The 72,089-nt window shown below is 41.8% G+C and overlaps 1 long non-coding RNA gene across 1 annotated transcript; it reads right to left on the reverse strand.

Annotated features, from left to right (window-relative positions):
- Positions 1-22,612: 22,612 nt before the first annotated feature.
- On the reverse strand, positions 22,613-39,626 carry LOC142362764 (uncharacterized). The gene is made up of 3 exons (XR_012765277.1): positions 39,549-39,626; positions 36,522-36,658; positions 22,613-22,800 (listed from the first exon to the last, which is right to left on the reverse strand). It is a non-coding gene; the product is annotated as an uncharacterized LOC142362764 (long non-coding RNA).
- Positions 39,627-72,089: the final 32,463 nt, after the last annotated feature.

The raw sequence follows: 72,089 nt of genomic DNA on the forward strand, positions 1-72,089 counted from the left end.
ACTACTCATCGTCAGTCTCACAATAGACTATTTACCGGACCCTACGCTTTAGGCAACCGTGCTGTTGCAGACTTCCTTGTATGTTGTACTGAAGAGGACCACACTAAATGCAGTAAGCCTTTCCTCCCACAGCACAAGCCCTAAAACCAACAGGCTAGCAGCAGGAATCAGCAAAAGTTATATTTTCCTCAAAAGCCAGCTAGAATGTTCTCCTCCAAACCACAACAATCCAATCCAAACTTCTTTATCTGAGAATTTTAGCTCGCCTGAAGAGCAGCAACAGATATGTTTATTATACAGTATTAAAGAAAAATGGAAGTTTTCCACATCTAACCTCTCCAATGTTCTCCTTACAATTAGCTTCAAGTAGTCTATTATATCTGGATTTCAGCAGAATATTCAATATGGAAACTGAACTCAAGAGGAAGAGACAGCAATTAACAAAAGAGTTTTAGGTAGGCAAGGTAGGAGTAAGAAAAAAGGATAAGATAGCCCTCAAGCTACACAAAGGTTACTGACTGAATTCTTAAAGTATCAGCTTTATAGCAGGTAGTTTTTAACTCCTTATTGATTTTTGTTTGGTATCAACCTGAATATGCTAATTAAATTAGCTAACAGAAGTCAGGAGGGCTCAATCACTGGGGAGTGTCTGATCTCACTAGAAGGAACTACATGATGCCGAGTCACAGAATGACTCAATTTTACCACTGTGTGTGGAGATGTAGAAATGTGGCTATAGTTACGTGAAAGATCATGTTCTTTAGAAGCAACAACAAGAATTTCTGTTAAATATGAGGAACTAATCAATTAGAAGTAAAAGAAGAGGAAACCAAGTATGCTTTACGTAGAATGGGAATTTGCAATTAAAAAAGTTAAATCCTATTATGCATAATTATTCTGACAGACAGAAACACAAGAACTCAATTTTCAATATCACGTATAATTTTGTACATCTTTGCTCAAGAAAGATGAATTACTATCTATATGAGTACTGCAAAAAATTGCATGGATGATCAAGAATTGGGAACAGAGGATGAGATTAAAACAAAATTGCTTATTTAGCCTAGAAAATAAGCTAGATTCTGTGCCAGTAAATAAATAAGGAAGAGAGGAGAAACAGTGATCCTCTAAGACAGAGTTAAAAAAAGAAAGAAGTAAGCTGGCTGAAAACCAAGGTTGAAAATTCAAGGTTTCTAACAATCAGAAAAATCAAGCTCTGGAATAACCTTCCAGCTCTCCAGAGGAGGAAGGAGATGAACCAGGTACATGGTTAAGCTCTATCCCTTCATGAAAGAAGGTGCAATGCCGATGCCTGCAAAACCCACTTGATTACCTGAGAGAGCTCACACAGCCCCTTGGTCACCACCAGTGGTGACTGCTTCATTCTTGCGTATTTGCTGTCTTCATACACTGAATATCTACAAACTAGATGCTGCATCACTAGAGTTGCAGGTTTTTTACATGTCCCCTTAAATTACTTGTTTGCTCAGGGAGTCTGGTGTAGACTCATACACAGAGATAAATCGCAACCCAGACAGCTGAAATGCCAAAATCAGAAAATGACCTACTAATTAAATAGGCTTTGATAAAACATGTAATATCTGAGAAAAACCATAGCCCTTCAAAAAAAGGCAAGAACACCTTGTTACCAGGTATCTGATAAACATGACCCAAAGAGGTACATCACTGAATACTATACAATGGCGATGCTGGAGACACCAGCTTCTGCATCCTACCCAAGAGTGGTTTCTAGTTTTCAGGAGTGTCAAATGTTAGAAGTTACATCACAAAATACCTGCTAAAAGCAGTTTTGCTTCTAACTCAGCTGATTTAATTGTATTTCAAAGCAAATTTTGAGGAACCATAGAATATGACTTCTTGCATTCAACTCAATACACCCAACCAGCCCCACAGCCCTGGATGCACCGGGCGGACATCCAGGTCCCCCAACCCAGCACTTGCCTGCAAATAGCAGTGGATCTCATAAGGATATTGAATAAATGGGACCGAAAACAAACTGTCTGAGGGAGGTACCCCAGGATTTAGTGTCGAGCACCTCTAAGGAGATGTTGTGTTTTAGCCTCCCTTGGCAACACAGAACCACGCAGTTGCTCCCTCACTCCTCCCCGGTGGGATGGGGAGGAGAATCAGAAGGAAAAGGCAAAACTCATTGGTTCGGATAAAAACAGTTCAACAGAACAGCAATGGGAGAAGAAAGTAACAACAATAATCCTGATAAAAAGAATATACGGTATGCAATGCTCTCACCACCCGACGCTCAGCTTGGTCCTGAGAAGCAAATACCCTCCCTTCAGCCAGCTCCTCACCTAAATACTGAGCATGATGTCACATGGTATAGAATATCCCACCTGATTGGCTGGTGTGGGTCAGCCAACCAGCTTCTTGGGAGAGTTAACCCTGTCCCAGCTGAACCCAGGACAGGAGGGATAAGAACAAGCCCAGTATGGAGACAAACCTTTATGTTTTGTCCAAATTCATTGTCCCTTTTGGACTTTACCAAAGCCAAGCTTCTAGAAAGAAAAACTTGGGACCATTCATCTGCCAATATAGTGATATAATGAACTGCACCTCCACTAATTTCAGCAGAAGTCTTCTGTGCCTGAAGAGAGGCAAGAATCCCACACGAATCATACAGTTAAATTACTGTACTCACTGATGAATAACTAGTGCTAAAAAGCATTTGGTTCTGGAGTCTCACTTCTACCCTATATTTTTCAGATTCATGTTGTTATTGTACATGAAGTATGAATTCACAAAAACATTTTCAAAAACCCCACAAGGTACTTTCTTATTTACAGGAAAAGACTAAAAAATATTTGTATCATAACCATATGTCAAAGAGGGAAAAAAAACAACCCTCTAGAGTTATGCACCAAGCATGACACCAGAATTTCTTGATGTCAAACCAGTAAATATTGCCTATATTATTCCTTGAGAGAAAGTTTATTGTCCCAGGAGCCATTTCAGGTCTCACAGATGAAGGTTCTCACCAGCTATTTATCTTAATTGTACTGAATATACCATTCTGAAACAGATCTATAATCACCTAAGAAAGGCTGCTTCCTCAAAGCGAAGAGGCCATGCTCCAGTACCCGCATGATGCTGCTGCACTGCAAACCGGCACACGCTCGCTCAGAAGCACCTGTGGTTTTCTGGCCAAAGACACCAAGTCTGGAAGCAGGAGCCAGGAGTTCAGCTACCGTACAAGGGGGCTGCCCTACGGAGCTGGGTGGAACCAGGACGAGAAGTTTACATCTCGCTAACCAAGGTCAGCAGGCAGAGCAGATAGAGCCACAGGCAGAAGACACTTAATGGTCGTACCCAGTGCGCAGTGGGTTGCTCTTTAGCAGGCTGCTTTTATTGTCTGCTAGACCAGCCCCTCGACAGAGGGTACTCACTCTACAGGAAGTAGAAACCAAACTTTCTATGCTGGGTTAATTTAAAAAAAAAAAACCAAAAAAGACACTGTGAAGGGTTTCAAATTCAGCTGGACTACACAGCCAAAGCTTTCCATAAAGACATCAAAGAACTTCCAATCTCTTGCATTAGGATAGAAAACCAGAACAATGCAACTCTCAAAAGACAGAAAATGCAGAAGTAACAGGAGAACACATTAAAGAAAAAATACCAAAAAAAGCTTACCTTTTTCAGATCTTCCTTCCACTCTCGTTTCCAGCTACTTCCAGCAGCCTCCAGAGTCCCAGAAAAGCCTCTTCTCGTGGCCTGGGGGTGTTGGCCAGAACCCTCCTCACTGCACAGAAGCCCAAGCTCCAGGCAAACATCCCAGGGCTGCCCCACACCCTCCTCCCAGGCCAGCAGACCCCACAACCCCACCTCTCCTGACCCACAGCACTCAGATTTGCCACCCAAACAGACACAGCTGCGGGATAAATAATGAGAGGGCAATAAAGCCAGGCAGCACTGTGTCACAGAGATGTACAGTCTAACAGGCCAAGGGCATGGCTCATAAAGGACAAAGAACTGGGGTCACGTTGGGTGGGTTGCATACACCCCTGGCGTTCAAAAATATATATGAAATGTTCAAAAATATACATCTGTGCAGAATAATTTCACAAAGAGAGCCATGCTGAAGCTTGCAGACTATAGATATACAAATATGGCTGTGGGATGGAATATTGCTGGATCTTTCCAAGCCCTTAGCACAAGAAAGCCGGAGCAGTTTCCCTACTTCTTTAAGGCAAGCAGCTGTAATGACTGGTCTCAAGACTGTCTAGTTTCAGGCTAGATAAAGTAAACAGATGCAAACTAGAAATTCAAATTGAATCAAGTTGGGCATGAACTCAGTTTTCTTAACTGGACATGCAAGGAATAAACACGGAGTTTATCTGTCTGTGCTTCATATAACACTTTTTTACTGGCTTCTCCTCCTCTACTGCTTCAATGGCAGCATCCCACATTTTAATCACTGTTAAGATTCTAGTTTATTTCAACTTACTTTATCAAAGCCCACCAGCAAAAACCCTCCCTGCACAACATCAGAAAACTTCTTGGGTTCACTGGGTTATTTCTGCCTTACAGCGATGGATATGAAGAGTGTTTTAGGACTCTCCTGCAAATGCGCTTTATAGCTGTGGTGGGTTTAACAGGAAACTTGGACAAGTCTTAGTTCTGAGTGCTCTGCAATGCTGTGATGGTAAATGAGACTGAACTCCCAGGTGGTCCCGGCTAATCTGCATCGCTCCCAGGGATCTCCTCAATTGACACCTTGATAAATGATGATGATCTGCTACAACCTCGCTTAATTAATTGAACTGTTCATCCTCTCTCCTCCCCCATATTAACACACCTGATGTGCAGAATCAGTAATCTGAATAATTACAGTACTGAAAGCAGGGACGCTGAGGGGTAATGTAGCAAAACGCAAGAGAACAATTTTTATTAAAAAAAAATCTGTCACCCTTAGGTGAGAACTAAGGATACAATTAACATGTAAAACCAATTTTTGTGGTTTCTAATAAACAAGCATATCAATACAAATTGTCTATAAAATAGAGCAGGTACATCTGCCATCTTTCTGAAGACATTCCCTCAACTCCTTGTCCAGGACTCAGACTTTGTTAGGGACGTGTTTATTTGTAAACAGGGACCTACTGTAACTTGTGCTATCAAAAGCCTGGAGGCCAGAGGCTATGGCACGACCACAGGTCTCTTGGTGAGCGATGCCTGTGCTCCTTCGACGGAAAAAACTTGTCAAGCAAGAGGAAAGATACATTTTTCAAAATAGTTTTTATAACTAGCAAGTGTAAATATTACTACAGAGATTAAGCTTTGAATCATTTCCTCTTTAATTTGATATAAATAAGAGTTATTTCAAAGGAAATTAGAAGACATAATGGCATTAGCTCCAGGACTTCTCCTCTTACATTCTCACAGACAAATTCATAGATAGCTTTGTATTTTAAATAGCCTAATAATTTAGATACTATGTCTCCTAGAGAGCTTATTGCAGATGAATAAGCAAATAACGATAATAAACCTCGTATCATTTCCAGTGTTACCAGTGCGGTGGGATGTGCAGAGCCCCGTCCTTCTCTGGAGGAGCCACGGCCGCTGGCACCAGCTGAGTCCCGCTGCGACGAGCTCTCCCCGGCCAGCACAGCCCGGGCGCTGTAAAGTCAATTTTTACCTTCTGCAAACCCTCAGCACCCGGCCAAAATCACTGAAACCCAGAGATTTCAACGCGTTTGAAGCGTATGGGGGACGCTTTCTTCGTGCCCATTTAATGTTTGTCGTGAGCCGGTTTGGGTTTTGAGGATTAAGAAATAAAGGGAGAGATTGTGCCTGCAACAGCTAATTCAGTCCCGTTCAGTGTAATCAAGAGCTGCTAGCTGTAAGAATCTGAACATGCACACGCTCTTCCCTGTGGCAGTAAACTTGCCTTAATCATCTGACCTAGGCCTGCCATCATCTGTAAGTCATTATTTCCTGCTTGCTAGTAATAACATTATTTGATTGGGCAAACAATACAGCTGACATTTTTAAATTAATATATTTCATAATATAGCATGTATATATATTTACATAGTGAAGTGAATGGAAAGATAACAATTTTATCCCAATAATATGCTTTATAATTTACAGTAGTAAAATCATCTCCGATGATGTTGGAGGAAAGTGGAATTTGATCTGGCATTTTGTATTTTACAGGGTTAATCTGTGTAAAATTAGGTACCTGAATGTGGTTTCAGGCATATATTACAGTCATTTTTCTATGGATTCTGAAAAGACTGTCTGTCTCCCTGTCTTCAAGCGAAACCAGAGCACCACAAGAGCGGGAGCTCGAAGAGATGGCGGGATGCAGTGGGTTCACACCGATGAAACCCTTCTTTTGGCAGATTTCTAAGACAGGGAGACAGCGTCTTGCTTTCTTGTGTCTTGAAGGTTGCATTCCACCATCTACTACAAAGGCAGAACACGAGTATATTTTTCTTATTAACCTGAGCTTTCTGGATGCCTGGAATAAATTAGAAGTCTCTTTCAAGGAAATATCCTACATTTGGTAAATTAAAGCCAAGTAGCAGTCACAATTAGCATTTTAAATATTTATCTAGAAGTGTGAGAACTGCGGAGTGAAGACCGCCATTCCCTACGGTAAAGAGCAGTTTGACTTGTCCTAATACAACCTTTTAATAACAAATAAAGCCAAACAAAACTTATCCTTCCCATTTACTATTCAGACCCTTCAAAGGAATTGATTTTTCTAATTCAGTTTTCACTAAAAGGGTTAGGCTGCAACCCTTATTTGGGGCTGTTCTCACTAACAAGGAGCCAAGGCCTCGTCGGCAGTCGGAGCTGAGCAGCTCGGCTGGTGCCCGCTGCCTACCATGGCCATGGCAGCGTGGGCGTCCAGCTGCGTCGCTGGCTGAGGCCGATGTGCAAACCGCTCAGCGCTCTTTTCCCTGCTCAGATTTTAAATATTTTACACTGAAGCATTATAAATTAAAAAGAGACAGAAATTCACCCTGTGATGCTACTGCGAATCATTGACAGTTCTGCACTATTTAGCTATGGGAAAGGAAAAATAACTTTTAGTACTGAAAATATTTCAGGAATGAGCCCAGCTGGTGCACGCGGCAGCACACGGGAGGGTCGGACACCCCCAGCACCCCGGGGTCCTCAGGAATTTCCTGGGGGCTACACGGGGGGGCATTTCTGCAGCAAAGGAAGCAAACCTGCACACATTCCAGTAAGGTGTACGTGTATCTGTCCCTCTATATTAGGATCATAGAACTCATCGATCTTAAAAATGTATTTCTATTTATTTCCCCTTCTGTTACACCCGTGTACTGATGAGAATTTAGAAAAAAATCTAAATTAGGTTAAAAGCTGAAAAAAGCTGTGTTCCTCCCGGATGAGCTGAGGTAGCCGAACACGTGCACGTTCCCAGCGCGCTGCAGTACAGCACAGAGCGCTGCTCCAGAGGGAGCACAGAAAAGCTTCAAAGGCAGCTTTACTTGGCCCGTGTGATCCTGCGCGCACTCTGCGTCGCACCAGGAGGAGCAAAGGCTCAAGTCCTTGAAAGCTTCTTGGGTACTTATTTTTTAAATCTGCAATCAATAGCAATCAAAACACTCTCAAAGCTCAGGGTCCAGGTGACCCGCCAAGTTCAGCGCAGAGTGTATGTGAGAAAGATGACATCTCCGAAACGCAAAGCTCCTCAATCTGTTGCGCCTTGGTTTTCCCCATCATAAGTATAAACATAGATTTTCCATATGGGATTTGATGCAAGTGAAACGCAGTCATGGGAGCTAGCGCACAGACAGATTTCCTTTGCGTAGGCAAAGACTGACCTAAATGACAGCACGGCCTCAATACAGAGCTCCATCGGTATTTTTTGCAGAGGTGCTTTTCTCCCCAGCAAGGCTGAATCTGGATTTGGCGTTAAGCTGAGAAATGTAACATTCGGGAAAAGTTCAAGCAGAGATCTCATTACTGCCTGGGGATACAGGGCTTTGTGATCCTCATGACGGTTTTCAGCTTCTAAAGTCCAAATGAACATTCCAGTATGTCAAAGCTTGAAATTGTAACCTGAAAGAGTTTTTGAAATCATCCTGCTTCTAATGAAACACCTTTCTCTACAGCCAGGCACACTGTAGTCACCGTTTAGCTTGTTAATTACGTTGTGTAAGGACCACGACGCTGTAGTCCTAGTGAATGATTTATGAACTCCAGCAATATAAAGCCTCCTCTCTAGTACTGGCACACCAAAAGCGAACGAGGTAATTACTGTGCCCAGAGCACTTTCACTTCATTGATACTCTGTACACTGTGAGCACCATCGCTGTGCCCTAAATCACAGAGTTGTTATTCAGTCCTCAGCAACCTTTCCATTGTGAGACGTCCAGCATCATCCTTCCCCGACAGCTACTCTGGGGCAAAATCCGACCTAACAGATGGTGTCTGCAAAGGGGCTGTGTGCTGACAAACGTGCTGCTACAGAAGAATTCATGGCCATTGCAGGCTCAGACTGTGGTTCTCAGGACTGTACGTTATCCTTCCCGTGATTGTAGGACATGAGTTACAGTATAAAATCTGCTAAGGAACTTTGTTCTATTCTATATATAATTAATTTAGCAATGCTCCTAACGTTTGTATCAATTTTTTTATTCTTTTCAGTTCTGGAACATGTTGATATGCCTGAAGTGAATATGAAATAATATCTTCCAGATAACCTGCATTTATTTAGATTTCTGTGACTCTGTTTCCCAAGATGTTTCATTTTACTGTCTGGCACCTTCCCCAAGAGAACAGAGAAGACATTAACATGCTGGGAAGCAAAAGACCCAAAAGCAGAATCTATTAGGAAAAATACCTGACTTGTGACTGCCCATGAAAGTCACTCTTGTGTGTGCTGGGGTGTGTGTACCCCACTCGCTTGGAGTCTACATCTCTTAAAAAAACTGATATGAAAAGACACAAGTAAAAGACCTAAAAGGAAATGGAAAGTTGCCATTTTAAGGTGAAGCATAAACATTGTCAAAAGCATCCGAGCTACTGCAGATTGGCTGCCCCTTTCCCGGGCTGCTGCTGTAGAAGAGGAAATCGCAGTGTGAGAGGCTTTGGCACGGCAAGGGGACTCTTTCCCAGCTTCAGGAGCTGAAAAACTGAGCCTGAAAGTCTCGCTTGAAGGAACATGATAGTTGGCGCAGCAACTTCCCTGGTTATTTATTATTTATATCACCTTACACAGGTTAACCCCTTTGTGTTAGGCATGTGCAGGTACAGAGCTGAAAAGACGGCCCCTGTGCTTACAGTTACATCACGCAAGGCAGCGGGAAATGACTGACAGCAGATTTCATCGCGGCCGACGAGGCTGAGCTCACCACAAACGGCCCCCTAGACTTCAGCCTGCAGGAGACAGAGAGCTTCTCAGACATAATTTCTCAGCGTCTTGGGGCTGTCCCCTAAAATTAAATATTGGTTCAATGTTATTTGGGTTTCTCAGGGGGAAAAAATGAATATGCATTTTGCTAAGCCTCTGTAGTTTTAAATACCAGGGTAATTTTAGCAATCTGCAGATAAGCTGAATAAACATTCGACAGCAAACACATTGTTTGTACAAGCAGTGCCTGCATTAAGATCTCCCGCTTACCATCACCCCGGCCGACCCTCTCTGTTTACTCGTCAATAGTGCTCATTTGGGACAGTTTCAGTCTGGCACAGCTCTGACCTGGACTCAGCAGGTAGCTTTCCCGTCATGTTGAGCACGCTATAGCGAAGTTAATTAGACATAAGTAGCTTTTTTTTTTCCCTAGAGAACACAATTTGTTGCTTGGCGAGCTGTGTACAGCATTCTAGATGTAATAAACATCCAGAGAGGGGTTGAAAACTGATAGAATGAAGGAATTAGGTGTAAAACAGAGGGAAAATCAGAGCAAGCTTTATGAGATTAAAAGATAGGCTGCTTCTAAGAAGATAGTGTACTTTTTTTTGCAAATGGGGCTATGTTAACACCTAAAGCAGAAGAGCACCGCAAGGTATATGTTTTATTCAGATTAACCAGAATAAAAAACTGTCCCATGTTTATCTATTAGATGCTGGAAATATATCAAAACACAGCATTAGCCTTCTGTTTTGTCTCCACCCTAAAGAATTAACAGAAAGATTTTAATTTTATATCTGATATCTGTAAGTATGTTTAGGTGACTCACCGGAGCTGACCACTGTGCAGTAGCTGACCAAAGGCAAACAGAACCAGAAATGCAGAAAACAGAAGTAAAAGAGCACTTTGGAACTCACTGAACTTTGGGGGGAGAAGTCTGACAGCTCTTTAAATGTTGTAGAACCACGTCACTTTGTATCAGCTGATAATCCAGTTCATACGCTTCGCATTAATAGAGGGCTTAATGGCTATACACTACTTTGGGAATTCATAACAGCACTTCCCTGGTGCTTTACTGGCCATTAATTTATTTTCCAATGTGAACCCAGTCACATGAAGCTGTATTACAATGTTACTTGGGAGTAGCAAATTGGCTCTATTAATCTTATTTACTATAGCTATTTTGAATTTGGAATCGTAAGAACTGCGTTGTATTAGAATAGGTCACCTTGACCTAATCAATACTAATCAGCTACCAGGCTTTGTGAGAACAGTTTGGCTTTCTGTACTCTGACTAAATCCTTACTCCTTCCACTTGCCTATATCTTTGTTCTCCTTTGGTTTTCAATAGGATAAGAATCTGAAAAAACAGGTAATCTGCGCCTATATACGTATGTTAAATTCAAACACAACCAGTGAAAAACAAAAGAAAACAATGGGGTGCACTGGCAAAGGCAGCTCAGTCATTAGTTTGTAGCTTAACAGATGACATTAAAGTATTAATGAGAAGCAGAACTCTGCTACCTTGATGTTGCATTTATCAATCAAAGCTGTCCACATAATTACATTTTTCCTCCCCATCAAACTCCAATCTGTTTGTTTCACCTTGTATTATTTCTAGCTGGCATTAAATTGGCACTGAACGAAGCCTTAAGGTGATGGGTTACCAAGATTACTCAGTGCATGCCATAGAAAGCGAGAGTACTTAAGGAGTACGTCCTGTCCTGCGAGATCTTGTAGCCAGTATTTATTGTTCAAGGACTTTGTCCTTTTACCCACTCAGAAAATAAAATTGCCCAGTGCCCTTCCAAAATTTTGCTCTATAACATTCTTTCATTTAAGTAGTTTTAATGTCTGTACACCTCTGCAGATACTGCCCACTTAATGACATGGCATTTAGAATGACAGGTCCCTGGCATCCTGACGAAGGATTATTAATAATGCTCTCCAGGAAAGCAAGACCAATAGAAAATAATTAAAAACCAAAATATCTGGCAGATTCCCTGCCTCTCCTCTTCTCCTCTCCCCCAGCAAGAGAAGCAGTAACGCTTTTTTCCGAAGCGTGGTTGCGTGAGGATGCATTCAGGGGTGGAGGTCTCAGAGCAGGACTGGCTCAGCAGAGACGGCGCGCAGCCCTCCTCAGCACCTCCTCCGCGGCGGCACGGACACGTCCAGCGACTGCAGGGCGTGAAATCCAGGCAGGAGCCCGTCTCCAAGGGGCTCCCGGGCAATGAAAGCGCCGACCGTAGGGATCGCAGAGGCATCTGCAGAGCTTGATGTACCCTCCAACCCCGCAGTGCGTGTCACCAGCTGGTCGCTGTGCTGTGCCAAGGGTATCCTGAGAGTCCATGAATCCCACGCCATCCCGTGTAGATGTGCAGAGACCGGAATTCCCAGCCCTTCCCGAACAGCACCCCACCTCACAGCTAGTGCAGTGTGCAGTCTAGCCTATACAGCAGTAAGAAGACACCACTTTCTTTTGATTTTATTATTATTCTTGCTCGCATCAGCAAGAATTACATTTACTAACAGTACAAATCAAGGAACCAATGCAGGAAAATGTTCCCAACATGTTTCAGACCACCAAACCAGTTGCCACTCACCCAACAAACCCGCGTGGCAAGCTGGCAGTTTTCAGGCTGTAGGAGCTTCCTAACTATTTCAGGTTTGTAGGCAGGATAAAGTGATGTGAGGAATATTCATGGTGAAATCAGGGTCTATTTGTTTAAAGCTTGGGTGGTGTTTTTTAAAGGCCCACAAATTGCATAGGATTACCATAGGAGTAATTAATACAGCTTAGAATAGGGAAGGACTTTAAAATTAGTTTTAATTATCTGCAAATATAGAGCAAACTGCTTCTATGTTTCTTACGCACTGTAAAACATCCATCAAACCTTTGACCTCCACTAAGGCTATGAAAAATCACACAGGCTGGCCAAATGGCTGTACCCTGCCAGACTGTAATCACCCCCTTCTTCCAGCCACGGGAAGAGAGAAGCGGCCCCAGCACTGCGGGGACGGGGTACTTACTCCAGACTCACCACGTCGGGTTTGGCATCCCCAGACACAGGTATCCAGCCAGGTACCTCCAGTCGAGTCAGTGGAATTGCACACAGGCACGATGCAAGTAATGCAACTGCCTTTGATACGTCTACTGTCACTGAAGATATATTGCTTGAGTTAGTGATTCTAACTTTGCATTTAGGGGTTTCCGTCTCCCCCACCATAATGTAAGATCATCACGGAAAAAAGAAACCATGCTTCATTTCTGTTGCTTGCTGGCAGGCTTGTCGGGAAGCGTTTTACTTGGAAGTACTCAGAGAACATATTGGAAAACCAGAAAACATGAGGAAAAGTTTGGTCTTGCCAGCAGATCTTTCTATTCCATCCCACTGGAGAGCAGAGGCTACAAATGGCTGCAGACAGCCCTGCCTTCGGCACCGATGCGAGAGAAGGATGAATGGCTTTAGAGTTTTGTGTAAGACGGAGTGCCAAAGTAGCTCTTTGCTGTGATATTCATAAAGAGACAGGCTCTCTGCTCTGAATCTTTAACACCCATATTAAAAATAGAAAACAATTATTCATTTTTTTATGGATTTCTTAAAATTAAAAAAAATAAAAATCTTTCAGCTGCATAAAGAAGAAACTGCAGAAACTAACTCCACACTTCATCTCCCTGCCCCCTTGGACTACAGCAATTTAATAAAAATATTGTAAAAGAAGAATTGCTATTACACCTCATCGCTCGGCTGCTGCAAGTTTTATTCCAAATCACAACACACGTTGGCCGTGTTCTTCCCGCATTAACGCAGTGCTGCCTTCAGGCCTCCCGCGCCCTGCTCAAGTGTTTCCTTAGCTGGTGTGCTGGCTTGGTGGGAAGGAAGCAAGATGTCTAGCAAGGACGTCTGAGCAGGGATTTACTTTTTCCCCCCGTTTCTCTGCTGAGGCTTGAGGCACCGCTATTTGCTTATTCTGAGATGAGCATTAAAACCACTCCCCACAACCTTTTCTTACCGTATTATGCAGCTCAAGTCTACGAGATTTTGACATCAACTCACACTGTTTTACAGCCAAGTGAAATCCCACGCAACAGAAACACGCTACAATCGGAAATAAATGCAAAAGCTAATTTAGAAATCCTCTTGCTACACAAGAACAGAGCGCTGTGCCACGAAGGTCACAGTGAGCAAACTCATAGCAGGGGGACGTTGCTGGCGCTGTGAGACTGCAGCCCCGAAAGTTGTCACTCATCTCCTTGCTGCTACCGTGGCAGCTTTCCCTGGCACAATCCTACAGCAAAAACGCAGAAGAGGCACAACCATGGCAACTGGCCGCAAAACCTAAACCAGCGGCTGTTTGGTTTGCATTGAGAAACCTGTTGGAAGTGTAAAAACTGAAGAATACAGCAAACTAACTCCCCTCTCAATGCACTGCTGTCCCTTCAATACCATGTTATAGTCACCTGTTCTTAAAAGTTAGGGTGTATCTCAACCGTATTCAACATCCAGGAAAAAAGAATGCACTTCTGAAATATCCAAACCAGTTGAACCAGTAACCTCCCATCAGACAGACAGTATCTTTTAGCCAGTAGACATATTTTTTAGCTAATAGATTGTATGCTTTGATCACCACCAGCATTACCTTTTCTCAGAGTGCACTCATCCTGTTATTAAGGGAAGAATCACAGCTCATTATTCTGTACGCACGTGGTATTTAAGTGTAAGGAATGCTGTATTACTTACTCGCAGATTAGCCTTTTTAACGTTTTGGTTTGTCTCCAAGGGTGGGGGAAAAAGAAAAAAAGCCGTGCTATAATTTGTAGAGAAACTCAGTTTGATGCTGGCAGAAATCTGCTTCTGTAATGCAAATGTTTTCACCAAATCCTGCAAGAAATTTTGTCTGAGTGATGGCAGAAAGACTTCTGTTATGATGTAGATGTGCCCTTTCATTTGAGATTTTGAATGTCAAGCTTGTTCTGCTGCTGACTTAAGGCAGGTTTTTAACCGTGCTGGATCTATGTCTGTGTGCGTGAAGATACCAGTTACGGTGTTCCCTAAATGTTCTGGGGAAAGCTGACAGGTCCCTTGCTGACTGTGTGGCAGCAGGGAGCTCGGTGACAACCAAACTCGAAAATCAGCTGTGAAGTGTCCCTTCCGCTCCCCCTCACCCTCCCCTTCCACACCAGCAAGGTCAGGGGTGCTTTCCCCCTCCGCTCTGGTTTCCCAGGACGTGCAGCTTCACGGGTGGGGAGGGAGGAGAGCGGAGTCCCCAGGGAGAGCAGCGGGAGGTGGGCACCGTCCCCAGCTCCAGGGTCGGGTCTGGAGCCACGTTCCCCTGCGCAGACCCCAAAGGGGCTGGAGCAGGGTCTAGATCCCAGAGAGACTGGGAACTGGCAAGTTTAAATCCATTCTCGGAAAATTCTGCACCAGTTTTCAAGCAAAACTGCAGCTGGTGTTTCTGCTGTCACATGGAAAACAGTCTGAACTTTTTTGCCTTTTTAGTGGAATAATCGGTTTCTTCAAACTTGCGAAGGAACTGGCATCGTGGGGAGATGGGAAGGACCAGCTGCGGGAGCGGGGTGGACAGCAAGGCAGCACTAATTGCACAGAGCCTGACAGGTAGGGGAGAACATTTTGCACTTTTCAAAAGGAAAAGAATTAACAGATGATTGAAAGCAGGGAAAACTGGTAATTTCTTTGAGCTGTTTAAATAGTTTGCCAACCTCTGAATGGAGCTCTGTGTTCTGGAAAGGAATGGAAACAATCAAAGCAGCAGCCTGTAAATATCTAGATTAGCATATTTCTGAATATTTACAAAGTTTTGGGTGTGGGAAATGTTTGTGCTTTGTGGCTTGGAGTTCTTGTGTTAAAATACCATAAACTGACAAAATCTGCAGGCTGCTTTGCTGGCTTCGCTGCTTTGCCATCTCCATGTGTCCAGCTGGCTCTCAGGGAGAAAGGCAAGGGTGATCTCTATGGGAATGTCTGTGGCAATTCGTGGCTTTAATACTACATAGTTTAAGTAGTGCAGAGTTTAGTAGTTACACATAGTACATACTATCTGCCTGAAAAATGGCAGGGTGAATGGAACATGCAACTCAGTAGTGTTAAATGATGAGCATGTCGTTCTCAACAGAAGCTGACAGCCCTCAGGGCACTTCCAGACAAGCACAAACAGACCCAGGCCTCAAGTTTCAATGTGCACCCTCACTGGAAAACTGAATTATGATGAGTACTCAAATTCTAGGGGTTCAAAATTAGTTTTAAACCCAGATGTTTTTCCTGTGGTGTAGAACTCAAAGCCAGAAAAATGCAGTTATTTTCGTTTGGTTTTAAATTACAAGAATTACTTGGTTCCAAATTTTGAACAATTGCTTCCTTTTTTTTTCCCAAAGGAAGGTGGAAAATGCTCTTTACTCTTTTCTTTTCGAAAGTTTAATGTGTGTTTCCCAGGAAGAACAGCACTGAAATATTGTGTCACTGAAGACCCACACAAACTGTATCCTGTATGATTCTCTTCAGAACAGGCCAATTTTATGGAAAAAGATACTGACATAGAGAGAAAGAACAGCTCCTCCAGGTCAGGAAAAGAACTCCTCTGACAGCTATTAAAGTGCAGTGTATAGTTAGTTAGGAGTGATTAATTTTTCTTTTTTAAGGGGGTTGCTTCAACAAGTCATTAACAAGGCTTGACAGTTCTCTTCTGGTATATAAAGAGGAAAATCAAAAGGGATAAAGCGGCGAAAGAGGCAGGCAAGCAACAGCTCTGCCAGCCCATTACACATGGAAGATGAAGGAATTGTTAGATCTTTAGCAAGAAAGGAGAGCAAATAGCGTGAAGATAACACAAAGAGCAAAGAAGGTGTCGGTGCCCTTGCCTTTATCCTCCTACATCGGGCTGCCTGCGACCAGGTATCCGCTGCATTAGCATCAGCCAAGAAAGGTCTAGGGAAAAAAATACAGGTGCAAGAACACTTAGGGAAGTTGAAAGCATTCAATTCATCAGAGCATGGTAAAATTCTTCCCGGTGAACTCACAAGCTATGAGTAATTGTCCTTAAAATCTGGTGGAATGGGAGAGAACCCAGAAGACTGAGGAGGAGTGGTAGGAAGACCATTGAAAGCTGCAGACAAGTTTTTGATACTTTGATATACTGAAAAATACTAGGAGGAATGATTCAAAACATCCCTTTACATGATTCAGACAACAAAACAATCAAAGAAAAAGCCAACACAGACTTTTGGTGAAGATTAAACCAACTAAACCCAATCCACTATTCAGTACAGCTGTAAAAGCCAGTGTGGAATCACACTGAAAAAGCACGAGCAGAACTCAGTTTTCTACAGTGAAAGAATGAAATGGGATAAAAATAAATTTCAGTAAAATCCCAAATATTGTACCAGGAGGAGGAAATGAGAGAAAAAACAAGGACCAACGAGTGAAGCACTGAAACGGGCTACAGAAACTGAGGCAAATTCCCCTTGTGAATACAGAGCATTTCCAGAAAACAGAAATCACAGCATCATCAGATGCAGCTCTCCCACCTCTTAGCAACGGGGGGACTGTTCAGTTGCAGCCCCAACCATCGTCTGCAGCACCAGTTTCCCCAGCAGTCCCCTGTGACTGGGGGGAGTGCTGCTGCACGCGATACACTTTGCAGGAGGTGATGCACGGTCTCTGCAGAAGGCAGGACAAGAAGTTTGGGGTGCTAAAATAATCATAATTAACTCTTCCATAGTCACATTCTCTCTGGAAATTTATTATGCAGCTGTTAAAGATTAATCTCTGTAATTGCCTACATCAAAAGATGTTATGGACTATGTACAGGTAAGAGATGCACACCTTTTAATTAAACACACATAAAACCTCCAAAGAAATAATTTCCAATTATAAAGCTGCAAAACCTGGACTATTACATACTGTGCCGTACATTGTTTGCCTCGAAGATTTCATGGTTGTTATCAAAAGTGTCAGGTTGACTCAGAGCAGCGAGCACAGCCCAGCTCCCCCACTCCAAGGCTGAGGTTACGCGGAGCCGTTAGCAGAGCGGAGCAATGCCTGCTCCTCCGGCTGCTGAAGAGCCCGGCAGCAGGAAAGGGGCTCGGATGCGCTTCCAGCCATCATCTGCCCCAACCGATTCCCCAGGACAGGAGGCAAAACCAGAAAACGCGCCGAAATGAAAGACAGGAGAAGCTGGAACAGAGAAAACGGACAATAAGGGTGTGAAGAGAACTCAAAACTAATTTTACATGTCTAAATTAGCTGCAGGTGTTTGAGATTCAAAGGAAAAGAGCCGCATGGCTGAAGACACTACGGCCCTCAAGTATCAGGGAAAGGAGAAGTACAAGAAATGGCTGCAACTTTTTCAAGCAAATATTTTCATTTAAAAATATGACATGCCCAAACTAATAATATTATTGTGAAAAGGCTGATGTAAAAAACTTCCCAAACTGATGGAATGTAAAGATGAAAAATATTTCTCATTTTGAAATGCAAAGAAAAAAGTTAAAATTCAGACTTCATACAGATTGAAGTGCTTTGAAATGACCAGAAAATGTAACATACTACTTTCAGAAAAAACAACAATAAAGAAATAAAACCACTCACCTCAGTTCAGGAACAGACACATTCTGAAGTCTTTTGCAGGACAGGAAAACAATTTCACTCGCTGGTTCCTGAGGGAACCTAGAAGAAAACTGGGTATTCAATTTCTAAAACCAAGAAAAGAACCTGTTACCTTTGGCTATGAAAGATATAAATGAAAAGAAGTCCCGATTCAGAACGGCAGCAGTCAAACACGCTTCCACATTTTGTGACTGACATGTAAAGAAGTTCTCCATTACGTTTCTCCTGCCGTTGGAAGCCTCATGCTTCCAGGGGTGAATAATAGTTAAATGTCAAGGTACAAAACAGAAAGTGTGGAATATGAAATACTACGGTAAATTAAAAACCTGTCAGGCTGCAAAACTCACAGCAAGGGATGTAGGTGCTGGGAGATGGACGAGGGTCTGCAGCTGTGGCTAACAGCTAATAATCTGTCTAAAAAGTCCAGTTTAGATTACTTTTGTACCAAAATAGTGACAAAAAGATGGGGGGTTTCGCTGTAGCTGCTTTGAGGAATGAGAAGATATCACAGCAATTATCCATACAGGCAAAGACTGGAGAGTTATCGCTGGTATTTCAGGAAATAGAATTGCTACATGATTGAGATCAGGGAAAGACTATAAAAAACAATAAAAATTATTGTGGAAGAAGCCCAGCACCTTTCCCCTGGGTAGTTTAAAACAAATATTTCAATTCCACTCTGTTTTGAAAGTATCTTAAAATAATTTGAGACAGGATGTTTTTATGCTGAAAGCAACATCACATCTTGCTAATCCAATTTACTGGTATGCACATCCCTAGACACAATACCAATCTGTCGTAATATGAATTTGGGGAGGTCCTTTTATCTCTGTTTTATTTATCTCCCTCTGTACTTCCTAAACAGGGTCCGGGAGTCGCCCGCTGTGGTGGAGTCCCAAGCTTATTCAGCCCCTTCAGCCCTGTGCTGCTGCCCAGCAGTGCAGAGCGCTCTACCAGCGGTCTGTTGGCCTGCGCGCGGTTCAACGTTCGGTGAAGCAGGTTCTCAGCTTCGAAGAAACCCACATCTGTGAGGAATCCCTTTGTGAACTTCCAAAAGATGACTGAACATAAAGCAGAAGAACTCTGAAAGAGTGAACTTCGGGCAAATTCCAAAGCAATGCAATTACACACCAGCTGCAGAAGGGTTGAAGGAGCGGCATGCACAGCAACAGCAATAAATTAAAATAAATTAAATCAAAGGGGATAGTGTTTCTGGCATATCACCTTTCCTGCTTTGTCTCAAAGTAAAGAGAAGAATCTGGCTGTAAATTCTCTGGGCCCTGACCTGGGCAAGCGGATCTTTTCCACCCGATCTGTGTTTCGTCCAAACATCTCTCGGCAGACTTTATTGCTACCTTATGTATTTCAGACCTATTTAATTTTGTTCCATCTAAACTTTCTGCTTGACTCTGGCCTGGTAAATTTCTTGGCTTGCTAACTCATTTTCCTTTGTCCTTGTTTTGTGGATATCTATCATATCACTACACAAGCAACATTTTCTGTCGTACTAAAAGATTAGCAGTAAACAGAAGAGAAACAGAAAAGTTCTTTGCTGCTGTACAGATTGTTCATGTACTAGTAGCACGTTTGGCATTACAAAACAGATCGTATATATTGTGAAAAATGGTAATGAAATATAGCTTGGAAGTGTTACAAAGAATCCCAGTATCATTATGGTAAAATAAAGGCAAATCTCTAAGTGGAGAAAAGACCCAAAACTGAATGACCATTTCAATTTCTGAAAAATTGTGCATAGAAAAGCAGGATGTGGTCGGAAGAAATAATATATATCAGAAAGAGAGCAGATTAATTGAAGTATGTATATAAGTATTCAATTGCTAGTATTTTCACGGAGATTAATAATGTTAATAATATACAGTGCTGATGAAGGTTAAAAGCAGCACCCGAGGAGTAAGACCTCCACTGACCTGCAGCCTCTGCTCCGGTGACTCCAGGTCCCAGCAGCTCTGCAGGACGAGCCCTTGCCATGGGACACTCCACAGCCTTCCCTTCAGCACAAAGCCGGCTGGGTTGGTATTCCCTCTCTTTGAGACTGAGACCATGTGGTACCTTAAAAGCACTGCCTTTCCTGCCCACAGGCTTGTCTTTGGCAGGTTCAACGGGACTCACACAGCTGGGAATGAGCTGGGACCTGCATCCCCAGGCAACTGCTGGTCCCTGTGCAGTGGTGATGCTCGCGTAGGACCATGGAGTTGTGAATCATAGAATCATAGAATCATTAAGGTTGGAAAAGACCTCCAAGATCATCAAGTTCAACCATCAATCCAACACCACCACGCCTGCTAAACCGTGTCCTGAAGTGCAGTATCTACACATTTTTTGAACCCCTCCAGAGATGGGGACTCGCCCACTGCCCTGGGCAGCCTGGTCCAATGCCTGACCCCTCTTTCAGTAAAGAAATTTTTCCTAATATCCAGTCTGCACCTCCCCTGATGCAACTTGAGGCCATTGCCTCTTGTCCTATCGGTCCCCACGTGAGCCGTGGGCGTTGGCGTGCACCTCAGAGGATGCTGCCAGGTCTATTTTCCTCTCAGGTATTTGAGTAGCAGGGGATGCTGACAGGTAGAGAGTCACTCTGCTCGTTGCCTGAGAGACATTTCAGTATTTGCAGGATAAGCATATCACAGATAGTAAAAAAACTCCCATTTCACAGGAGACTCAAATATGGCAACGTTTTTTTGTGCTCTTTGATGTTCAGCTTGCTGTGGTTTCCTGTGGGATTTAAGGAACAAGCTCGTTAGACGTTTTTATGATTTTTTTCATTTGTTTGCCAGAAACTCCATCCTTCAAACTGCAGAGAAGAGAAAGAAACGTGAGAAGCAGAGGGAAAGCCCCATCCTGGAAGTCCTTGCAGGACAGCTGGCCCCAAATACTAGCACATATCTGAGTGCAGAGGAACTTAGTGTTAAAGTGACTTTCAGAGAAAAATTCAGGGAGGAACCGGGCATGCAGAAAGGGCTGTAACTAGCAGCTACACTTACGGTAAGCGGTATCTCCAGACTCAGTTCTTTCCTACTTCAATCAACAAATTTCAGGTATTTGGGTTGTCTTCTTGGTTAGTGTTTTATGGTGAAACTAAGCACCTTTCCAAGTCTTTTCTTCACAATAAAGTGATCTACTTTTTGTTAGATGGACAACAAAATCTTCTTCCCAAACTGCAGGAATAGTGACACAAAGAGAAAACAATTAGTTGTCCACCCCCCACACACCCCCACCCCCACCCGCCCCGTTGTGGTTAATAGAAAGAGATTACCACCATTTACAGGAAAAACCATCCAAATCAGTTCAGGAGGAGGCAAACTCATTCAAGTGAAATAGATTTTTATATTTGAAAGAAGGTTCGGAGAGACCTACACTTCAGTAATCTAACAAACATGTATTTTATGAGCACAATATATTCAGCACTAGTATTAGAATAATGAATAAAACATTCTTAACACACGCAAGCTTTGTGAAAAACATTTCAGTGTGTGCAGCTCTCGGGTAACAGCGGAGGTGACTGACGGTGCTGTATTTGTCTATTCCAGTCTCAAGCAATCGAAACAAATAGCTGTTTAAAAGATATTTAAGGAAAAATGTCAAATTTACCCACGCATGACTTGAATTCTATGAATGAAGGTGTCTCTTACAGCATGCACAAAGTGATAAGGCTTACATAAATGCCCTACATCATCCAGGCAGTCACTTTCTGATCTTCAAAATCCAACAGAATTATTTATGGCTTTGCATGAAATATTCAAGGAAAAGTGTCCATTGCCTGAAATTTCTGCTAAAGTGTAATTTAACTTGTTTTTTTGCATTTCTTACTATCATAATAATTTAGGTCAGGAAAGAGCCAACAATATCAGCTGTCTGAAAACACCTGTGATGAGTGTCAGAAAGTCTTGAAGTTTGTGGTAGGTATTCTGTAAAAAGCACCATATACAATGGTCCCAATCTAAACCAGCTAAAGTCAATAGTATTATTTCCATTAATTTCAGCCTGGATGAAGCCTCATAAGCTATCTTTTTAATTTCAACAGCCAGCTCAATAATTTTCCCCGTATCCAACGCCACTGTCTCATGACATCGTATTGTGCAGTAGCAAGCGGATATTTCCTAGGGCCAGCAGTAATGCAGACAAATCCTGCCACGTCCCCCTCCCAGAGCCTGCAGCGTACAGCGAAATTCCCTGTTGGTTCAAAACTCTTGTTATAATGAATGCAAAGGCACCAGTGCAATACGACTGGTGCTGTTGGGTTGAATGCAGAGAATCCTGTAAGTGAAAATATGTGGTGTAGTCTCATGTGGTGTTGAACATGAGCCAAATTACATAATCGTGATGCCAACATATTTTGCACTAGCTTCAATTAAATTTCGTGCCTAAATAAAGATTCATTTTCTCCCGGTCTTCAGTATTTTATAGCTTTTTTTCCGAATAATATGATCATCTTTAACTCCATATAATAAATATGCAAAAGACCTAAAGCAACAGATGGTAGGGAACATAAAAGCCCAATACCACAAATATATATATAGATGCATATAAATATGTAGATACTTAAGGTGCATACACAGATACATATGTATTTATGTATACCTGAAAAGGAAGATTTTTCTCCAGAAGATTTTTCAACTGCCATTTTCACTTAAAGTAGTTGCGAATTTATGACCACCAGATGTCATAAAAACATCTACATTCCCACTAGCAAGCAGGAGCTGTTTCCATCCCCTTTCTTCACGCACGCTCTGCTTTGCAACCACTTTCTTTCTGGACAAGGAAAACTCTGGCGTCACTTGAATGTCATTCGGTCTGGTAAGGTGTCCGGTAAAGAAAGAAACAAATGGAAAGGTCTTAAAACATCTGAAGCTTTCCAACATCCAGCTGTCCCCACAGAACCCTGGCTGGACACAGCTGAGCTGAGGGTGACAGTAGAAGCCAGAAACATGATCCCTCTCAGACGTTACTTTGCACAGCAGAGCTCGGTGCTGGTTTTTCTCCCACTGACCTCCTCAGTTCACGACTGCCCTTGAGGTAAGGCCGTCTGTCTGTATGATCCCAGCCACCAAAAACATGTCCGGGAAACTCCACGCTCCATCCCTGACACCTCCTCTTAGCCCTGCAGCTGGTCACCCTCAGCTTGATGGATGGCTCCTCCTCTGTCTGGCACAACCAAGCTTGGTCCCCAGCATCTCCAGCCTCTTCCCTCCCTTCATACCAACTAATGATTATTGTTTTGGCAGAAGCTCTCTGTCTGATGTGCCTCAACACAGGTAATGGAAAAAAGCCCCCTGTAGCTAATTCATGCTCCTGCCCTCCTTGGATTATATTTGTGAAGATGTGTAAGAAGAGGAATAGAGTGCCCCCATTTATGTATTTCAGTTTACATAGATCATAATATTGTAAAAATAATCAGTATTCTCAGTGTTCTCACAGTGGATTCAATACACATATATCATGTTCCTGCTCTCTCTTTGCTCATGTCGACTTTATCTTTTTGCATATTTCATATGTATTTATAATTAAAAAGCAGCATTTGCTGCACAGTAAGTCCTAAAAGGTTTTGCATAACACGTAGTACACAGATGTAATGGATGAAGAACAGGATATATTTACTTCACCTTGTGAAAGCCATTTGCACATGGCTAAATGGGAATCAGAACCATGCACCCTAATGTCAAGTAGTGGAACAAGAAGTATCAAAAACTACCTATTTTTTACATCAGGTTGTCATTACCATTTTAAATAATACATCTCAAAAAAATTTCTTGTGGATAATTGAAAGGAAGGAACATTCTCAGGAAGCAGGTGTTTTTCCCATTGCTACCAAATAATTTAGGATGGCACATAATATTTTGACAGCGCATACATGTGAGTGTGTGTGAGAGTGTGTGTGTGTGTCAGTCAGGCAGAAATTCTCCTCCAAGACAAAGGCTCTGTGAAATGTGCAATATGTAATGACATCAAAGGCTCCGAACCCTGAGGAGGTCGAGCTGAGACCAAAAATGTGATGCTAGGGATCGTGTATAAAAGATCATCTAGGTTATTGAACAAAATGGGGAAAATTAGGTGTAATTTCCAATTCTGACTTTTCAGCCTCAACAAACTCAATGGAAATTCTTGAGAGCTGAAATTGTTTTATTAATAAGGCACTGGGACGTTGCTCTTGATTTAGTGCCAGAAGTTGTAGGCTCCACACGTTTTCAGCAAGACAGTCTGTACAACACCACTGAAATCTTCACCACCTTTTCAAATTGTTCTGCACCGAAGCCAGGTATGAACTTTGAATTTCAGATATCAAGCGCACAACAAGGTCAACTGCATACAGGTAATATTTTTGTAAAGATGAGTCAAAAGCTGATAGGAAAACTTCAGATCATCTTGGGCTTGTTAGGTAGAGACCTTCATTATGAATATATTTTCTAGCTTCAGATTACATTACTGGTATAAATGGCATCTTGATTACAGTCTCCAGGCCGTGCATTTTGGTTTCCATTGTGTCGGAGGCAGTTAAACATTGCAAACATACCCACACATGCAGTGTTCACATTTGTTCTCACCTGATCAGGACATCATCTTCAAATACTGTTCCCTCCTACAAGTAGAATAAAGCTCCACTAACATTAGTATTCAGGTAAAGTTAATCATCATGTTTGCCCTGTTGACCACTTCAGTAAAGTAAATCTTATGCTTTCTGATTTCAGAAAGAAAGATCGTGGCTCAGACCAAGACCTGACACTCTTCGCTGCACCCAGTTCCCAACACTCGATAGTCATCTCCCATCTTATCCCATGATGATCAAAATCAGATGGCGTGCTCTGAAGGCCTGGGATCTTGTCCTTCTCCTTCAAGGAGCTGCTTAAGAAAATGGCTCCCAGCATGACCGCTAATAATTCCCTTGACACTGGCAGTAAATATTGTGACGTTGCTGGAGAACCTGTTCCCGTGAGCAGAGAAAGGGCATGGGGAAGCGGAAGGTTTCTGTACGGGCTCGGCCAGAGCTGCCTGGTCCCCTCTTTCCTTCAGGAAAATCTGGCTGCAGATGTAGACAGGTAACAACCAAAACTGCAATCCCAATATTATTCTGATTGTCATATTTCTTTCTTCCTGTGAATTTCCGTCCCCTTTCATCACCTTATTTAAACACTGAAACTCAAAAGAGCTCTCTCCAACTACATGTACAGGTAAATTCACATTCTTGTGAATTTTTATACCGATTTGTGATGGTATGATTTGATGCACAAGATCTATGGCTCCATCATGTCACCTAATCTGTTTCTATTTCATTAAAAGCACAAACTAAAAAAGTATTGCCTGGTGGGTTATAAAAGCAGAGATCAAAACTAAAAGGCAATGCTTCTCTACCTGTCAGAGAAGAAAGGAACAGCTCAGAAGAAACCACTCAGTTTTGACTAAACCTGCTATGAGTTTGCAATTATTCACTAGAAGAAACTTCATTCACGTAAATGAATGTGTTAAAATTCCTTGTACATACAAAATGCTTATAGTTTCTGCCTATTCCTTATTTGTCAATTTTTGTATGAGAATTGATTGCCTCTACATTATACAACTCCACCCATTCAAATAAAAAAGTTACCATTAAACAAAAAAAGGCATTCAGAAATTAAAAAACAATGTTAATAGAAATGTTATGAATGCAAGAAAACTATGCACGCATTTTGAAGTTCTCCATTTTACTCTCGGAGGACTGTTACATTTTCTATGCATCCTCATTACGCTGTAATTAAAAAAAAATAATAAAAGTGGTATTTACCTGTTTGACAAACTGTGAAGGAATCATGTCTTCCACTAGCTTGAATGGTAAGCATGAAGTCAAAGAATTATAATCTCAAGAGACATAGTTAAGGGAAACAAGAAAATTCTTATGCAAAACACAACAGCTTTTCTTTTTCCTTTTGTAGTTCCCCTCTGCACGGACACTTTATTTTGCTGGATTCTTTGCAGTGGGTGGGAAACATAATTTTAAAAATTTTCTTGCAATGGTATAGATTGCAGCCTTAAACATTGAGCCAGTAAAGCAAAACAAACAAAAGAATAATCTGGATTTGGGGGAGTTTGCTCAAAACAAAATCTGAAAATATCCGAAGTCAAGGTTGCAGCATAGCAATGGTGGTGCACAGAGCACCACTGCTAGAACGAATGTTATTTTCCAGAAAAAAAAGCAACTTACCTAGCCTGAGTGTTAATTAAAACATAGCAGACTGAATCTGCACAGAAAAATATTATCATGCTGAAAAACTCCTCCAGCCCACCTTGCCAAAGTGCAGCACTGGCTATAAAAACTATTGTTTCAGTAATTTATAGAAATATAAGAGCAGAGACGAGGCTTAAGGGAATATAGGAAAAAGACATAAACCAAATGTCACGGCAGTATAGGCACAAGAACTATTGTGAGGAGCAGTAAAGCAAACTGTACGTGGGATAAAGAACAAATTACGAACCACCTACTAAAGATGGATTTCTGGTTATTTTGACTTCAACATACCGGTTAGGCTGGGAAGACTAGAATCCAAAGAAATTAAAAATTTTCTGGTGCTCTCTGTCACAAGAAAGAACAGAAATTAAAATTCCAGCCCCAGTTTTGAATTCTGAGTGCAATTCTGAACACGCATGCAAAAGACCTCCCCATGCTCCTGCGCAGCTGCAACATCTGCAGGTAGGTCAGGTCACGACAACCTCCCGGATCGTTCTCACCTTCCCTGCCGCTCAGCCCACCCTCCCAGCCCCAAGCCCAGCAGTTTGGAGATCCACGCACAAATCTCAGCGGCTTCTCTGCTCGTTGCTTGCAGGAGCACCAACCACGCATGCCCGTGTCAGGGCGGTTCATCGCACGATGCAAGCGTGATCATGGTCCCCACCAGCCCCCCGTTCCCCGGCAGCAGCAAGCTGCTCCCCTGGTGTGGGGCCACACCGGACAAGAAGCACGGCACTGGTGTAACTAAACAGATGGCAAATGCATCGCTGGGAAACACCGTGAAAGGTACTCAAAGGTCCTCTCGTTTGCAGTACGAGGAGGTACATCTGAGTGCACCCGGGGCAAACACACCGCTTCTCCACAGTAAGCTGTCACTGCAGGTCCTGGGTAAGATTCAGTTTTCCTTACTGAGGAGAAGTGCTAGACCCAAGCGGTACATGGAGCGTTCTGTGCTCCTTTGCAGAAAGCTCTTCCCAACCTTCTGTATTGACCAGAAGGAAAAGGGCCAACGAGACCCCAGGGAAATGACAGCCAGTGAACTGCTGCTGAAAATAAGACCAAGAACCTGCTTTTACAACCATATGAACAGGACCCTATTTGATAAGACTTGCTGCAAAAACCATCACTGCAGAAATTCAACTTCCAGTTCCCCTGCAATCCATGCTGACCTTGACCACCACGTCTTGCATACGACTACGGTGTTTGGATGAAACGAGTGGCCCTCCTTGTTAGAGCAGCCCTTCCTAGAGGTTAACAGCACAGTTCAGACTCCACTTCACACTGCCCTAGTGTGACTGGATGGCCTTTAGAAATTTATTACTGATCTCAACCGAATTACGAGGCAAATGCTTAAGCCAGAGTTATGAGCCCTGTTATTATGCCAGAACAGAAGTGGTACATATAGTAACTCCTGTAAAGGGGCCTAGCATTACATAGGACAGAAAATTAAACACAGCTCCCAAGACAAATCCCCTGAGAGCGTGATATCGGTATATTGTGCAAGGTACACACTGGGGAAAGCATTACGCTTGATGATGTTTTCCTTCTCAAGTACTCTTTCTAACATTTCTCAGTCATCAGCTTAGCTTTTTCCCTCCTTTCCCATTTACAGAAGATAAAATCAACAGAATCAAGATCCAAAAGAGCCTCAGCAGAGCGTGTGTGAAAGCAGCAATAAAGCCCCTCGTTCCCTCTTCGCAATCCACCCCGACACCGCACGGTGCTGATCCCCTCTCCTCCAGGACACGTGCGCCAGCGCAGTTCCGAAAGATTCAAGAAAAGGTGATGAGTCAGTTCCTCTATCTTGATCAAATTTGTCTGGAACTGCAACAGCAGCAAAATGCAGTTTTATCTCCAAGAGGGGGAGAGAAATAGAGGGCACAGATTAGACACAAAGGACAGAAGCAGCACATTCTACAACCTGAGATTCTCATTAAGCCAGAAGGGAAGAAAACCAGTGACAAATGTGCCATGCTGTGGAGTAGATAATGGAAAAGGTAAAGAAAATGTACATTATGCACAGGACATTATAATTCCTTACAGTACAAAGTTTGCACAGTTTCAGTAAAAAAAAAAAATGTAAAAAATTCTAATGAATGCCTGAAGGCTGCTTTATTCACAAGGCGCAGGGAGGAGGCTGCCTCGCCAGCACAGACTCTAGACTCCAAGACTTCAAACTGTAGAAAATACAAAAGGAATGGAAAAGAAAAGTGGATTAGACCGTGAAATGTAAGTATGACACTATTAAACAATATTATGATACTTCATAGTGTAAAAAGAATAAAAAGTGGAATCACTGGGTTGTGAAAGTTCTTCTTTCCTCCGATAAATACTGAGTATAGCATTACTTGATCGAGGGGAGAGAAAAGCTCTTGCTTCAATAGTTTTTCTAATTTACTCCATTCCGTAGAATACACTGGGAAGCTGAAAACTTCGAAATTTATATAGGCAGAGGAGAGTCTGAGCAAGATGAAATGTGCTGTCGGTGGTCCCCAGCCAGCCAGGGCACCCCACCGGCACCAGCGTGAGCAGTGTGCTGAGCCCCTGCCTGCACCCACAGCCCTGCGAGGCTGCTGGGGGACAGCTGGGGTTTTCTAGAACCAGTGTTTAAAAAGACAGACAGGAGATGCTACGGTATCCAGTGCTGAAAGTCGACAATGCCACCAAGCAAGAACCTGAGCTTTTCTCAGAAAAATGGAAGAAAGATGCACTGGGCTGAATGAAAAGGGGACTAATTGCAATATGCCACCTAAGACAGAAATTGGCTACGTGGATCCCACAAAATCTTAGCAAAATATCCTGGACCAAAAGAAATCATGATCACAGCAAGGTTTTTAAGATATTCAACGCCTTGAGAGTCACCTTGAATTAACCAGTAAGAAAATAAAAGCCTTGTTTTGGCCTGAAGTGCTTTAAAATTACTCTATTTTATCTCGAGAGATTTTTTCCCCCCTCGGTGTTCACCCCTCCTTTTTTAAAGGCACCTCAAAAAATGGTTACCAAGAAGTTACACACATTTTTCAAATCCACATGGATATTTCACTGTGGTGAAAGGGATCTGGAGTTGCCACCCGAGGCAGAGATGCCGTGAGGCACTGGTAGGCTGCTTTGCAGGGCTCCAGTGATGCCTCCAGTGATGCCATGGGACTCTCCACCGCGTGGTACCTGCTGCAGAACGGGGCAGAAAGATCTGCCTCTGCTACCTGTAAATCACCTGTTTCTGGAGTCAGCAAGACAAGTCCTGCAGGGCCGGAGCTAAAATTGGAAATTATACGGATACAGCTATACGCAGCTACACAAACAAGTGGAGAGAGATCTAGTGCATTTATAAAATTACGGAGAGCTCTTTATGCCTACCAGTCCCTCCGATGGCAATGCCATAGCCAGTCCGTTTGCAGAGTGGCAACGGTTAACGGGCAAGGCGCGTGAATACCAGCGTAGCTGTGCACAGAGTATGCGGGTTGTAGTGCTTCAGCTATGTTGGTACGATCAAAGAAACAAGTTTTTAACACAATTAGGACTTTACTTTTACTGTGGCAGGATTTAAAATGGAAATAAAAATTTATATGCCATCAAAATGATGAAAATTATTGGGAAAAATATTATTTTAGGTAATTGCAAAGGCTCTAGTCAACTGCATGCTCCAAACCAAGGGGATTCTCTGCTGAAGCAGATTGTTTTGTCCAGGGAAGAATACTGCTCTGCAGATTTAACATCTGGAAGTCCTGTCTTACAGCCATATCCAGGAGAGATCCTAGAGCCTCCGAAACCTCTACAGACTGCAAGTACTTTCTCAGAGGCAGGAAGGAAAGGTTTTGGAAAACCAAAAAAGGACATTTATTGAAAATTAAATTTGGATTGTACACTTTACAGAAATAGATAAAAGACGTTAAAATAATTTGTATATCCACTCACCTGAATAAAAGCCAATTTAAATAAATAAATAAATAAATACAATGCTTTGCTTTCTAACAGCTTTTAAAATTTATTTGAAGCTCCCAGTTAAAGTAGAACAAAGTCTTAACAGGCAGTAAAAAACTGGAATACTTAAAACTGGAGCGATCGAAACAAGACAAATAGAAAGCATAAGGGAATGACACAGCAGCTCATTAGGAACGGTTCACAGAACAATCTTATCAGTGAAAAAAATTTGCTCCCTGCGTTTTAGGAAAGCATGCATTTAATAGGAAAATTAATTCAGAATGTTGGCTAAATTAAGCCTGGATACTTTCAGCAGGGATATAACAAACATGTTGAGTGTTTGATTTCCAATTTATGCCCCAGACAAGTCCGAACAGAAAGTAGCTTTGATTCCAATTAAAAACATACTCCTGTAATTATTTCCCTGGTGTGATCTGTGTGTTCCTAGGGTGGCTTCCACGCCACGTGCCGATAACTTCCACGGGTGCTGCAGCGGTGCCGCCTCCTGCTTTGCATGGGAGCGTGGAGGTTTGTGGCAAGTTGTTAGGTCAGTGGCTGCTGGCGAGTCTGCAGGGAGAGCTGATGTCTGTCAGAGCTCCCTTCGGCTTCCACGGGCGTCAGATCAGGAGTTAGGCAATGCTAAACCACGCAGCATCGTGCGTAACGACAGAGTTTGGTCGTCTCCCAAAACAGCCTTAACCCAACAATTCAGCGCTCCCCCGTGCTGCCGCTGTCACTTTGCAGTGAAACAGCAAAACGGCGAGCATCTCCAGAGCAAAGGAGAATCTGCCAATGAACATTGAGATTTCCACCATTTTCTACCAGAAAAGGGTTGATGGTTTTTGTTTACTTTGAATGAGTTGAGGAATTCTGCAATAAGTCATTCTGGGGCACTGAAGAATTTTTTTAATCTGCCATCTCATTTTTTCAAGCTGAAATAGCTGCACCCTCTTTAAATTGAAACCTGAAACATTTCATTTTCTTTTTTAAATATGGGCTTTTGCAGTAGTGATGGGAAAGACTCCAAAGGGTTTGTAAGTTGAGTTTTCATTTAGATAAGCTGGCCATGGCCGGAGAGGTTATTTAAGCTTATCCCCGCCATCGCAACTTCTCAGCTCTGTGGGCCAGGGCTGGGACTTCTCATGAGGAGAAATTCCCTTGTGGAGTGTCAGCAAGTCTAAATCTTGTCTCTGCTGGGGCATGGGAAGTAGAGGAAAATTATCTGCTGTGTCAGAATCATCAAACATGTAGTAATTCCACAACCATTAACAGCTTCCTCCAGAGCCTTCATGACAACAGATATCAAGGTATTTTGTGTATCACTATCCCACAAAACACGTAAGGAAACCAAATCAGGCTTCACAAAGTCCTAAGGACTAACAAATTCAAAAATAAACATACTAATAAACCTAAACTCATCAAAGCCTATAAATATTAGTTACATAGATTTGAATCTGCAACCAAAAATCCTTTTCTGGAAAGTAGAACAAGATTTTGCTTTGGTTTTATTTGCAGGGAAAGGGAACAACCACAGGGCAACTGGGTTAACCCAACTGTCCTATGTGAGAGCTATGAAAACCAGAACAGAGTCCCTAAAAGTGGCTTTGCATCAGTTTCTCATTTTCTATTGAGTTTAAAGTTGCTCCACGTGGTGTCTGGTGTTGCATGCTAAGGGCTGAGCACATTCAGAGTCCACTGACTCCACAGGAGGCTGATACTGCTCTACAACACTGACGAGGTGTCCATAAAAGCACTTTTTTCAGCTGGGAGTTTGTCTTAGTCAAACCAGCTGCCTTCTCCTGCAACCCTGCCAGGCAGCTCTCACTGGACAAGAAGCATCTCCATCTGCTGTGCCCTCTGTGTCAGGAACTGCCCACCACTGTGGCCCCACCATTTCAGGAGAGGCAAGCAAGGGTGTTACTTCTCTTCAAAGCAGGTTGAGACCTCAGCACTGAATTCTGGTGTCCATTTATAAATTTGCCGGTAAGTGCTGGCTTCAGAACAGCAGAAAACTGCCAGATTCCTGCAAAAAGTAACCTGAGGGTTTCAGCTAAGCTCCACGGCACAGGCGTACCTACCTTGGACATGAGTCCTCTTTGTCAGCGTGATGGAGGTGCTAATGGAGGCACCTGTTAGACACCACCTTGTGACCGCTGTGCAATGGTCGTGGCATCAACATGTAAGAGGCAAAGTCTACAATTTCACTGTAAAACTGTACAATTCCCTGTAAGACTATTATAAGTATCAAACCAATAATAATTATAATTGGAAAGCTTTCTGTTCCGAGTTTCTAAGGAAGTTATTGGTCAGTGGCTGCTTTGCCTTTTACAAAATCCGTGTTCAGAGTTGATTGTACGAGCTCACAGTGAAGTCCAACAGACTATTCTGATGAAATTCAGCTGGAATGGATGACTGAATCTAAATTCTACTCTAAATTAGGTATGTACCCCTGTAAGGGGCCCTATAGTACCTGGCAGTGCAGCACTGGTGTGCTGGATCTGGAGATGGACCAAAGGACTGAATGACCCAGGATTAGCTCCCAGTTAAGTGATCTGGGCTGAAGCTCTGGTTGTGACCCAGACACTCACTGAGGGCCGTTCAAGGAATATATTGGCCCTGTGCATGATGAACTGGAAGGGAACCCCACTGCCCAGGCAGACAACTGCAGCAGCCTGGCTTTACAAGTTCTTAGAATGACTACACCCTGTTTTCAGATGCTCTGGTATATTTTTTAAATCACTTTCATTTCTTTGGTACGCTTTAACATGACAGAGGATGTAGCAGAGTTACAAGCTGTGATTCAGAATCATTAAAATATTCAAAAAGACGTATCAACTTCTTTAAAGCTCTCAATCTGTCTTATTTAGATATGGCCAATAAATAAACACTGCCCCAAGAAATATGGCACAAAGAGACTGGCATTTTGGCATTGAGATGCACGAAAGCACATTATATTCTCTCACGATAGTTATTAATTCCATTTCAATCCAAAATGACTTTGACAATAATATTTCCCCAACCTCTTTCCTTAAGTGAAAGCTGCTATAATTAATAAACATCAACATACTAGAAATCGATCAAGAATTAATTAAAGAAAAAGTGATAGGAAACTATAATTCAATCACTGCACTTTATGATAACCTATAAGGGAGCCAAAATCTGTAGCTGTATCTGTATCAGCACTAAAAAGAAGAGTGATACACTTACTATACTGATTTTCTATTTAACACTTACTTCAGGAACTTACCCAGCTCTTAAGTACGTGCCATATGTCTGCTTTCACAGTAGCTTATGTAAGAGAAATGCTTCATTTGATTCTCCGATAGAAGTGATTACGCTAGTAAATTTTGTTACAGGCCAACCCTGGTTTGCAAGGACAAAGAAAGTTATCATAAGGGGGCAAAAGGTAAGAAGACAAAGAAACCCCCCTGCAGACCTGCAGTTTCTGCTTTCTGTGTGGCTGGCTGACGGGTGTGCTGTTGTTGGCAGCCTGTGTTACACCTCCAGGGTGTGAAATGGGGTACAGCTCCTGCTCAGGAACACCTGGAGGGCAACAGGCCCGAATTACAGAGAAGAAAGGTGTGACAACTTTCTGTGCAGGATTTTCATTAGGACATTATAAAACTCTTTAAAGAAATAACATCGTTACTCACGGCTCTCCTCCCATCCCCAGCGGTGCTCTGTAGTGGATACCATCTCAAGACTTTTCCCATTACCAAAGGAATTTGCTGTTGCTACGTATTGATAACTAGGAAACTAAAATGGTATCTAACCTTGTCAGAGCTGAATCATTTTGAAAGCATCTATAACTGTTTCCTAATTGTTAGTCTTCTGTGTAGTAGTAGGTCCTACTACTTTCTGTATCTGTGTGACTTGACAGCCGAATTTCCCAGAAGAAACGTGTGACACATTGCAGATAAACGGTACCAGAGCACAGCACAGCATCCAACAGGATTCCACCGACACCTATTTGCAATTAGAACAGCTCAAATCTGTTAAAAGGGCTCAAAGTAAGGCAAGTACAGCTGGGTTTGGCCAGCTGAGGGGGATCACCTGCCTAATGAAAAGATCTTTAGCAATACTGACATCCCGTGGCATGCATACCATAGGCCTAAACAGTCCCACCCGTCTTCCAGGTATCACCATATTTTCAATTTCTTTGGAAATAGCTGGTGCAAAAAAACCTTAAACAGACATAGCAAAATTTAGTTCCTGTCACAGAAGTAGCCACAAAAGATGTGATTTTGTTTGACTGGATATTCAACTGGATGCACGCAATTAAATTGTAATGAATCACTAAAAGCTTCACTGCTCTTTCAGTTTATTTTTGCCCAACCCATCACGACACTTCTCAAAACACAACTCTGAGCGACAAGGAGAATGGATGTTATTAGTTCAAAGGACGACCTTCAGGCCAGTCAAAACTTCTCTACATATAGTTTTATCCATCAAAAAATGCCCAGAGTAATTCTTAGCCACAACTCCCTGCAAAGCCGTCGATTGCAAAGCACCACAGGTACATGTTTATACAGTATATCTCTAATCACAGGATGAACAGTGGGCACCTAATCAGCTGCAGAAGCAGAGTATCAATGCAGTGAGGGAGAATCCAGCTGTGTCCATTCAGGAATCATTTTAAATAGAAATTGTACAGATTTTACTTAAAAAGCCACTAATAGCATTGCAGAGCTGAGATGGAATCTGGCTGCATTTCGTTTCCAGGCATACAATGTTGAATGAGCAGCATTACCTGGGAAAACAGCAAGTATTGAGGAACAATCCCAGCACTTGCTACATGAACAGTTCATCAAATATTATTCTGTAACCACTGATTAATTTAATCTGGTTTAACTTTTGTGACACTTTCAGCCGCTGTAACAACTCAGATAACTATTGAGAAGTACGTGAGAAAATAGTTATCTTAGCAAGTACAAAGAAAAAGCAGTCTAAAGCTTTGAAATTGCGAACTCCAGTAAATAAGCAGCCTTCCAAACACCTGGAACTTCGGCCTTACAGCCCTGATTTGTACTACACTATGAAAAGATATTCAGCCTTGCCAGAGTGGAAAACTTTCTCTTTCTTTGAGTGGCAGTTGTTTGTTACCACCCGTGGTTCCCCCAAGTCCCCTTGTTACAAATAATGCACAAAGTTTGCAGTCTTGTAGTGCTAAAACCCATTACCAAATGTGCTTCACTAAGCCAAATTCAATACTCAGAGGTGGAAGGTAAAAATAAGTACGCAGTCCCCTAGTTGGAAAGAAACTGGTGAGGCATACAATAAACACAGAATAAATCCCAAAGCTGTTTGACAAGCTAGAAGAAAGTAAGTTAATGTGGTGTGAAAGGTACACATTTATTCCTGGATTATCATCAGTCTTCTGGATCATGGCACAAAGATTATGGAGAATAAATAGTTGTAATTTGGGTAGGCATTTTGTATGTCACTGCCTTTCTCCTACCGTGGTTTACACCGCTGCTTGCTGTTTGGCTGGGTATCAGCGGCCAGCTGGCGAATCTGGGTGCAGTGCGCAGCTGATGTAGGCAAAGCAATGAGATTCATGATTAACGATAGAGTACTACCATCTCCTTTTAAAACCATGGAAATTCTGAGGAACTGGAGGAAATTAAGTTTCGTAAATGTCGTTTGATTTTTATATTTGCATTCAAAAATGCCTATTGGTAATGATCTTCTTAAAAAAATAGGGAAAGTTTGACACAAATCATGAAGATTTCTGTGGCCATTTTGTTAGAAATCCATTATAATTATTAATATTAATTTTTCTAATATGAAAGAAAGACTTTTTTATTTATGAAATTTTATTGCTAATTTCTCACTTCAGGAAATCATATGTTTTCTGAAAGTTAAATTTCCATTGCCCACAGCTGAGGGTTTGTTCTGTTCTGTGATGTATTTTGGATAGATCTTTGGCTTCAAACCAAACTATACTTACCAACATTTATAGAAGTGTTGTGTATTACCCACTATATCAATGAAAAGCATTATTCAATAGGTTAGGGGTAAGAAATTTGGACCAAAAGACCCTTCAAAATACGGCACATCTATATTTCATCCAGTGCCTGAAAGACAGAGTCTTTTGTTATTCATACAACACCCATTATCAAGGAGGTTTCAGCCAGGACTAGCTCTCCACACGCTAGCTGTTGGAGACATGCAAACAGAAATACAGTTATCGACCCAAAAGTCTGTGCTGTATGCACTGACAAAGCCACCAAAGGAGGGAAGGTCAACAGGGGTGGAAAGTCTCTAGAGAAGACCTGTCCCTGGCTCCTTCACTTTGTCATTCCCTGGAAGACAGGTACGTTTCTCAGCAGACCTTTCAGCTCAAAGATGGAAGATGAGATGGGGGCACAATGAAGAAGTACTCACTACTGCTTACATTTTACATCTGATGGCATCTCCAGACAGGCTGTGGGTAAGATTTCTGCACTTCCAGTTGTGTGGGAGAAATTTCCTAGATGTTGGTGAGTCGGCTTCGTTCTGCAATCACAGCTGGCGGAGGAGACGGGAAGACTTCTGGGAAAAGAGAGTGGCTGTCAAAGGTGATAAATAAATCTCCCCTCAAATCTTGTTGCATAAGCACAGGTTCTAGTGGACCCATTGTGATTACATTATCTTAATTTATTATTGCTGAACTTCTAGTAAGTCTCCAGAGGTGCTGGTTTGTTGTGATACTTTTTGAGCCATGTAATGTCATCAATAGTTTATGGAAAAAGCTCCTGTAACCGCATCAAGTGAATACTTCGGATTCCTGCTAAAGAAATGCCCTTCACATAAGAGTGAGTTTGCAAGAAGAGACTATTTTTCCCCAAAAGATATGAAGTACAAGGGCAATTCACCTCCCTTCACATCCAGTGGGGCTGAATTCTTACTATCCAGCTCTGCTACAGCTGCTCTTCTGGACTACGAACTCCTCATGCGGCCTTTTATCTGGGGACCTCATCAACAAGCACATTAGCTTAAAAAGCATGTCCCAGCCGGAAAGCGTGGCGGGATAAGAGCTAGATAGTGACGCTGACCCTGAACATGGAAAATGAGATAAAACATGGAGAACAGAACAGGTAATGTATCTTCAGGGCATTTACAGCCTGCAAGGAATCGCAGTACTGGAGCCCTGCAAAATCTGTCTCTAAAAACATCACTACCAAAGTCAGTAAGAGATTGCTATTTCTAAAGACAAATATAGAGCTTACAGTATAAGAAGGGCTTTATTTTGATTCACTCTTATTTATTATAGGAGTGAATCAAAATAAATTTAATTATTTTTAAATTATTATTACTTTCAATAATTTTTAAAAATGTAATTATAATTAATTATTCACTCCTAGTTATTACAGATGTAACTGAAAACACTTAAGATAACTAAAAATAGTCTTTAATTAATAGGAGGACAATGTTGAGTGTCCAGCATGATGAATAATGGTGTGAACTCACCTCCATGCTCAAGCACAGAGGTGACAACGTAACTGCAATTATGCGAGCATTCCCAATGTATCTCTACCTTGCAAGGATTTTTAAGGTTGGACATTTTCCAAAGTAACCTGCCATCATTCTAAAGCTAGTAAAATTGAATTTGTCTCCAAGAATTAATGTAGAGGCAAATTTTCAATAGTACAGACAACATTTATTTCTCCTTTCTCCTCCCAACGTGCCCCCTTTTTTTCACTTCAGTATTGTTATTCTTGTGTATTAAAATTGAAGAACTTTTCAGGCCAGACTTCCATTTAATTAAAAATGTGGCAGCAGCAGCTGTTTGTCATTGAGCTGGAGTTCATTTGGTGAAAGAGAATCAGTGTGTTCCACATAGCAAGAACAAACTACCTTTAAATATGACTCATGCTTAGTATATTGACTTTGTCTGCCGCACCGTAAATACCCAGACACTCAGGTTATGACTGACAACATAAAACACCGGGACTATGTGACAACTGAGTATGGTAGGCTGACTCATGTCATTGAGCATCTGTCTTGGACAAGGGATGCAGTGCCAAGGAACAGTTTGTGAAGCCAGGACAGTGATGGGCTGTGATGAGGTCTTTGCAATCTGAGAGCAGGCAGCGTGGTGGGGTTTGTAAAGCAAGGTAAAAGAGCATTACATAGGAAGCTTTCACAGCATGCAAGACCTCTTCAGTCCAAGCACTAAATTGCCCTCAGTTTGGTCATCCGGTCCCAAATGAACGTGTTTGGTAAAAGCCAAGGACTGCAGCTGGAGGCAGAGTGATCTGCGGCATCTCTGTGACCCAGAAAGCGTGCTGCAGCAAACCGCTGACTTCCACCATAATCCCAGCCACACTCAGGGAGGCTGACCCTAAGCCAGAGGATCCTACTGCAGTAAGGTCTGCAAGGAAAAGATTCAGCCAACCCATATTCAGATGAAAGGAGAAAGCACATTGTTTGTGGTGTTCATGCAGAAGTTTCTCTCAGTGCCTGGGGACTCTCGAGACTTTCACCCGTGCCAATGCTCATACCTCATCACCCTAAAGAAGCAGAGCTGGTGCCAGCAGATCAGCATAGATGTGCCAGCAGATCAGGACAAGTGTAGCTCTTCCAGTAACTTAGGATCTGATGGAAGAGCTAATTGCTCGTAAGAAATGCTGAAAAAATCATCTTCCCTCTGTAGGCATCCAGATCTTGAAGATCTTTCTGCCAAGCTTTCCCGGAGAAATTGTTCGCAGCCTGTTACAGGGAAGGAGCACGGAAGAGTGACCTTCCACGTCACTTGCAATGTTTACTTGATATTGAAAACTTGCATATGGACAAGCACTTGGGGAGAAATTGTAGCTTCAAAGCGTCACAGGTCAGTTTACACTGTTTTCTTTCTTTTAAAAATATTTAGCACTTTGGAACAACTTTCCACCATGCAGTTCCACTTGCATTTGAAAGGTGGTCAGCCCTGCTCGCTGCTTCCTTTGGGAAGGGTGGACTTCAGAAGATAGGACAGATGAAGTTACTTGCCAAAGGTTGCATGGCAAGGTCAGTAGTTAAGGTACAAACAGTAGAGACTCCCTGCTAAATGAGTGAAAAATAGTAAGCTGATAGCATACAGTGCTCAAAATGCACTTTTAATCTTCAGCTCCATTTGAAATAATTACATTCTGACAATACATGGGTGTACTAACCTAGTTTTTGCAGGAAAGTAAGGAAAACATAGGTCCACAGACAGATTAAATCTTCCCTGAGACTAATTCCTGGCTTTTCTTTGAAGCTCGAAGCCACACTTCGCTCTTATAGAACGCCTCTCTGCTCAGCTAAATCACAGCAGTTACATTTTATTCATTGGTACACTTTTCTGTTTTTCTTTTCTAGTCCAAGTCATTATTTTTAAACCACTCATTTAAAAAGTCTCAGGTCTGGTTCAAGGCGTAAGTAGATAATGGAAGGTTACCTTTTAGAAGCCATCATTTACCTTTTATTCCTGTTGCAATGACAAGTCGCCTTGTCTATTTTCCTGCGAGATCGCCAGCCACTGGAAAAAAAGCTGCAAATGCAGGACAGATTCACTTACGAGGGCAAAAAAAATTCCTGTCTTCATTCCTTTTAATTAAACATCACACAAATTAGAGGCAGAGCTCTAGCAACTGCACCTTATCTGCCAAGTCAGGGAGTTAAGATTTCACCTGCAATCCCAAAGTTCCAAAGAAATATATAAATTTAAACAAAATGTGACAGTGTTTCAGCTAACAGGAGTCAGCAGACTTTGCAGGGGGAAACAAGTGCTTTTATTTCTACTGCCTTTCCCCTTGGCTTTTGAAGCCAGCGGTGCCACATATCACTGCTCTGGAGAACGACTGATCTGTGAAAATAGTTTTTTTTTCCCCCAATCTTCTTTCGCCCCCTCTTTCTGAAAATGGTCTCTCTTAAAACAAAGCCTTTCAGCAAATACTCAAAGGAAGAGGCAGGGAAGAGGTTGTTTTTAAATCTCTTGGGAAAGACAGGTATTTTGAAGTATCAGTTTTTTATATTTTTGTCTTTCTTCCCAGGTGTTTTGCCGTGAACAGCAAAGAGAACTGCTGTCCCTTTCGCTCCTCTTAGCTGTAGTCTGGCCAAATTTCTGTCAGCTTCTAAAAGCTGAAGACTGAGAATGAAAAATCAGAATAAATATTTACCCTAGAACCTTGAGTCCCGAATTTGTAAATAATATTATACATAGCCAAGTCTTACTAAGAGTTGCAAGGCTTAGTATAAGAGTATTCATAACACGTTAAGGTATGGAGAATTACTTCAATTTGTTAAATACTTGTTAAATTCATCAGAAAAAAGGCAAGTCAAGCAATATTTTCTTCCAAAGTCTACTATTTGAAGGGAAAAACATAAAAAAAAATCTGAAATATTTTCACTGCAATCCTTTTTTTTTTTTTTCTCCTACCAGTTTTCCCTTCAATGTATTTCTTGTTTTGCATGAATATCGACCCACTCAGGTGGACACGAGAATCCAGCAGCAAACACCAGCAGTGGAATGCAAGCTGGGTGGACACAGGCTGTTCCTCCCACAGCCCGTCCTCTGCTCAGGGTGTGGGATGGAAGGCTCGGGTGTGCTGTTAAGAGGAACCAAAAAGGCACTTGGCCATGAGCAGTGTGTTACAAAACGGATGAACACTCCAGCTCATTAGTGTTTAGTTTAGTGAGGAAAACGCCTCCATTTCATCAAAGGGCTTTGCTCTGTGCTAGGGCATCCTTCACACACAAACAGCCTAAAAGGGTGCAATCGCTGTCATTCTACGTTAACTTACAGAAAGTAAAGGCTGTTTTTTGACTAAGAGAAAACTTAAAATCTTATATTTAAGTGTCTGATTGAGTATTACTAGAAAGCAGTCAGACCTGAATGCAAGCTTTCTTAGTCACAGTTTGGTTCTATACATGTATTTTTAAAACCAGTTTGGACGAATAACAGTGATAACGAACATAAAATTTAACACCTTTCTACGAACACTGGAAATCACCTTACAAAGGAAAGTTGTTTCTCACTGATGACCAGGAAACTGAGAAGTAAACCATTTTCTTTAGCCCCCACCAAGCCGTACGGAGAGCACTCCGTACAGATGTGGGTCTCCAAAGTATTCTGTGTCCCACAGGCTTTTAGTCTGCTGGGTTTGGGTTTCATAGCGTAAACATTTTCCCAAAGAGTTCAAAGATCGGTGCACCTACCTGCAAGATGTAACCTCCCGGAAGCCAACCAAGCATGCACCCATCTTCTCCAAAGCCAGCCCCTCGGGGAGGAAAGCCTACAGACCTCTGCTCCATCACTTTTACACTCGCAGTAAAGTAGAAAAGATAAAGACACAATGGAGATTGCAAAAGGCTCAACAACCTCTAACTTTCGCTTTTGTGTGCTGTAAACTTCCACCATTTCCTTTCTACTTCACCGATTTAATTTTGCTAGTAAAGACTCTGTTGCTTCCAAGACTGAATACAGAGCGAACAAAACCACAACAGAATATTGGCATCGAAGCCGCAGCACGCCTGTCTGGCTGCCAGCGCTGCAAGCTGCCTGCCATCCGTTCGTCCAAGGGATGCTGCTATGGTCAACAATCGCTTCAGACGCTGGCAGGACACACGCAAATACCTTGAATCATCCAAATTCGCACAAATGAGGGTAGCTGGTATGAAACACCAGCTCATTGAAAGTAATGCAGGACTGGACTTCAGTAAGAGCAGGAGCCATGCTTTCACCATGATGACCTGCAAAGTGCAGTGCCCAGAGGATGAGTTACTCCTCCGAATGAAGCACCAATTTGGAAAATCACACAGCCTGAAGAAGAGCAAAGCAATTCTAGAAACTCAGTTTAAGCAAGCTAAAATCTGTCCTGTGTATGGTGCCAATTTATACTTCTACATTCCTGTTTCGCACAAAGGCAAAGACGAGCAAAATCTGGCCCCAGAACTGCCAACAGTTCTTTGAATACTAATTTAGGCTTTTAAAACACACAAGTATATATAAAAGCACAGCTCAGATTTGAAAAACAAACAGAACCGGCTTGAATATATCTGCCCGCTCTTTCCTAGACCTCCCCCAGGCAGACCACAGGTCCTCTGTACGGCCAGGGCTCCATCACCAGAGAAAGAACTCCATTTTCCCCGTGCTGGTGCGGGGTCTCACCCTGAGCTGTCACTGTCACACAGCTTGCGGCGCGGAGCATGGGGTCCTGGATCCAGAAGCTGCTCAGGCGCTGACAGAGCCTCCCTGGGATGCAGTACTTGGCTTCAGCAGGAGTTGGGCAATTTAGTTTTTTGCCACATCACGGAGCAGGCTTTTTTGAGATTTTTACAGGGTGATTAAGATAGCCAAAATATTCAGTGACATATTTTCAGAGTTTGAGTCACCAAATGGAAAAGCCAATGACCGGCAGGTTGAAGCAATGCAGACAGTACGATCAGCGTGTATGTCTGCCAGCTTCAACTAATTGAGCTGTGCTGGTCTGGCAGCGCTGTCTGCTGCAGGGAGAGCAAGTCATAACAGCTGTAGTTAGACGTCAGATCAAAACACCACCAGAATTCCTACAGCATGGCATAAACCATTTAGTATTGACTATTGTACGATAATTTAACGCAGGGATAGAATAGGGACATACACCTTGAGCATCATGAAAGGTGCCTGCTGAGCACCTGCTGGTACGTACGCTACGTGGAGGTTTAGGCAGGATGTAAACGGTGCAAGCAGAGAGGGGAAAGCTGGAAGCGGTGGGACCATTTTGACTGGTGCAACTGGTGGCATCGCAGACAGACTCAGACAGAGCTGTTTGATCATTCATCTATTGAAAGCAGCCTTACTCCTGGAGATGCAGTCCGTCCCACAATTTGTTTTACAGCAGGTATATGATTTTTGCATTCCATGGGTAGCATGCAGAAGCCAACAAAGAACTTGGAATCACAGTAAAATATTTTCCCTGGCCATATATACAGTGCCATTCACAGCAAAACTCTTTAAAATTTTAACAGAAATTTGATGGGCAATGCTTGTTGTTCAGAGGCAACCGCTTCAAAGGAGAGGTTTATTCTACAGACTTCTAATATTTTTTATTATGTACAGGTCTTATCACTTAGCACTTTGTATCAGTAGTTATTTTAATTAAGCTTCCCAAAAACTCATTTCAGGATTTTCATTTGATTCCATTCTTTCACTGAAACAGTGCCAGCTCATGCTTTTAAAAAATTTATGAAGAATTCTTTGAGATTAGTGCACTAGGCATAAGCTGTGCAGCTACCTTAGGATTGTTTAGTCATAACATATATACTTTCAAAAATTCATTAGCTTATTACAGTAATTAAAATATCCAGGAATTTTATTATACAGGATAGTAACCTGCATGGCAATTAACCAGAAATTAATTACTTTAAAATATATTCACTTGATCACTTCAGAAAGGGATGACTGCTTATTTTGAATTTTAAACAAAGAACAATGCTTTGAAGTAGTGCAAGGCAGCTTCAGCAAACCCTTTCAACCAGCTCCTGTGACAGCAGGCCCAGTTGCTTGAGGCGTTGATACTGGTGTTAATGGGCATGTGGACATTCCCTTTACTCATGGTAAAAATCAGTCTTACCAATTTTATTGCAGTGATGCTCAGGAACATCAGTGTTGGATAGCAGTCATCATGTGCAGTGTGCTGTACAAATAAAATATAACCCTGCATCACTGATTTTGCAATCTAAATTACAGAATTTATGTTTGTAGACAGACTTTCCTAGATGGAATTAACCTTCTATATCTTATTTTGTATCAGTGGATTCGCACATATTATTGTTTATGAATGAAAAAGCATTGACTTTAACATTAAGATAAATTTTAGCGGACCATTTGAAAGTTCTGAGAAGAGTGTGTGATGTACATAAAATAACTACGTCATGTATCTTACTGTTACGGCTCTCCTCTCTCTACTTATTTTTCATTTAATTTTCTTCAGTGAATCAAATAGGGCCAGAATATTCAATCTCTGTGAGTGAGCAAATGTCCTTTCTATCAAGTGAAATACATGCTTTTATACGAACTTGTTCTCTCTAGAATAGTTCCTCCATAGGCAAACAAACCCACAGGGAAAATCATGTTATCAAATAATTCTTGTGGATATGATAGTCTTCCTTTTGTGTTTTCTATCTATTTCTATTCTATCTCAAAGAACTTCACAGTAACTTTAGAAATACACTGTGGCTTTTTAAAATGATGAGTTACATACTGATATTTCTATCTAGACTCTGACTTCTATGTCTATTTTATTAACTCCAAGCATTTGAACTTCCATGTCCTCACCTTCTATCCCTTTGTTAAATAATGTAAAAAAGGATTTTCCAAGTGGTTTTAAAAAAATATTTGAGGCAAACAGGAAAATGGGACAGTCTACCACATGCACATATTGCCATTTTACACCAAGTTTTCTCTCCGTAGCTTACTATGATCAAAATACCAAAACTACAGTGACATCTTCCAGATTGCAAAGAGAACTCATTACACCAACATATTTGCAGTATCACATTATAAAGATTTATAAAATATCCACATTTATACTGGAGATTAGAAAATAGCTGTTGAAAACTAGGGAGAATAAATGGGATGGAAGTAATTATACTCATGCAAAATTAAGGTTAAATTATAAACCAGTTAGATTTACTCCATTTATAAATACAGACATACATCTCAGATTTTTTTTGTGCATAATACAAGACATGCTTGAAACTTGGCCCTCAAATTACTACTTTTTGCTCTCTTTCTGTGAGGCAGTGTAGGGAATAAAACCATATTTTGTCTTTGTAAGAGCTGTGAAAGGGCTCTATACTTTAATGGCTCTTCGCTCGCTGCACTGAGCAGAGGGGTTAAAGCATCTCTGCTCTTCTAGGTCTAAGTGCATTTTCACGACAGCGTGTTTGTGATACCCTTTGGTCCCTCTTAGCTTCCCTGGTAAAAGCTCTCCCTTTCCCTCATTACTTCAGAACACTTCACCCTATTTTCTTCTTGTTTCCCATCCAGGTCTTCTTTTGGCAGGGGCTGCCTAACTCTTCTTATGGTATTCTCAGCCTATGCTCCTGCTTGAAGTCAAGAGCAGCTTTGAGCCATGAAGACCAGGCTTATGAAGGTTTTATCAGCCAACATAAATCCAGTGATGATGCCTGTACTTGTGACACATTCAGACCTGTCTGAAATGGAATGTGAATTTTCCAAGTCTTTTTTTTTTTTTTTTTTTTTTTTTAAGACATCCAAATATTCAAAGATACCACAACAGCCAACTGCAGCTCCACATTTTGGATGCTTTAAACTAAACTCAGTTTAGGACTGGTATCTCAACTTCTGGCGCTTGTTTATGGTCAGCTCTCCACCTCCTCTCCCTTCACATGCCACTCCTGGGCATCCCACGTGTGCTTTGGGGAATCAGTCACCACTGCTTGTGCACATTTCATGCCTTTTGAAGACCCACCAACGTAACACAAGCACCTGCACCAATGCACAATAGATTCATTCCTGTGTTGCTATTACAAATTTTTTAAAGTTACTATTATGCCTTTGCATGAAATTGTTCAACTTTGATTGCAACAACTACCACCAGCCAGAACAAAGTGAATATTTTGTGACAGAAATCAAAAATGTTCTTGCTGGAGAAGTAACATGTAGAAGGAAAAATAAGAACAAGCCTCTCTCAATCGCTTCCTCCCCCCCCCCTCCAACAGAGCAGATTTCGTTTTGGCTGTGATGTAAAGCCCTGAGGAAGGAGCAGAAGGATTTTCACTGACCTCTGGAGCCTGTGCATCCTCTGACTCTGCCAGGCGAGCGGAGGGGAGCCGTAAATTCTCTTTTCAGGCCACTTGGCAGAACTAATCTCTTTTAATCTGCTCTCTTCATGGCATCTCTTTGGTCTGACAAAACTCCGATTTATTGGCTGTCAGGAAAGACCATGTGCCCTATATCTTTCTTCAGTAGTTCACTTTCTTCAGCGGTGTTGAGTGGCAAGGGAGTGAATTTAAAGGAAGCATTTCACTCACTGAAGCCTGATAGAGTTGCATAGTGTTACATCAATAGCTAGTATTATTCTAAAGCAATAAATAATTTTTGAAAAATTAATGAATAATTAGGACTCTGTTTCCTTCAAGTGATATCCATCTTAATATAAGCAAATGAGATCACAGCATGGCAGAGGACAGCTGGAAGTACATGGTTTTCATAGTGAGGTCATCAGCGTTTGGCCACCAGCACCGCTGGGCCCCATGGCAGACCTGAGGACAGCACTGCCCCACCTGTATTGCTTCATTTTCTATAAAACCTCTTACAATAGTTTCTATGTGAACCAGGCTTAGCACCCTCCCCTATTTTCAGGGAGAAAAAGAGAGCCATCATCTCAGGGCTTTGTGACAGTTTAACTGATTAGCCTGGTGGCTCTGACTTTATTGATTCCCTCCCCAGCGTGGTCTCTTGGGAAGAAGCATGTACATTTTGTGAAGCAGTTAGGTTTAGAGATCGAAAAGAGAAGAGAGACTTGAAAATTTGTAGAATAAAAATAATTACCTTTGATTCCGAGAATCTATTTCTTGTTTTTCACCCAATCTGGCAAGGCCACATCAAACTCATTAGTTACGGAAAAATATTATTTGTGTAAGATTAGTTCTTAAATTTCTTTAATAAGCTTTTCATTGGCATAATATTGTGAAGGGCAGTAATTAAATACTAACTGGTTTGGCACAAACATAAAGACAGCTATCCTGACTTTACAGGTCAAAACTGAGGTGCACCTAGACCGAGTGGTTCATGCAAGGTCACACAGATAGTCTGCAACAGCAGCACAAACTGAGCACCAGTATTTTGCATACCGATTCAGTGCCTAAACCCCCAGCTCATCTTTCCTCTCCTAATTCCCTGAACCTGTTCTATCAGAGTCATCTCAAGACAGAAGTTGGAATTTAAATGCAGTTACATACCACTTTTACCCTCTCACCCCGAAGGATTTAATGGAATTAATCTGAACAAAATTATTCACCTGCATACGAGTATTGGAAAACTGGTCCCAGAATGGGAAGAGTTTTAAAACGCATTTCCTGCAAGAGGAAAAAGGTTTGGACCACTCTTTTAAGCTATGTGTCTGTGTTGCATCCATAAATCGTAAACATAAGGTAAAACTACTGCAAAGCCTCGGTGGAGCTTGGAGTCGAAAACGATCTGTTTTGGTCTGCTGCTTTGAAAATGGTTTTCTTGATGAAACTCATGAGTCCGCTGGAGACTGAGACACAGATGGATGAGCTGAGCATATGATAAACCTGCTGCATGAGTTTGTAGTTAATTGCCCATCATCTTTTTTGTCTCACCGTGAAAAATTTCACGCCCACCTTGCACAGTAAAGGTAACCCGAGTGTCATAAACCATTTGTCTCCTGTGCTTGCGTTGCTGCATTACCCGACGGGCCTTGTTGTTCGAGTGCTGCTGAGACAAGACAAATTCGCTGAGCCTTTGTACAGATGAAGCACACTGCTGCTTTTATCAAATGATCTCCATTCTCTAATGAGAAGAAACACCTTCCAGAGTCATTTGCATACTAATGTCTTTATTTCTAAAACAATAAGCAGGCTGTAACTCACAGAGACGTTAGTCAGAATAGAGCGTTTTCATTTGCATGAGTGAAGTGTGGAAAAGCTCGCGGAGAAAACATGCCCCCTTACCATGGACACGGAGGGTTCCTCGGGCTCAGCGGAAGGAGGGCCTGAGGGGTCCAACTGCAGGAGACGTTAAATGGATGGGGAGTCCATAAAAGAAGCATCACTGTCCTCCCCCTGCCTTCAACAGCTCCTGTTGGGAAAACAGCTCCTACCTCCTGCAGAAAACAGGGTGCAAAGCCAGCAGTTAAGCCGCAAGCTAAAAGGAGTTGAAAACAGGAACTGATACCGCAGATGCCATCAGTGCTTCTCCAATGTGTTTATCACTGGCTACATTTCTCTCTCTTCTTTTTTTATTCATACTTGGGGACAAAATATTGCAGAAACAGGTCATTTCAGGGCAACAGAGTGGTCCTACTCTGAGCAATAAGAAAGACAAAAGGCTGCCTAACCACCGCACTTCTAAATCTGCTCTCAGAAAACCTACGTTTTTGCTTGGATGCCACAATGCAGAAAGGCTGCTTTTCCTTGCGTCAGCTCGCAGGCAGACGGTGTCAGTCTGTTGGGGCGTGGGTTCTCCTCCTGCCTTCCAACGTCTCTGCTGGTCTGAGCTGAGTCCAGTGGGCATCATCCGCTAAATAAAGGGACAAGTAAAAATAGTCTTCCTGAGTCGCTTCAAAGAAAATTGAAACATTTTCTGGATCCTAGTGGTATTGCCTAACTGGCCATCTAGAAACAGCCAAAACATTTAGAGACGTCAGAGTTTCCCCAGAAAACAGCTTTTTTCCAGCAATCAGATACTTTAAGTAGGAATGAGTAAAGTATGTCTAGTGGGCAGTTAAAGGAACTAGCCCCAGTTTCCCTGGTGTGCTTTACAGTTCATGGCCCTGATTTGCAGAACTCATATCTTTGGCAAATAGTTTTTCCCTGTTCCTTACCCTTTCCACAGCTCCCCTTCCAGTACCAGCAGAAAGGAGAAGAGATGCCAACACCGTGCCCATTGAAAAGCATCTGGAAACAAGGAGAACTCTGCTGAGCACCTTATTTTAGGGTTTCCTGAACATAAGCAAAAATGGCTCATAGAAGAGGAACAAACTCTTCCAGCAGTCACCATGTAGCCTACTCTGAGGCATTAACAACACTGAAAATCGAAGTGAGACCTATATTTATTAGTCTAAGAGGGTGACTATTTTAAGCACTTGAAAAGTGATGAAATGACTGAAAATAGTCATCTATTGAAATAAGGTCTAAAACTTGTGCAGCCTGCTCTGGGTGACCCTGCTTCGGCAGAGGGGTTGCAGTAGATGACCCACAGAGACCCCTTCCAACCCCTACCATTCTGTGGTTCTGTAACTGAAATTATCTTTTTAGCATTAGGAAATCCTGCGGTCTTGCAGTTCCTGTGACGGTGCGTTACAGATAAGCGTGTTTCCCCATCAGAATAAGAGGAGCCATTCCACATTATGTATGTTTCCTTCCAACTATTAAAACAAACATTAAATGGAAGGTGTTTTTTCCCATACCTTTCAAAAGGCTGCCACCATATGGGGGATTTGTTTTAATACAAGGCTCAGTTTTGGTTTTTGCAAATAGATCTTGCTGTAGCATCAGCTCAGTTTCTGGAAGGAGACGGTGCTCCAGGTCAGCCAAGGAGCTGTGGTACCACGCGAGCAATAACGACACAGACATAGCTCCGTGCCGTGAAGGCTTAGGGCTGCAATTACCTTCCTCTTTAAAAATCTATAGTTACTGCAAAAGGTGTGTTTTATCCATTTGCATTATAAACAGTTCTGTGTATTTTGAACTGTATAATTCAACTTCTGCTGCACTGTAGCTAAAACTACCACCTTTCCTTCTACTTACTTTGAAGGATTGTTGTCACGGACTTACATTTTCTGATCTTGCCACCTTAAAAATATAGCATTTGTAATGCTTACCTACTTCTTTTCAGGGTGAAGATCTTTTTTCCCCACGCACATTTTTAGCGGTGATGTTGCAGTTAGCATGAACTGGTTTATGGGTATCCCTACAGAAGCCAGAAGTGTTCGTGGCATCAGGAAGAGCAGTCCAAATGCCAGAAAGAGTCTGATTAAAATAAGTCCAGACCAGAAGTGCAAAATGGACTTTTCAGAAATGTGAAATCATTTTAAAAATGTTGTTCTGTATCCTCATTCACTTCCTGACTTTAGCAGTAACAAGAGTAATGAAAATACCAAGAGGAGCACTGAGTAGTTACCATGCCAGCGTACTTTCTACTTACCTCAAATTTGAAGGCATGTTTTTAACACAATATTTTATAAGAAAACCTCCTCAACAGAAGTTTTATGCCACTGAATAACAGCAGACCATTTTGAATAAAGTTTGCATAAGGTCTTGTGCCAAGTTCTGAACACTACAGATACCTGTCACTAATTCAGTTTTTCAGAAAAAAAGTACAAAAGTCTTTCCCACTTTTCCTTCTTTTCTTCAAAAGGTGTGCATGCAAAGATTTGGCTTCTAGGCATGAGGACATATGAGTTAAATGGCAGATTTCAGAAAACTGGTCTCTTATTACCCCCTTACCCTGGTATCTTACTAACCCCTACTGCCATAGAAGGGATTAAACATACACTACCAAAAAAAGTGTTAGACCTACACAAGGAAATAGGAAACAAGACAGCGAATCATCATCTTTACGCTGACAAAGTTGTAAGAAAAGCCTAGAGTGACAGCATTGCCTCAATAAAACCAAGGGTTAAAGCCATCAATAGGCTACAAAAAGAAAGCTATTTCATGGCTGTGTAAATATCACTTTGCTGTTACTACAGAGTCGAGCAGGGAGCAGTTCGTCAGTGCAGCTACCGGCACCGAGGAGGTCACGTCTGAGGAGCACTGCCAGCACTGCTGGGTGCAACTCCAGCCCGCTCCGCAGGAGCTGTGACCATTTCTAACGGTGCTTTATCATCAAGCTGAAAAGAGAAAATCAGCTGTAAACTCGGTAGGAGGTGGAACGTGCTAGGAGGTGACAGCAGCCGGAATATACAGCATGAGTGGCCATCCACTAGCTGTGTGATAAATATGCCGTGCACAATCAACTCACCTGTGCAGCTCTTATCAAGCACCGTAGGAGTTTTCTTCAGAAGCCAGGAAGATGAGTGTAGTAGTAATGAAGATAAGAATCTGTTTGACTATGCGAAGGTCATATTGCACCTATTTGACCCATTTAGCTGTGGACATGAAACAGAAGTATTTGCTCACCTGCCCAACAGGGTGGGCAGGGATGACCTGAATCTGGATGGGTGGCTCTGCATTTTCAGTCACTGAAGAAAAAGTGAGTGACTAGTGAAAGCTCTTACACCGCAGCCCTTTGGGAATAAATGTAAACCAAATCAAGATGTTACTTTTTTCTGGATTTCTATTCAATTAAAGAAAATGAGAGAAAGTGAAATGAGGCAAGTGTGAAACCTTTCCTTGCATCAGAATTTCTCCACAAGATCCTACCCTATTATACACCGGAGCAGCTCTGTTATTAATCCTGCCGTCACGTCAGATTACATCAGCTGAAGAATGAACCCTAAAATTGTACATTATTTTAATAAATAAAGGTAATTCTTCATCTCTCAGCAGAACGGATCAAGCCAGAGGTTCTTCCTGTCAAGTTACAAATATTATCTAAAGATCAAGTTCCAGTCCAACATGAGTGTTTGTTCAACAAATACTGTAGTACCTGCACAAGAAGGCTAAACATATAAGAACTTTCAAATAATACTGTTCTTAAACTTCGTTCTTCTTGCAGACACCATTTCAAAGGACAAATAGACACAAATTACGTGCTTTGTGTGGAATATCAAGGCAATGTCCTCACCACTCTACCAGTTTACCCTCCAATGCCTGTGTTCCCTTTCCCTGACACAGAGATGCAGATAGTCCAGCATTGACTCACGGAAGAATGTGCAGCTCCGTAGATTCCAATTCCATTTAAAAATACTGGTTTACCCAAGGGTTTGTTTAACTGTGTGCATGGCTCAAAGATACCAGCTACTGCATTTGCATGGATTTGAGATGCAGGAAGGGCGATACAGGCATGACACAAGAACAGAGTTCAGAGGAGGAAATTTCTGCCGCAGGCTGGCAGTGCTGGATGCTCAGATGGATGTGCTATGAAGGAGGGAGGTGGGCAGCAAGTGACCAGGCTTGCTCTGCACAGGGCAGCAATGCTCTCCAGCGATGCTCTCCAGCTGGATCTGTGGTCTCCTGACCTCCAGCTGGAGCTGTGGTCTCCTGACCACCTGGTGGTGTCCGTCCCCCCCCCCCCCCCCCACTGACTGCAGTCCAGAGGAGTCAGTGAGGCTGCAATGACTTCAGGGCTGGATGCTATGGCTGGCAGTGCCTGGTATGAGTCTAAAGAGCTCGTGTACACAAAGTAATACTGGAATTACATCATATTTAGAGCAAGACTGGATACACGGGTTCAGCACACACCCTGATCTCCAGCAGAACCCAGCTTGCCACTTCCATATGGGAAGCAGAAGAGCCACAACCCTTCCTTTGTCCTGATATCTACAGAGCAGCCCAAAACTAGAGATGTCCACCTGAAACAGCTCATTTCAGGCTGATTTGCCTTTCAGAGCATACGTCTCTCTCTGTGCAGAACAAATATCAATGTCTGGGGCTCTGTGCCTCTCTGCTGTTTGCAGAGCGCTGCTTTGTAACAAGAATTGCCAGATTGCATCAAGCACAAGTCCAAATAATCCAGTCTCTGGCAGTGTCTCAACACTAATATATTTTCAAAGCAAGAATCCATGAAGTTTTTCAATACAGATACCACCCTATATAGCTGGGAATTTCTGAGGAAGCGCAGCCTTTGAGAATCAAATTTCCTCTTCTTTATTGTTGTCCCAAAAGAGTCACTACAATTTTCCGATAACTATTAGGAAGGTGAAGTTTGAACCAGGAAAATGTAGAGCTATAGGAACTGGCTTCACAGGTGAGAAAAAAAAAGTAGGCTCAGATCTTCCCTGGATCAATCACAGAGCTACTCAGGATAAAGAGTGAGCACAGCATCATCAGAATGAAAATGATGGCTTACTCTGGAAGACGAATTTCTCGTGCCATAAATGTACAAATGGGAACGTATTTTTTCCGGATTTTTTCTTTTCCCAGAATACTGTTGGAAATGAGATAATTTTGATCTTACTACAAATCCCTCTAGCTTAAATATTTTAAGTACATATAGGACCAGATGTTTACCTGATACATAAATAAGCATATCCTGTACACTTCAATGGATCTATATTGATCCATACTGCTGAGAATCTGGCCTATAGATTTGAAGTTAGTCTTCCCCGGCCCAGAGGGTGCTTTAAATTATTTTACCCTAATAAGCCTTTTAGAAGGGCTTGACTTCTGTATCCACCATGCCCTTCTCCATGTATAAGAAAACTGGTAGTTCCACACTCCAGAGTTTATGGTCAAAGGAAAGCACCACTGTTGCAAGGGAGTGGGGGAGTGTCTTTTTTTTATTTATCTTACTTTAAATAAAACACTTCATACATTAATAACAAAGAACTTGAACAGTACCCCCCAGGATTGCAATCCTTGCATGAATCGCCAAATTTAGCCCCCAGGGTAGAAAGTGACCCCACTCCTGGATTTACAGCAGGAATGACAAGATACGATTTGAAAGATGGAATAAATCTTGGTGACATCCCTGCACATAAAATAGGTGAACTACTATGGCCAAAGAGGAAAAAACCTCACAAATTTCAGAGCAAAATAATTACAGTTAAAACAAGAAACATTAATTTCTTATTACAGATATATCATTAAATTATAAATCAAGATTTCACAAAAAATTGGCCAGCAGTCTATACCTAGAAGACTTCCTTCCCTCCAGTTCCTGCTGTGAAATGGTGTGAGCATGTCACATCAGCTCACCACATAATATGTACTGGTTTAAAAGAGATTAAACTCTGCAGCTGTTTTCTTTAAAGGACTGAGAACAGTTAAGAAGACAGAGAAATCAAGTTTCGGAGATGGACAGGTCATCTCCTTAAGCCAGCAGGCACTCCACCACTGCCTCCCAATACACTCCGCAAAATCCTGCCTCCCATTTTGAGTCCCTGACTTGTTAAATTTTTGCATACTTTCAATATAAAAAGAAAAAAAAAAATGAAACCAAATGTCTATTAAAACATACCCAAACTGCTTTGAAAGCGTGAAATGTCTCACAACAACTCGCAAGCTGACTTTAAGAGCACACAACAGTCACAGCAGAGGCATGGATGTACACGCCATCGTTCTCAGGCAGCTTTTTTGGCAGTCAACAGCACTAGGAAAAGAAAGCTGAAAACTGTTTTCAGTAAAAGCTTTAGTTCTAACATTTCTTGATGGATTTATCCATAAGCACATTATATAACAGAAGAAAAAACATCATTTATCCAATTAACCTATTAATCAATGACAATGAAATAATGACAAGCACATGGCCCCGCTCTGCCTTGGGCACTTTCCGCCTTCCCGTCACATAAAGATGTAGTTTTCTGTCCGTAACAGGAGAGCTCTCGTTCAGCACACAAACAGGCTACCTGCTGGGCCCTTTCAGATCTCAGGTGGGGGTGTCACTGCATAGCTCAGAGGCTAGCATTTTTATTTTATTTCTGTAGTGCCACTGGATTTTACTAACAATGATATTCTGAGCTGAGATTTTATTTGCCTCATAAATTCAAAGAGTCTCATTTATTAGCTGATATGGAACCTGTGAAGACTCCTACCCTAGAATAGCAGAAGTCAATAAAAGTAATAAATTAAATGTACTCACCCGTTTTTCCTTGGTCTGGCTCTACCAGTTCCCTTGAAATCCTGACACCATTGAAACTCACTGCTAATGCCTTCCGCTACAGTCAGCGGGGTAAGAAAAAGGAAGACTAAACAAGTAAAAGAGATATTGACTAACCATAAGAAACCATCTAACTGTTCATAGCTCCATCTTGAATCCCGGCATATTGAAACCAGAAATGAAAAATATTTTAGCTGCAAAATATTGTGGGATTATGTTGCCTCATACATGTGAACGAGGATTTTACCTGGCCATAGACCACATCTCTTGACACCAAGAAAACTGGAAAGACAAATAGTGAAAGAAAAAGTTATTTCACTTGATAAAATTTTATCATTAGCAACAACAGGTTTAAAAAAATGTAGTGAACAATTGCTTGTCATGTTCACCTTACACGGCCTCAGGACCTGGCAAAACCTTCTGTACGCTGTCGATTGCTGCAAAGCGACTGAGGCTTTAAATGAGGTTTTATCTTTAGTAAGTGTTTATTTCACTCCCCATAAAGTAAAATGCACCACAGTTTGGAAATAATGTATTCACAGCCCTGAGTATTATGGAGAACCCATTATTTTTATTGCTTGCTGTGTAAAGAATATTTCATATTTAGGTAACAGTGGTGTTACAAAGTAAATAAGTAGGTAGGATGCTGCATAAAAAACCTCGGTGCAAAATACACATACAATTATGGGTTTAAGCAAAGTGGAAATACATTGTAACTGCTCACAGAAGTTTCATAACTATAAGAATAATCACTTATTTCCAAGTGCAATTACTCCAATTGCATATGCAATTACATCAATTGTCCAATTACATCAACTGTTTTTCCAACGAGATGGGGAAAAAAAAAAATTACACATTTCTCTTTGCTGTAATAAAAATGCGATTTGCATACAGAGAAAAAAAAAATTCTGTTTTCTGGGATGTGAAATTAGACTACCTTGGAGTATTGTGCTCTTCTGTTCTTGAATGGAGTACAAGAATTTCTGTGGTATTAAAAAAGGTTAGAACAGTTCTATAGCTTGGGACTTCAGAGTAATACATTCTTTTGGGCCACTGTAATTACTGTACACTCTTCCATTGTCATCAGAGAAATTATTTTGTGTTTATAATTAAGAAGGTATAGTCTTGGGGCACGAGAATTTTTTAAAGCATCCTTTTTCTTTATAATGACTTAGAGTATTAGGAATCACATTTATATTATTTCTCAGAAATGTGCAAATAAATGAAGAATTATAAATTCCAATCTAGAATTATATATCCGGAATTACCCAACATCTGCTATTTCTAACAGCTCCACAGGTGGTAGTAAATCCCTTAATCCACTCATCATCAATTTAGACTTTGAAATGATAGCATCTTCAAGTGCAGTGATAATCAGAAAAAAATAAAAATGGTACCGTGGATTTTTTGAGTGCACATAGCGTTTCCAAGATTTTCAGATCTTCTTTCCTCAGTTTGGAAATATAAATTTTTGCTTATTTGCTTCACTGCTACCACAAAATGACTTTCCCTGTGCAGCATAACCAGAAATGGGAATTTGGCCGTCTGTGGAGAAGTATTCCAGCAAAATATTTACAAGCCCCTCAACAGATTTGAGCTCTCCACCCTCGTATTTTGGCTGTGCCGCAGCCCAGCCCTATCACTGGCTCTGGCCCTGCAGAGGGCAAGGAGGGTGGGCACCCAATGGGGCCACCCCGGCCCTTAGAAATCCCCATATTTGGGGCCAAAACCATGACCAATCTACGCTGAAGAGGCAGCGTGGCACTCGAGCAGAGGGCAGCTGGCGCAGCCAAGACAGCGTCCACATGCAACTGGGTATGGACACGCAGCGAAGGGCTTCCAGCAGGGCATACTGGAATTCCTGCCCAGGTCATGCTCCCACACCTACAGCATCAGACAGATGATATTGTATCACTAACCCTGTATTAAATCCTAAATGTTAAAACAGAAAGTTAATTTTGTCTGCTTTGATAGATGAGTATTTAACCTGGAGGAACCAGAGTCCGCTATCGCTTGAGCCAAACAGCAACAAAAATGAAGCAGCACCTGCTCTGCCTTTCCCTTCCTCAGAAGCAGACAAACTATTGTATAATATAATAACTGAGTGTAGGTGTCATCTACATTTGGTTAAATTCAAGTTCCTGTGGGTTACGCTGTCCTAACAAGTAAAGACAAGAGGTTCTCTCTGTCATTTACACCTCTCTAAGAAAATAAGAAAGGTATTTTAGCATTGCCAATACTTCATTGGTTTTTGCACTTTTTAGAGGGATAGACATTAATTAAAATGGCATAAAGGTACTGAAGCTACTTGTGCTTCAAAAGCTGACTCCTGCAAAAACTAGAAATGATTATGTAATTTTTACATAAGTCCAAAATTAAACATACACAAATACATCTATCATTGAAGAATAAACACTGAAAACACATGACTCATGTTAGCTGTTCATTTTCAACCTCTTAAGCAGTGACCCAGTCCCCGGATGAGGGATGTCCTTCTGCTGGCCAGCCTGCCCCTCTGCAAGTACTGCGCTGGGTCTTTGTTCACGATTATCTTTAACACAACTTTACCTTTAACATTTGCTGGTTTCAGACGTATTTTTCTGCTTCCAGAGATCTTCCAAATCTGGCCATCACACAACAGCACGCACTGAAATTAAACTGAAGGCAATAGAGTATTTAGGGCTAATATCAAAGCTCCGTTGATTTCCAGTTCAAAACCATTCCCCTCTTCCCTCACCCAGCAGATACACACACGAGCTCTGGTCTGGAGTCACTGTTAGTTCAAATCACAAATTAGACCTTGGAAGAAAGTTTTCAGCTGGAGAAAATGTTTTTGTTTTTTTTAAAATAACTTTCCTTTTATTATGAAGTAATTAAAAGTGCTGTGATGAGGCAACTACAGCTGACCGTCAAGAGAACTGGAGCTCTTGATGGCCACAAGTTACAGCTACAGACTTTATGAGTACTTGAAGGCGTTTTGCACGGCAGCTGTGGTAGAGATGTTTCAAAAGAACAGTTTAATAACGGTGAGAGTCTTCTTGTCCCCTCTTCAGACAGCGAGGATGGTGCTTCACAGACTGGCTGCTGCGACACGTGCGGGCTCTCTGTGAAGAGGCTCCATGATGCCGGCTCTTACTTCACCTCAGGAACACGAAAAAACTCCACACAACAGAATTAATGTCAGTGCTGCTTCTTACCTGGTCTGCCAAACGTCCCATGGAGTGAAAATCAGCTCACACACAGCATAGTGGGGCTTGAGGGTTTTTTTTCTTTTCTTCTTTTTTTTTTTTTCCACTCTCCTTCATCTGCCGTGAAAAGGTAGGGTTGGATGAAGTTTTGAAAATAATCCTTTCTCTTTGTGACAATCTTTATCCTTGTCCTCAGTCGCGTTTCATTTTCATGTGTGAATATGTGTGTAATTGTATATAGGACTGAAATTTTAGATGTTAACAGAAAGCTTTATAAATTAATGCCTTAACAAAATAAACAAGCGCAGAAGCAAAGTGCTTTAATTGGTATTTGGTGATTCTTGAGATGAATGCCTGGCTATTCTGCCAGTGAAAGCTTGCTATTAATTTTATTGTGGGCAATGGGGTGCCTCTTAATGTGGCTGCTTACCAACAGTGCTTATTGCGGAGTTACTCACAGGCAGTTCAGGATATATACTGACATATCTCTGAAACAACTTTTGCATAAAAAAAAAAACAAACTAAAAAAAGAGAAGAGAGCTCCGAGACTTCCCCAGAGCAGCCTGAGAACAATTCTCCACTTGGCAAACAGCTTTGGGGTATTAAATGTGCAACTGCACGTCAGTTTTACAGTCACACATTTCTGCAGACTAGACTAGTAGGATTACTGAATGTTTGCTTGGGAGCCGCCAGCAAAATGTGGCAGCTGAACACACAGGGTAAACCTATTCAATTCCCCACAAGCAATACTTATAAACATTTAAGCACCTGAAATGAAATAAGGACTTAACGCACAATATTATTTTCATTTATTTTCATTTGCCCAACTTTCCTCTCCCCTTTTCCTTAAAATCACCAGCTGCTCTCACCCAGGCTGGAGTCCCACACCAAGTGTGTATTTGAACCGTTCAAACAGATCCATTAATTGTCTTTTAATTGGCTCCCTAGTGTCATGATACTTCAAAAACAGAAGCTCTAGAAACCATTTAGACCTCTGAGACAAGAATAAGGTTCTTTTTGGTTTTATTTTATATTCACTTTATGGGCATAAATATAGAAAGGAGGTATTTAATTAAATAACAGGTCTTTGGCTTTGAGCAAATTAACTGGATAAAGTTATTATCAAAACCTCTTCCAACAGAGCATTTGGGCTTTCCACTGTCCACAGAGCAGATAAAAGTATGTAACTTTGTGGTTTCAAACAGCACAACTCTGATACCCAACCTACATTCCTATTTTTAGTGCTACTCTCCTAGAAGAGATCAGTATTTTTTCCCCTGTATACGTGCTAATCTTCAAGGCCCTGGTTCAAAGGATACACTTAAACATGGGCTTCAATGTATTCTTAACTAAAAATATCTTTGTTATCTCCAGAGAAGACTATGGATTTAGGCATGTGCTGAAGTGACATCCTTGGGAGGTGGTCCTCCTCAGCTTAGGAGAAAAAGGTATCCTCCACCCACATACTCCAAATGCAACTACATGTAGAATCACAGAACCGTAGAATGGTTTGGGTTAGAAGCGACCTTAAAGCTCATCCCGTTCCAACCCCCTGCCATGAGCAGAGACCACTTCCACCAGCCCAGGCTTCTCCAAGCCCTGTCCAACCTGGCCTTGAGCACTGCCAGGGAGAGGGCAGCCACAGCTTCTCTGGGCAACCTGGGCCAGTGTGTCACCACCCTACATCCAGCTGCTTCCAATGGAATTTGCATTATTTGTCAAAACTTCAAAATAGATTCATGCACAGATCATCCAACTCATTGACCATGTATTCAAAGACTATACATATTGAGTACTTTTTTCTCATATTTCAGTATTGTATTTGAAAAAAAAAAAAATGCACCTAAAACACATCTTCCTGACAGGAAATCCAGAAGGGATGGATTCTAGTCACAGACAGAGCAGCACACGAAATATGATATTTGTTCCATTGGTGTACGACAGACTAGGACAATAATATTCTGCACTGAGGCTGAAGACCTCTTCAGTCTTAAAAATTTCCTACTGCATAAAGCAAAGATGAAGAATTACTATTCCGTACAGAAATGAAAAGGATAGTAACCTCCATCTCCGACATTCCCAAAGCAGGTGGTGCTGTGGGCTCAAAGACGGGCTGGTTTCTCCCGGCCAGGCCACCGCAGAGCTGCTGCAGCTCGCAGCCAGGAGGAGATGAGCTAACGGGCTCCAGCGCAGGGAGCAGCACGTGGGTTCACTGGTTGGGAAACCAGTGTGCCAGATTTAAAGAGCACGTGTTGTCTTGAACAGGGGAGAGGAATAAAGGAGCATGTTCAAAATTTGGCACACAGTCTTATTTGGTACCTGGTTGGGTAACAGAAAAAAATTAACACATGAGTATTATTCTTGCACCTAGAAATAATGTGAAAGAGCTACCTGACTTAGAGTACAACTGGCCTTGATAAAGACAGCCAGGCTGTCTGGACAACACAGTTGGTGCTGCAGCTCCTGAATGAAAAATCAGTCATTTCTGTGCTCAGCTCAAAGTAGCAGACCCTTGTCCTGTACTCTTTTTTGTTTGCACACCAGGTGACGTACATCAGCAAGTTCAATTCTAAAAATGGTTGATAAAGGTAACAGAAAAGTTGTACATTTAGTGCTGTGGAGTACTGATGGAGGAAGCAACACAAAATAACAGTCCCTTCTACAATACATTGCAATTCATACATATAAACAAGGCCTCTTAGAAGAGCAGCCAATGTCCAGTTACAAGCAACTCATGCTGGGTTGAGGGATGCAGTCACTGTCACTTTAGCTTTTTAAATTTTTAATTAAGGATCTGCTGCTTTCTTTTCTGCAACTTTTGGAACTGGTGGGAAAGTTCTAGAGAAGGCAGAAAGTCGGAACAGACTGCGGAGTCGGCAGTGGAAGGTAACGATGCAGAGCAGGTTGCAGCAGCAAAGTCCTTGGAGAAATGAGCTGGCACTGGGAAGGATACCAGGTGCTGCGAAAGGCAGACCTATCCAGCAGACGCACATTTTGCCTCCAGGGCTGTTCCCAAAGAAAGCACCCGGCACGGCGTAGGCTTTGATACCACCTGTCTTTTCCGGAGGGAACATGTGGTGGTGATCAGCCGAACCCTTGGCCACACACGTTGTCGGGGACATCTGCTCCACACACCGAGTGGGACATGCCTGACAAAGGCAGGCAGCCTGATGCTAATCGTTAATGCTTGTCTTTACACTCTTCCCATCACTTTAGCACATCAGTTTCTGCTGAAAGCAAATCCAAGGTCACCTCATGGTGGACTTTGACCCAGTGTGGTAGAACTGGACTGATGAATACAAACATTTCTACTAATGATTCTTGTTCCATTACCCTAATTATAGTAGCAGATGACAGTAAGAAGACACAGAAGTTTAAAATCAGCGTTATTGTATTACTTCATTTCTTGTTTGAGATTCTAAGAAGAGTATTGTTCAAAAACACATCCTGGAGATTCAGAAGCAGTACTGTCACCCCAGAGTATACAAGGCAATTAACCTAACGTGGTTTGTGCAGAAAATGTCCAGTGAAAAATTACATTCATATTTTCCTTGCCAGAGCTAAAAAAAAGCACTCGGACAGTTACCTACCACCATACTGACACCGAAACAAATACCAATAATGGTCATTTCAAACACTACTGCAAACCCTACTGTGGAGCAGTGCATTAGATTATTCAGCAACGGGATCCTCGTCAGGATCGTACTTACACTCCCGATCTGCCCAAGAGAAGACTCCAGCTGCTGCTCTCCTCATGCCAGGGCTGAGCCGTTTCCATCTGCTGATCCTGCAGGTAAAAGGAAGAGCTATCGGATACCTGACTCAACTACTGCCCACAGAGTTGAAGATCAATCAGAAAGTGGTAGCAATGACTGGATGAAACAGGCCATTGGAGAATGTTCAGGATGTACCAGGAGAGAAAGGGGTTGGGCTGGGAATGCTAGACGTCCTGCGGGAAGGGAGTTTTCAGGGAGAACAACCCCAGTCTCCAGGGATCTCTGCATACCCCTGGGCCGGGAGGTCCATCAGGGTTTTTCTGTTCATTTCCAGGCAGGGACATGAGTAATCTCAAGTACTGGAAAGGGACCTCCCCAAGGGTTTCTCCTCTGCTTGTAGTTCTCCTACTGTGGAGATGGATAGAAATAATCTGAGCAAAAAACATAAATTTCTTTAGGCAGAAAACACACATGAATTCAATTCAGCTATGCTAAATTCAACAAATCTCTCTGCCCCACTGTACTTGTAGTGGGGTTTCACTCTGTGCCAGCTGAACACCATTCTCTCTATAAACTTCTTATATCACCCACTAGGTTGTCAATTAGGATAGATTTCTGTATTGCCATATTTTTGTTAACTTACCTGTAAAATCCCAGTTACGGTTACTCTGGAATATCTAGGTCAAAACCATCTTTCAGGCACTTACAAATCTTAGTTTTCATTTATATGCTTTCTTCTTAGCACAGAAAGGAAAAAAAAAAAAAAGGTCAGAAAAATCAAAGCTGCCCTGTTGCACCTGACCCAATTCCTGGCCTATTTGTTTCCTTTCTCACAGAGTTAATGCTAGAGGAGGTGAGCACACTATTGTACTTATCCACAAAAAGATAACAGAAAAGTTGTGATGCTCACAGCACAGCTAATTTGAGATGTGAGGAAGCACAGCAAGGACAGCTGTTACCCATTCCTGCTCCTTAATCCCTTAAAGGCCTGATAGATACCATCACCAGCCCAGTGCCTCGGGAGTGGTGGAATCTAAGGAGATTCTGCTCATAGCTGCAGTTTTTCCATAAACCTCCGTGTCCCCATGACAACTCTCACGCTTTCTCGCAATCCAATATATTTTTAATGGCAATCCTTTACCCTTCTCCTCCTGAGCAGGCTGCAGCTGAGCTGCTGGTGGAGCTAGAGGAAACCACTATCAGAAACTAAAAAGAAGCCCTAAATCCTTGGTCTACACAGATTCGGAACCAAATGGCTGGAGGCGGGCAGAGTACGCTTGAAAGCACTGCTGGTTGCTTCCCCACTTCCCAGGACAACAGCTGCAGGTCACCCAGCCAAGGAGGTGCGTGACTTCAGCTTGACCCATTAAATCTGTTCCTATGGTCCTAATACCATCACCTCCAGCAACTGTCTTCTGTTGCTTATACACACACGTAGGTTACACTTGACTTACATAGTTTCACACTACATTTTCCATGCTTTATAGTCACATCATTCATGAGATTTCCTTTCTAACTTGTTTTTTGACTGCAGAGCTACAGAGCACCACTCTGAAATATCTATTTATAAAACCTTACTAAACCAAGTTCTTTATTTTCCTTCTTTTGGATTTCTTGATGAAAGATTGCATTGATGCCCACACTGTTAATAATTGCTCTGCATTTCCTGTTCTAGCCTAAGGTCAATCTGATATACAGTACTTCATGGAAAGTGCAAATATGACAAGGGGCCAATGAGATATTTTCCTTTATACCCTCTGCATTAAAAATGAAATTGTGTTCTTTTCTCACTTGCAACATTTTTTTTTTTGAGGGAGAGAGAAAGAAAAATCACATAGAAGTTCAATGTATTTGGTAACATAAGGAAAGCTAACTAAAGAAACTGAAAAAAGCAGGTGGATCTTGCTCAGAAATAACCTGGAAAATCAGGAGTTCTTTATTAGATGTAGAAGGTTGCACAGCACTGAAGAACAACGCAGATTTAAACGCAAAACAGGTAGATCGTTTATGACTGAGTAAACCAAAGACTTTTAGGATGAAACTGATTTCTGACTCAGTTTCAGCAGCACCAAATGCTACTTCATTCTAATATTTGTAAAAAGGAATTGGTTTTAAATGCTATGCATTAAGCAACTATGTTGACCATTCCCTTTTCCTGTCCCCTGCCTTCTGAGCTCTCTTATTGAAAAAACAGATTTCCATTAATAAAACCAATTTATTTCACTCTGCTTTTTGAGCAAGAAAAAAAGCTTTGTGAAACTCCCAGCTGTGGCTTTGAGATACTGCTTCTTCCTAGTTCTCCTCCCTATTTCTTGGCAACCTCTCCCTTATTAACATGCGTATTTTCATAATTTTTTAAGGTCAACGTGTCTCAGTGTCACAGTGCTAAATGGATGCAGTGCTGTATGGGTGTTCGCAGAAGTTGTGCGAACAGTGTTGCAATAGTAAACCCCAGTCATACCTTCTCACCACACGACCATTTTTTATCCTCAGAACTACTCGAGGTAGTCATTGAGCTAAGCAAACTGAGCTAAGTGCTGAAATTGATTGTCAGAAATAAAGAGCATCAGGAAAAACTGAAGAGGCATCCATTTGAGTCACATGGGTCCATCAAAAGGGTGGAAAAAATCCTTCTAATGCTCACACTTCTTGAGAGGCCATTATCTTTGCCTGCGTACGGCAAGTCTTCCTCTAACGATCCCAGCCAGCTGTCCATTACAAATATCTCAGTGTCCTCGAAATGTGCTCCTACATACACACCTGAGAACAGCAAAGGATGCCGCAGGAGTGAGGGAGAAGGTGACAAGTTTCTTCTTATTTTGGATTATTTCTTCTATGCAGAGCAGTGGAACTGAAACAATACCCAATTATTTGCTGTACAGTCCATCTTGCACTGCTGCCAGGCAAAAGCAAACAGATACCAGTCAACCCACCTCCTGCTTGAGTTGTTCCTTCATCAGCATGTCACAGGGCAATTCTCTAGACAAATTCCAACAAAAATTATGAAAATTGCTTCTCCTACCACAACATAAGGTAAACTCAAAGCCCTTCTCGTGCCATCCAACAGCCTGTAAACATGCAACTGGTAGCGACAATTTTAACATCTAAAACTAAGTCGTGATAAAAGAGGGAAAGGAAGAACCATCTGAGCTTAATTACATCAGTACTTTATTTTTTGGCTTACAACAATAATTATTGCCAACCAAAAAATAAAAAAGACACACTGTGTCAGCCAAGTCTGTAACAATAATTTGCAATACAAAGCAAAAAAACACAGAATGAAGCTTTCTGAAAAAATGGTAGTGGAAGCCTGTGTCCCACTGGCCCAAACAAAATTTTCCCTCCTGTTTGCTGTCTGGCAGTCAAGTGTTTTATATCAGAGCAGAACACTGAGCACAAGGAATGTGAGGCAAAGTCCTGTAAAACTTATTTTCCATCTGCAGCTGAAGAGTAAGTGAAAAATAAAACCAGCACTCCTCAACTCATCTACAGCTCAAGGAACGTCTAACTAATATTATGATGAATTAATTTTATGATCAAAAACAGCCAGGACTGAAATGGTATCGTAAATTCCAGCTCTGAACCTTCCAAAGTGTATATTCTGAAGAACAGTAATAGAACGTCAGTTGAATTCTTCAATGCTTTGAAAATAAAGCTCTCAGGAAAAAACCCTGGAAAGTCAGGTCAGCACTATGATAAAAAAAACCTAAATTATATCTTCACAGAAAAAAACATACACTACTAAGTTCTTTTAAAATTGGAAACCCCTTTCTTCAGCCACTTCCACTTTCAATAAAACTCTGTGAAATGAAAATTCAATTAGCCTGATTGAGGTTCTGGTTTTAAGCTAGCCCGCAAACTGCCCAGTGTAATTGTATCTTTATTCCACGTCTTTTCTCAGTGGAATCGCACGGGCCACTGATGTATCCCCAGTGAGTTACAATGAGTTTCTAACACTGGTACTTACAAGGCAAATCTAGAAATAAATACATTACCTGACTTTGAAATAAACTGGTAATGTTACTCATCTGGTGCAGATATGAACCCAGTTTCACAGTCTTAATCACCACCTGCCTTTCACCTAACAGAATAAATACCACCCTTGAAATGACACAAAATAATTATTGCATTGCTGAAGACTAACGAAGAACATTTTCCTGACCTACTGCACTGAAGCTTCCTCCACCTTTTCTTCACTGGAAGGCACGTGAGCAGAAGCTAGCAAATATATAGCACAGGTGAGATGTGGCTCAGCTGGGTGAACCTACCTGCCCTTCACTTCTCCCTCTTACAGATGCTGTTTCTGGAGTTTGCAGAAGAGCAGATCACGCTTCAGGGAAGCCATTAACAATTTTGACTAATATATTTTAGGTCTAATAGTACAAAACACGTTTGAAGATAAATCAGTTCATCACAGCCTCTGGAAGCCCACGTAAAAGGCGTGTGCAAGAACACCCGACAGCAGGGCTAACGAGCCATTGCTGGGAGGAGTTATTGCCAGGGTGGCTTTAGAGCAAGATTTCATCCCGAGTCCTGATAGCAGCAAATGAACCTCCACCAGCATGCTGAGCCACAGGTGTCACCGAGCAAGAGCACAGTACCTGAACAAAACTGAACCATCTTACTTACTCTGCAGATTTGCAAATTCAGTATCTCCTGTATCAACTCCAGCTACTCACATTTGTAAAATAAGTGGGGTTATTAATGAGCTATTTCTGCAACAAGAATCCCCAAATCTGTGTTCGTGCAGACTAATGTGAATTTAACTACTCGGTCCTCTCCTGCGAATTGCATGAATTTTTCATCGGTATTGCTGCACGGGGAGGGGAATCATAAATACTTTGTGATTATTTTTCCTGGTTTTGAACACATGTAGTGAGCTATCTTCATTCAGCCAGGCCACGCTGGGGTCTTTACTGCCAAAACCAGTAGTTCCTGACATGTGTAGGACAACAGTCTCTCCCAGGAAAATTCTTGCAAACAACAGAGAGATCAAAAAAACCACTCAAATTTGTTAATTTACCTGTTTCTGTAAGTGCATTGCTGCTTTTTTTCCCCCTTTGAATTAGCACTTTAGCTACCATAGGCAATGTGCTTAAGCAGCGCTGCTTAATTCAGCTAAACATACAAAAACTCTTGCTTCACTGTGATTTGCAATTAAACAATACATATGCAAATGAAATTAGTGCTGGCAAAAATAATTATAGTTGCTCATGGGAGGATTAATAACTGAAGTCTGCCCTGCTTATGTCGAGGTTTAATTTAATTGTTGCATGTATTAGATGAAGAAACTAATTCTGCGTTCAGCATTGTGTTTGGCAGTTAATAAGTGCTCACACGAATGCCTGCTTACTAGCTGGAGTGAAAAGGCCCGTGTGCGGAGATACACCCGCGTGTCTTGTAACGATACTAGTACTGCTAATTAGATGGAGGATCAACAGCACAACGCTTTTTCTGGATATGCCAAAAAATCTGCCATTCATCATTTCAAAATGATTAGGATTGACTTACTACAATCAGGTGTAATCATGTTGTGTAAACTGTCCCCTAAGGCTATGAGTATTTAATAAAAAAATAACCACCATTCCATACAACGTTCACACAAACAAATCAAATTTAGAGCGCTGCTATAATGATCTCCCTCCATTCCGGGCTCGCTCGCTCAGCTTGGTCCAGCCTGGGCAGCGGCAGCCCCCGGGCCGTGGCCCCACTGCCGCCAGCTCAGCCGTAACGCCCAGGGGGAAAGCTGGGCAGGAGGCTAATGCCATGGTTCCTACAGAAACACGTTAATTTGTTGGCAGTGTCAGCCAACAGCTGTGAACCCGAAGCAATGGGATACTTCCCTCTGACTTCATTGGGAAACTCCTCCTTCGGAAGAGCCTGGAGTAGGACAGCCTCCCATCACGTCCCTCGCACAACGCGTTATCTCCGTCCTTCATCGGCAACTTGAAACTGGGCAGGACCCCGTCCCACCCCTCGCTGCCGCGGTGTTCAAGTCGAAGGTGTTCACAAACCTCGAAAAAAAAAAAAAAAAGAACATTTCAAGGCTATAAGCACCTTACAGGATGAAATCCCTTCTAAATCGCAATGTAATTATCTGGCTGTTTACAAGACATTTATAAGTTGGATTAGAGTTATTGAAGCCGGTGGGTACAACAGCTGTCTTTCATTTAGGATTAGCATAAAAATCAATCAAGCCCCCTGATGGAGCTAGCACGCTGAAACTGTAAGGGTTCCAATAAAAACAAAACGCACTTCAGAAATATGAAGCTTTTACCAAGCGAGAGAAGGTGTGTTAGGGTTGGGTGTTACCTGTTGGAGATGTGTGCTCGCATTTGTTTGAAATCTACAGTTCAGCACTTGTTCTGGAACTGAAGTGAGGCAAAGCTAATGTTGTCGAATTAAATTGTAAATACTGGTTTTAAAATTATGTACACTTTTAAACATTTAAATAATTCCAGTGTTTCATTAGAGATCATATATAGCCACACCAAGCTAGCTTTCTGCTGCCAGTATTTATGTGAATGCTTCTGGGAAAACACGTATTAGAGTTTAGAATAGCTAATTAAACCCTGCAAAAAAAAAGGGGTCTCAGAAACATCCTGAACAAACACACCAAATACACACTGAGCGTTTCAGAGCAGTTTCAAATCACTGATTTTTCTTCATGGTCAATGTCATGGTTGAAATAAAGGGAAAAAAGATCATCAATAATCTAGTAATAACTACATTTACTAGTAAGTAAAGCAGCCAATTATATGCTAATTGACATGAGAAACTTATACAGACAGATTCCAGTGTAAAAGTAATATATTAAAAGCACTGAAAAAATTATCAGGATCTCTAAATTGCTGTGATGATAGTTTGTGCTAACTTATTGTAAAGCTACAGAGATCAGAACATTCTATTTGAAATGGAGGGAAAACCCTGAGGTGAAGCTCACAAGATCATAACCAGCACTACACCTTTCTAAAATGGTATTAAACTTGTGCGTAGATTGCTACAAGTTACCCAAGGTTTCCACACTTATAGCTGCAGAAAATTACCTGGGCATTTGCTAAGATGTTTTACGTAATCTGGGGAGTTTCAGATTCCAGGTGAATATTACTCCACAGGAAAAGCAAGTAAAAAATCACTTCCCACAATGTTATAATGTCTAATTTTTCCCCATAGGTAAATTTAACGTAATTGGCAACTCACAGGACTGTAGTTTTATTATTCTCACGTCAGAAAGATCCGTCTTAAAAAACGTTGATAACAGCGTGTCCTACAGAAACCCTCCATTTGCTGCCACGGACACTATCATTAGTTTATTGCGTGCGTACGAAGGGCACACAGAGATGTTTGGGTATTTCCACATGAAGCAAAACCTTGAAAAATTTGCTAAATTCATAAGCATGGAAGTGGGTTTTTATTTAGTTCTTGTACAGCTGCTGCAGTTCATTCTCCAATAGCTATGACTAGTTGCATGCCCCATGTTCAGAGGATCAGCTGTTTATTCTAAGAATAAAATGTATTATATTCAGACCAACCAATATTTCATCCTAACTCCCTTTCCTGCCTTTAACTTTTTATAAACCAGATCAAATGCAATATTTCTACTTCTACCTTTCTCATTTGAATACTTCTTGAAATGGTACTTTTATACTTAAAAACCATATTGTTATATTTTTAGTTATGCATTTGGTTATAACAGGCTCCGTCTTACGTTACTTCAGGATCAGACTTTCATCCCCCAAACCAGTGTAAACTATGATATAACTGCATAAAACAGAACTGCCTAAAGACAAAAAAAGATTCGCTATGCAGTCCTACATTCACTAATTCACTGTTAAACAGTGTCATTTGCAGTAGCATGGGTAAATCTCCCTACGCTCATCAGTTAAACGAAGACTGCTTAAAATTCAGCTTGTGTGAAAATGCCACTCCTGAGCGATGATGTGTTATCTGATCGGACCTGGAGTACAAAAATAATTTCTGTAAGGGACAAGTGCTTAAGCACATGGGTGGCACAGATGCAAGCTCATTAAATTTTAAAAGTTCTTTGAATCAGACACTAACTCCTGTCTGCAGTTAATTTGACTTTCTTATATACGGGCATAGAAAATTGTGAGACGGTCTTTGATTTCTCTTTTTTCTATGCAGGCTGACTAATTGAGCTAAGGAGAGTAAATCCAGTACGATGGCAATTATCCATGTGCAAAATGTGTTTTTGTAGCAACTAGGCTTGTGCTTTTTGCTTTCTAATTGGTGCATGGCACCCACCAGCACTTAACACAACACATCTAGGCATGAGAGAACACACAAAAAGCTACAACTGAGAGCTGCAAAAGAGGAGCCTGGTTGTTACTCCTGCTTCTTGCCCAGGGATGTGGGAGGGACGAGCATCCCCTCGTACTGTGCTGGCTCAGACCAAAGCAGGGCTTCCCGCCTCACACAGGTTAAAACACCATGAAGCTCAGCGGTGAGCCCCTTTCAGACACGTGGATAGCTTGTGCTGCTGTCTTGTTTCTGAGAGACACTTTTTAAACCCCATGGGAGTCACGAGAGGAGCAGAGAGAACTGTTTCCACCTCCCGTATTCGTCATCCCCATCATCAGGTTTCATGAGAGCGACAGATAAAACCGATGGCACTGATGCTGCTCGTGTGGGGAAGTCGTTTTCCACCGGAATTACGGCTCCCTTCTGCCCCATGCGGGCTCACTTCTCTAGGGATGACCGGGGGAGGAGAACTCGAGGGCGAGTTGGTACCCAGCTACACCTGCAGCACAGTGCGGGATTCTCTCACCCCTTACTCCCCCTGTCCTTCCCCCCGTGTGACACCAGCCTCACCGCAGGACCTTCACTCCTGTTCCCATCCAGATGCTCCACTGCGGTCGGGCAGGCAGCAACAGATCTCTCTTACTTCCTTCCCTTTTTCCTCACTTGAAGCCTATGTCCTTCCCAAACTTCATCTAACTCCTGCCAAGTCACGCGTACCAGTAGGTTAACACCAAAGAGAAAAGGGAAAAGGCCGATCAATAACTTTACAATTGCTTTATTCATAGACAACTCATTCTGACAGTGCAGAAGGAGATGCCTGTCATAGCTAATTTAGCTACAGGTGTTCAATTTACTTTCTCTTTTTCAGCAATACGAAACTGGTTCAGTTTTCACTGATATTCCTGATTGAGAATAAAATCCTAGCTATTCTTTTGTCTTAGATTTACAGATTGATTACTGAAAACTAACCTTACACCTCTTTCATTTGTCAACACCACTTAATAGGTGTTTCTTTCCCTCCTCCCCAATGAAAAATATTTCCCCACTTTACTGTTTGGAACTGGAATTTAAAGGAATCATTTTCAGAAGACTTCAAAACCATTTTGTTGACACCTATCATACCTAGTGCATTTCAGGAAGGGTTATACTGGCTTTATTTCATTTATTTATTCATTTGTTTACTCTCAAACAAATCCACCTCCACAAAAACTAGCTTTCCACATTTATAAGGGCAGCCTAAAACGTATTTCCGCAGTTTAACACATGGCTTTTCTCATGGCTGATATATTCCGACTTTCAAACAAAACATCTGCATTTATCTCCCCTGGACAGATGGAAGGTGCTTATCCAGCTATGAATCAAACAAACAAAAATGCCCATTGCTGCCTGGAGAAAGATCTTCGTCACAACAGAACATCAAAATTGCTGAAAATGCTTGAAGAAAGACTTTTTTAAAAAAATGTGATCTTTTCATAAGGTAATGTGACCAGCAGGCCAGGCTGGTGATACTGCCGCTTGGGAAAATGCCCCAAATACAGTACATGCTCAAAATGGGCTCAATCCTGAATTTAGACATTTCATTGGATAAATGATCTTTTCCGAGGTGTTAACATATGGAGTAATATCTACAACATGTCACTGTTGCTTACTATTATGTTACTACAGGTCTCATTGAGAGAGAGTGGGTGTTAAAAAAAGTTATATTGCCATTTAATTGCATTACGATTACTTGCTTAAAACCTTAAAAAAATAGATTTAATGAAGATGTTAAAGTAAACTATAGTATGTATTATAATTGAGGACTGTTACCAAGAAAAGCTTTAGCATCAGCAGATTATAGTATTTTTTTAGTAACTTATTAAAATAGTCAGCATGGATATGAAAATTTCCAGGGATGTCTTGCACATAAATAACTGGACGATTACTTTCGTACATTGTACACTACATAAAATGTTAATAAGCCTTCTAAAATAGCTCCACATTATAGAAACATATTTTATATTCCGTAAAATATATGGAACTACATTATTGTCCACATTTTGGATACTTTTTTCCTAGAGGCTCACATAACGCAAAAGGGACACGAAGCCACCAAAATGAAAATCAAAATGTTTTAGAGGAAGCTTCAAATATAGAGAACAGCAGAGCTGGGGTTGTACGCAGCATAGAAAAGGTTGCCAAGGTCTGAGTAAGGGCCGTATGGCCTTTTCTGGAGGTGGTAAATCCTGTCTTGCTGATTTTGTAGCATGTGGGAGGGTTAATTAAGTCGAGAAAAGTGTTTCCTGCTTCCCGATGAAAGCTCACCTCAGATTTTACTAAGGGCAGAAACAGATATCTAGACTATTCTTTGTTATCATTTTCAAGCTGTTGGATTTCACATGAAAATTCAGGCTTTTATC

Source organism: Opisthocomus hoazin, chromosome 11 (assembly GCF_030867145.1).
Source record: "Opisthocomus hoazin isolate bOpiHoa1 chromosome 11, bOpiHoa1.hap1, whole genome shotgun sequence".
Lineage (NCBI taxonomy): Eukaryota > Metazoa > Chordata > Aves > Opisthocomiformes > Opisthocomidae > Opisthocomus > Opisthocomus hoazin.